The sequence below is a fragment of the Silene latifolia genome, chromosome X (assembly GCF_048544455.1).
Source record: "Silene latifolia isolate original U9 population chromosome X, ASM4854445v1, whole genome shotgun sequence".
NCBI lineage: Eukaryota > Viridiplantae > Streptophyta > Magnoliopsida > Caryophyllales > Caryophyllaceae > Silene > Silene latifolia.
The window spans coordinates 11,578,792-11,650,216 of record NC_133537.1 but is presented as its reverse complement, the minus strand read 5'-3'; the positions used below and the strand labels follow the sequence as shown (position 1 = coordinate 11,650,216).

Sequence of the window (71,425 nt, the reverse complement as noted above, 5' to 3'; positions counted from 1 at the left end):
CATAACAGCTATGTATAATTCATGATTTTTCTATTGTGCAACCAGGTCTACGTCAAGAACACACACTTGGCTTATCGTCGTTCCAGAATAGTTACCTCTAGCACGGTAGAGGTAAACCCTTTGATAGTTCCATTTCCATTATTAGAGTTAATTTAATGATGAATAATAATAAATATGGATTTTTTTTTTGGAATGTGTTTATAGTTGTCCAAAAAAAAAGTGTTCTTGCTTTCGTCCTTTCAGGTTCGCTGAGTTTACCACCGTCGGCTCTACTGGAGTTGTAGTTTACTCAAGTTTTCAGCTAATTAACATATGTGCTTCTGGTTTCTTACGCGTTACCGTTGCCATGTATCATCTTACGCGTTACCGTTTGGAGAAGATGATACAGCATGCAAATTGGCGTTCAAATTAGTTGAGAAATTTGAAGAAGTATGACGTGGAAGAGATGATTATTACGCAGCTTATGGACTCCAACAAGGCCCATACTTTTGGATCGCTACAAAGCGAGATGCAGAGCAATTCGGATGTACACCAACCTGTAAAAAGGTTCCGTATGCATTGAAGAAAGCAGGGACAAACCTTGTTGCAAACGATGATATATGTATGTATAGCTACATAAATATTGCATTATGAACAACAAGCAACGATAATAGAGTGGCCAAATAGTATGAAATTACTCTTCAAGTTCGCATACGTAATGATAAACTACATTCTTAGTTTTCTTAGGCATTAGTTGATTTAAACATTCTGCCTCGTACATTAAGAAAAATAATTAGCATGTAATAACTAAGTGATACATTCAAAGCAATCCAATTACCATTATACGCCGCTATAAAAGCTTCCGCAACAAAACACGTGATACCTTGGATCTCCGCGCGCATCGTGCACGGATAAACGACTAGTATATTCAAAATAATTATCAAAATCCTTAGCCAAAAAATATCCGATCAAGTGAATCTGAAAATTTGTTAATATGAAGTTGAATATTTCCATATTTGATTAAGTGTTCGATGTGATAATGTTAAATGTTTTCTTCGGTTTGCTCGACTCATCAATTCAGTAAGAGTACATGCATGTTGTTGATATCGATTTGTAATATTTTATGGGATTAATGATAATTTTCGTGTGTTTGAGACTTCTTAGTTTCAATTTGTTTTCGTTAATTAAAGTCTTCTAATTTTTTTTCAAAATATTTAATTTAAATGTTTTCGCTTTATTAATTTTCTAAAGAGAGATATTTTTTTCCGTTTTGTGCAATAATTAGTCCAATTAAATTGTATTCAACGTATTTCAAAGATTATACTTTGTTAATGTTCTCAAGATTTTCACGTTTGTACATAAAGTGAATGATGGATTGATAATATCATCTGATCCTTGAAATTTTTCTTTGAATCATTTTTTTTTTGTAATTTTATTTCGTTTTTTTTTTTCAAAAATTATTTGATATATAATGTATGGTTTTTAATGTAAGTATAATATAACGATAAATAATAATGAAGAGATGAGAAGTGTGGTAGCAAGAGTCTTAATTAATTCTTTAGACAACATGGGGGACCCCACATAAGGAAAAAAAAACCAACAACCAATAGAAATCTTTTAAAAAACCCAACTTTTATACTATGTAGATTCTCTACATCTCGATTATTGTTTACGATTGATTAAAATACTCCTAACAACGAATACAAAAGGTAAACAAATGACTACGATGCAGCATAAAAGTTAATAAAATTCTATTTGTGCGTATTCCTAAAGGCAAAGTGAGAGTGGACACCTTCCTTACATCTGAAAGTTCACAAGACATACAAAACAACAATTCTCACCCATTTTGCAGAGACACTGAATGTCCTATCAAACAAGGAGACCACTTCGATGCAGAGTTTCGACAGATAATTCCCCGGAATTATTATGTAAGTAGCCATATCCCCTATATATTAAAAGAATAGGAAAAGCTTCAAGTTTTCCCGCTTAAAACACATTTTCTATTTTTGATAAAATTTCTTATTTAATTTCCTATTTTGATATAATCCTTTATTTAAAATTTGTCTCCAAGATTTTTGTGATAAAAAATCCATTCTTTGTATGCTAAATCGTAGCTAAAAGATATGTTAATTAAAAATTTATAAACAATTTAATTAATTTTGTTTAAAAATATATACATTTCATGAATCAATTTTTTTGATTAGTTTCTGTTTTATGGTTAATTTTTTTTTCTAAAAATAAAAACTTTATAAATACCGTGCATTTATTGCTCGTGATCTAAACTAATTTTTTTCCAATCAAATTGCACAAAACCTTATAAATATTGCTCTAACTCTAACTTAATCTACATAGTATAAAAGCCAGGTTTTTTAAAGGCTTCTGATTGACCGATAAAATTTAGAAAATTAGCTTTGTATGAGTCCCCTTATGTTTTACATCTCATTTAATTACCCTCTTCCCTCTCTAATAGATTGCTACTCATATTCTGATTATTCAATTGTCAATTCTTAATTACTCAAATTTAATAATTAGTGATAATAATTGTAAACCAGTTATCACTTTCCAACCCACTTCAAATAATCTTCTTGACTTTAATTTTAGCAAGTCACATGTTACATAAAAAAACAAATTAAAAGAAAAATAGTTTCATGTTCAAAGAAAATGATGTTTAAAAAAGAAGTACGGAGTATAGTAAATAAATATAAATTCCTTAAAAAATAATATCTTAATAAAAAAAATACCAGCTATCTAAAAATATTATGTGTATAATTGTTTTGCGGAAATAAATCTTAATCATTGGGAATACATTTATCGAGCTATTTAAAAAAGTTAAATCACCATAATAATTATAATTATACTATTGAATCAAAAACTGTAGATTTGAAGGTTTTCGGAAAAAAAAATATTGAAAAATCTTTTAAAAAGAAAAAAATACGAGTAACACTTAATGTAGAAGTGAAGATTTTCGGGGGGGGGGGGGGGGGGGGGTCGTGGTGGGGAGGAATTACGAATAATCCTTTAAAAGAAACATAAAAAAACACCTTAATGAATATACTAAAATATAACAAATAAGAAATAGTCAAATAAGGAGCATATTAGATCTAGAAAAATCTTGGAAAAAACGTATTGACAAAATTTAAAAATCGAAAAAAATATGCACTTTGACATCGACCAAGCGAATAAAAGAACCCAGATAGTATAATTTTTTAATCATACTTACATGAATTTCTTCTACTTATAATCTTCAATTAACTCTAATATTGACATTAAATTTATTAAATTCGATTCTAAAAGGCATTAAAGATTAAAGAATACGTATATTGATGTAAATTGTCGATGAGGCGGAAAATTAGTGAAAAATTTATCTTTTTCCCGATAGAGATCGGAATAAGAGGTGAAAAGTGTGAGGATGATACTTGAGAATGGGTAGGATCACAAAAAGAAGAAAGATGATGATGAACAAAGATTAGTTTAAAGGAGCTTAAAAATATAAGAGGTGACTGATGAGGAGTGCGGCAGAACTTTAAGATAGGGTTAGAGAGCCACATGAAATGGGACGAGGGGGTAAAATGAGTGAGGAGGTGGTTGGGTAGGGTTAATTACTTAAAACATATTTTTGGTTATGTATAATTTGTTTAGCTTTTAAGTTTTGGTGGGTTTATCCGTTTATATGTCAAAATCAGAATTTATAGGTAGATGTACGAACTTACGGAGTACGATAGTAGTGAATAATATGGGATATGGTAGTTTTTGTGAAGCGATTTTGCCCGATAAGACAGTTTTATTGTCTAAAAATACAAATTATTTATTAGCATTAAATAAAAAGTTTTCTAATAAAAATAGACCGTTTACAATATGATGTCATACTATTCTATAATTCGTGTAAGAGGCATATTTGTCATTTTGTGAAAAGTTATTTACCTGATATGGAAATAGATAACGAATGAATAATATACTTAAAATAAAAGCAGATAACAAATGATCCGGCCGGAGGGAATAATAGTTTTGGACTCATATTTTAGTCGTATGTGCATTTAAAGAAGTGAGAATGTCGGCCCAATTACAATTTAGGCACACTAAGATTGTTGGTCTAAATATTATAGGAGTATAATTTATAAATGTACATTTATTTTAACATGTCGAGATAATATAAAGTTACTTTCACTCTCGTCGTCCCTCCATTTTCTTTGTTCTTTATATCAGTTTAAATGTATTAAAACCATGTTATATTCATTAGATACTTTTAATCAATTAATTGATCATGAATTTAAAATTCATTTTATAAACATATACTTATATTTTATTTTTATCTTTACCGCTGGCAAAAAAAAAAACTTATATTTTGCTTGAATATTTTCTCATTGTTGTTTGTTTTGCAATGTCAATAAAAAAAGTCAAGGATAATCATACCCATTTAAGTGCTCTTATATACAATGATAAATTAATAACGCATATTATTAATTACGACCTGTGTATTTTCTGCACGGGTTTAAAACTAGTTTTGTTGATAAATCAGGGTTCCATGACCCTTCTTGTGAGAGTGGTGAACCAAGTCAGTGGACGTGAACTTACATGCATCGTTGTGAACTTCGACACCTATTACGATCGTGATGCTCTAAAAGCCAATTAAGAAGCTATTGAATTACTTCATTCGTCTTAATCATTTATTTATCTTTAATATATAAGGTATATAAATGAATGAGACGGAGGAAGCTGAGTATATGAGGTTGAGTTGAACAATTTATGTTTGTAGAGTTCATTATATGTATATTTCGCATGAATGTACCTTTCAAAGTTGATTGTGTGACATTTCCGACAAGATACGGTTAATAATTTTATATCGTTTTTTACTTTGTTTTGAGATTGATATCCCTTTTAGTATTCTTAATTCATTAATTAAGTAGTCTATTTGTATAAATTCCATTCTCTTAGTATTTGTATATGTGGTTTACATCGACAAAGTTAATTTATTTATCTCATTATATGTAGTCACTAGTATTGGTACTCGGCCCCGCTCGGGTTGCCTTTATTTACCATTAAAATTTATTTTCAATTAAATAAAACTACTTTAAAGTTGTATAACTCATAAATTTATCATTAATATATTTTTTTATGACATATCTTAAAATTACGATGAAATAAATTATGAGACAAATTTACTACTCCCGCTATTAATAGTTTACTTAAATCGATTGGTTAGCTAATTGTTCATATATACTTTCTTTTGTTGTTAATATTGTTATTTTTATTATATTTGTTATTACTACTATTACTTTCACTAGTCCCGCCATAATTATTGTTACGTAATTATTGTTACTTTCACTACTGCCGCATTAATATTGATAATTTCGCTACCCCCGTTGCTACTTCTGTTACTTTCACTACTCCCGTTGGCTACTAATATTGTTACTTTGACTATTCAAATGAGTGATATTATCATATTACTATATCCAATACTACAATTCTTTTCATTACTGACATAATTACTTTTGCTATTTACGCATGCAATTTTAAGAGCTTTATATATTTATATAAATATATTACATATATGCATTAAATCAAATTGAAATAATTATGAAATATTACATTTTTTTTGGAATTCTAGCTTGATTTATTTATCTTTTAATTGTTTCCAAAATATAACATACTTATACTTATATTTGTATGTTAAATAATTAACATCTTTATACTAATTAACACCATAAGTGGGACATGTTTATTTTAAGAAAAATTACCATACTATGGTGTTCTCTAAATTTATACTTCAACCAAAACTATATAATATTTACATTGAGGTTCCTTGGTCAGGTGACTCAGGTCTATAGTCTATCACACAACGCTATCGATTAAAAACTTTATATTATAATTAATCGCAATTTATTTTCGCAATACGTATTTTACTCATCTCAGTACTTTTTGCGCAAAACTTTCCATTATCATACCTCTACCTAAAAAACTCTAAACCTAATTCTTTCAATTCATAACCCAACAACCTCTTAAATTAATCATCTTTTTTCCAATTGTCGTCGATAATTTGAATTTAAAACTTGTATTTTGTTTGTTAATTGCAAATTATTCATGGATGAGACAAATCCGGAGAACGGGTATTAAGTAAGTGTATTGTTGGTGGCTGCTACATGAATTTTCCTCTGAATCAAAACACTGGTACACATAATTAAAAGGTAAGATATAGATTTGCAGAGAATGGATGATGTGCGACGAGGGTCATGATTCCAAATAAATTCATGGTCAATCATACCTAATGCTAATACTAAATACTTTAAAAATGCTCAAAAAAAATCAAACTGAAAAGCAAAGTTACTGCGTGATTTTTCTTCGCCCATGAACAATCCACCATACTTTATGCAAATTGTTGGTGGTGCTGGTGATGGATGGGGGTGGGGCTGGTGGTTGGCCTAGGGTGCATGGTGGGAAGGTGGGTGAGGGTGGGGTTATCGTACGGCATGCTCATGAGTTTTTTTCTCTATGCAGTATAATGAGAAATTAGATAGGAGAGAATATGAGGAGGGTAAAAGGGTCAAAAGTACTGCAATGATAGTATAGATTTATTTATTTACATCGAAGTCTCTTGGTTTGAGGATTATAGTATTGATGATAGTATTGATTAATTGATTGATTAATAACCTAAATAAATTACGATATTTTGTTGCAAGTTTTTATCAAGTACATTTTTCTATCGCAGTGCCATATTTATCATTTATCCTTTTAAAGGCTTGAGACGACAACTACCTTCATATCCCGAACTTCGTTTATGGCTCTCTTTTCACGCAAATTTTCCATGCTGGATTGCGCTTGTGCGATTGTGCGTAGTTAATAGGGTTGCTTTTTACCTTAAAAGGTTTGAAGATCGAATGCATGTAGCCTTACTCTTTTTGTGGATGTATAAAATGTTGTTAAGGGGAATAATAAGCAAATAAAATAACTAATCCAAGTCTAAACATCCACTTAAGTCCGCCCAAGGCCGGCTATCCAAACCTCCTTAACGTCTTCGATCCCACTAACAATTTAAGTCATTAGATGCATCATCTTCACCCCCACGTAATAAATAATAACGAGAAGACCTCTTATGTGACAATTTACGAGATAATGAACTAACAATCACTTGTTACACTCCCTCATCGATATATATATATTTACTAGATTCTTTTCGATACTAACGAGATTTAAACTCAGGTCATGAGCACCACCTTTTATGACTTTTACCAACTAAGCAAATTGAAGACATTTGCGTAATAACAACAATAGTGAAAGTATTAGTTGTACCCATTATAGTTATGAATATGTCTCTTTTCAAGAATTTCATAACTAGCACTAATTAAAGTAACATTAGTAGCAATATGATTTGACTCCTTTCTTCTCCCTTTCCCTTTCCTTTCCCCTCGACCAACTTATAACAATTTTTTTTTTTTAAAAGAGAACAAAATGCTCATAATGATTTCACCTGTATATGAGAGTAATTTCGTAATTTTTTGCGATACAAGCTAGGAAACATTGACACTTCTACCATCTAGCGTGTACGTGTCCGTCACCGACGCTTGCAGGACACACAAAAATACGTGTCGGGCACTTAGCACACCGTATCTATTTTTTTAAAAATATTTTTAAAGTTTGGACATTCCGTAGACACTCGAGAACACTTTAGCATAATATAAATATCATATGATGTAATTTAACGGCGCTTCATGTTAAAATTATGATTATCTTTTGCATACATGACATGTTTTTTTGTGTATGCTAAATATGAGTTATTGTTAATCTAACCGTTAGTAAATTATCATATACGGTTTTTAAATATAATTTAAATTTGGTTTTGATTAAAAAGTTAATATAAAATACCTTTACAAAATTAAACTGTACTTTTATATACTATAAAATAAAAAAAATATATTTTTTAATTTTATAAAAGACTTATAGTATGTTAACTTGTTAAGTGTTCTACATTTTATGGAATGCGGTGTCACATCTCACGTCGAGTCGTGTTCGTGTCCATATCTTTTAGTAATTTCGAACACCTTCCGACACTCACAAAGTCACAAAGACCGTTCTCCTCCCTTCTCCCTCTCCTTCCTCTTCACCTCGACCAGCTCGTGACGATCTCAACTTCTCTCCTTTTTCTCTTCTCTCTCTAATGACAATCATGACTCCCGCTCCTGTCGACGTACGCTTTCTCTCTCTATCAATCTTCGCATTTCTACTTTAATTTGATTTTGATTCTGATTTTGTGTTGATATGATTGCGATATTATCCACTGCAATTTTAGTAATTTGAGATTAGGTTTCGTTAATTTAGCTTAACTAGGGTTTTAATTTGTTACGCTGATTGTTAATTTTGCAGCGGCAGGGTGATGAAGAGATGCTCATGCCGCATTCCGAAATTGCTGATGATAATCAACCTATGGAAGGTCGCATTTTTAATTTCCCTTGCATTTTCTGTGTTCTGTTGTAGATTGATCTCGTCGCGACTCGGTTTGTTTGATCTAATTGAGTCTCTTGTGTTAGTGCGATTGAGATTTGTTAGGTTAATTGATTAGGGGTGTCTGTTAGAGACGTTCTTCTGATTGGTTAAACACTCACTTATTTCTATTAATATATAAATGACCGTCTCACATTGGAAGACCGTCTTACACAATTAGGGGAGTGTCTCTTGAACGTCCCTGTGAAAAATATCAGTTGATACACTAAACACTACCTAAAAAAAGAAATAAAGGAATAATTATCCATTATGGGATACATTTTGAAAGAATATCAATGATTAGACTGTGTGAAAAATATCAGTTGATAAGACTGTGTGATTTGTCAGTTACGCCCAATCACTTGTTTACCTCTGATTAGAATATCCCTCACGAAGAATAACAATGGGAAACAATGATTGGGACGATGGGAACTAAAAACTGCGTAATGAAGTAAAGTCAAATAATAACTGTCCATTATGGTGAAGTTTGGAAATAACATTATTGCTAGATTTAGTGTAGAACTGTTGATTAGGTTATTAACTGTATGATTTCTGTTGGTAGTTGTTGCGCAAGCGGAACCTGCAAATGCCGTGGAGAATCCACCTGCAGAGGAACCTCCAACGTCGAGGTTTACTTGGAAAATTGAGAATTTCACCCGGCTAAATACCAAGAAGCATTATTCTGAAGTTTTCTTTGTCGGTGATCATAAATGGTACACTGCAAAGTTTTCAAGTGATTCTGTTGTGTTGGTAGTAAAGGAAAGTTGTGTATTGGACTGTTAAGGTAGTCGCTAATTGTCGAATCGTGTCTTGGACTGTGCAGGCGGATACTTATTTTCCCTAAAGGGAACAATGTGGACTATTTGTCAATGTATCTTGATGTTGCTGATTCTCCTAGTTTGCCTTATGGGTGGAGTCGGTATGCACAGTTTAGCCTGGCTGTGGTGAATCAAGTTCATAACAAGTATACCGTGAGAAAAGGTATCCACTTTTTTGTATATGTTACCGTTCTTTATGTCTTATCCGTTATTCAACCGTTTCTCTGGGCACATGACGAAAGCTAATGTGATCCTAGCTACACATTTTTCATGACCTGCTTGCTAAGGTGCTCTTATGATATTTTTTGAAAGAATGATTTGTGTAATTGTACTAATGTAAATGTACTTCATCTCTTTCAACTAAGTATTTGGTAGTATTAGCCAGTTTGTGCAGACATCTTGACTGCTCTGTGAAAACATTTTTGTGCATGGAGGTTGTAATTAAATGCCAATTGAAAATCTGCAGATACCCAACATCAATTCAATGCTAGGGAAAGTGATTGGGGCTTTACTTCGTTTATGGCTTTAAGTGAGCTTTATGACCCCGGTAGAGGGTATCTTGTGAACGATACTGTTATTATCGAGGCTGAGGTTGCTGTTCGCAAGATCGTAGACTATTGGTCCTACGACTCAAAGAAGGAAACTGGATTTGTTGGACTTAAGAATCAAGGAGCAACGTGCTACATGAATTCTCTTCTTCAAACGCTTTTTCACATTCCTTATTTTCGAAAGGTTTGTTGAGGCCATTGGTAGTCTGTACCAACATGGTTTAGGGAATACAAATTTATTTTCCAGAGAGCTAATTGTGGTATTCATTGATACTCAGGCTGTATACCATATGCCTACAACTGAAATTGATATGCCATCAGCAAGCATTCCTTTGGCTCTTCAGAGTTTGTTTTACAAGCTGCAATATAGTGACGGCAGTGTTGCAACAAAAGAGTTGACCAAATCTTTTGGCTGGGATACTTATGATTCTTTCATGCAGCATGATGTGCAGGAGCTTAATAGGGTTCTTTGTGAAAAGCTTGAAGATAAAATGAAGGTGCTGTTTTTGACCAAAATATTTTCATGTTCGTTTCACGGTTCAGTTTTAGGTTTTTTGATTATTTTTTTTATGGCAGGGTACCGTTGTTGAGGGTACCATCCAAAAACTGTTTGAAGGTCATCACATGAACTACATCGAATGTGTAAATGTAGATTACAAATCTACTAGGAAGGAGTCCTTCTATGGTAAGTTATTTGCTGAAATATCATCATGTAGAAACCTCTCTCAAAATCTTTGGAGCTTGGGTTGAGGTGGTCTGAATTCACAATTTTGATTTGTAGATCTACAGCTTGACGTTAAAGGATGCCGTGACGTGTATGCTTCTTTCGATAAGTATGTGGAAGTTGAGAAACTGGACGGTGATAACAAGTATCATGCTGAGCAATATGGTTTGCAGGTGAGGAGTTTTCATAGTGTTATATATCCTTCTTGGTTTCAAAGCATAATGTATTGGCATACACGTAGATTGTATCTATTACTTATTTTTAACTTGTACATGTTTCTTCTTCTATAGTTTTGGAATTTTCTGCAATGGCGTCATCTCCTTTGGCGCCCTTATTTTGATAAATGTTCTCTTTTTAAATTCAAAATGTAGCTTCAACATGTTTAAGTAGCTTCAACATGTTTCAGCCATCAGGGGGAGGTACACATTTTCATTGCTTGTTTGGCTTTGGTTATTTCAGGACGCTAGGAAGGGTGTCTTGTTCATTGATTTCCCCCCGGTGCTTCAACTGCAGCTCAAAAGATTTGAATATGATTTTATGCGTGACACCATGGTGAAGGTTGGTCAAAGCAAACTCTCTTATATAGGATAATTTGAAATAGCATATTATGATTAGATGTATACTGTTCTATCTTGGGTGTATGCTATCTGTTCACTCATAGTTTTTTGGGCTTTTCATTTCAATTGCATTCAGTTTCATGTATTTCTTATTGCTGATTTTTGACTTATTAGTGAATGTTTTTGACTTCAATATGAGTCTCACTTGCGTTTTATGACCCTCTGTAGATCAATGATCGCTATGAGTTTCCTCTCGAACTTGATCTTGATCGTGAAAATGGCAAATATTTATCTCCTGATGCTGATAGAAGTGTACGCAACTTGTATACTCTCCACAGGTATGGGTGATCATTTGAATATTTTTGATGCTATTGTTTACTTAGGAAGGAGATTAGCTAAACTATGCTCGACTTCAAGAAGAATCGTCTACATGAATGGCTTGCCACATGGTAGTAGTATGTCATATGAGATAGTGACAATATATGGGATATACTAATATCACTTCTCAAGAGGTGAAACTGATGCATTATTATAATTAAAGATGGTTGATTCTTCCAAATGTTATATGCAGTGTTTTGGTCCATAGTGGTGGGGTGCATGGTGGACACTATTATGCTTATATACGGCCAACACTTTCGGAACAGTGGTATGCATCTGCCTGTTGTTTATTATTTATTTATCATGAGTTTTGGAAATCAATTTTCTTTTATTGGTAATATTGACAGTATAGTATATTGAACTATGCCGTTTACTTTAATGTCAGAAGGTGTCGTTTTATAGACGAGGAGAAAGGAAAGAAAGTAATAAGGGGGTGGCAAGATGGCTTAAAACCAGTCAAAGTTCCCCTCATATATTAGTTGTACAAGAAGGCACCTTTTTTAAAGTACCCCATGTTTACAGTTGGAAAGGAGGATAAACTTTTTTTTTCCAACAAGGGCAATCATCTCCCCGCTCCCGCCCCCTCTCGCTCTCTCCCTCTCTGCCATCCACAACCTTTTTCACCTTCACCTTATCTGTCCTCGGACTACACACTGGTTGCCGGCCACTCATCTTTGTAACACAGGTTAACAAGCTCTTAGAAGGGAAGTTGGTGGAACTGGCAATAAAGGTGAGTTAAGGGTGGAGGAGGCGGGTAGGCCATACGCGTAGAAGGTGGCGGAATGGAAATGGGAATGGATGGGGGTAATCAAGGAGACTGAGGAGGGTATAGGGGGCAGGGTGAGGTTAGAAGCATGGGAGGAGTATGGGGTAGTGGCGCTGGGTTGGTTGTAAAGATAAATGCAGTAAGTTGACTGGGGGATGAGCAAGTAGGAGCAACGGTAGAGGCAGGACAGTGTTTATGTTGTTACGAAAGTGCGGTATTTTTGATAGTAGATTGTTTGTGGGTGTTGACGCTACTGTTCATGATGACGGTGGATCCATCAATTGAAAGTTTGAAACCTTAGATTGACTATGACTGAAACTCTAGGGCGACACTTTTGATAATAGATTACTGAATCTTAAACGCTGCTTAACAGGCACATCAGTTGTTGGTTCAGATGCTGTTTTGTTGAATGTTTTTGTGACAAGTCTGACTACTTGCTAGTGATATAAACTGCGGTTCCTCTATCTTTCTAGTTTTCACAGAGATTTTGCCACTGTTTTAAATCCTTAGTGGTGCTATTCAGGTATAAATTTGATGATGAGCGAGTTACAAAAGAAGATATGAAAAGAGCTTTGGATGAACAGTTTGGTGGTGAAGAGGAGGTATGATTATTTAGGGTTAGGATCATCTAGAGTTGTAAAACAATTATATGGTAGAGTTTCCTGAATACGGTATTAAAGTTTTCTCATTCTTATGTTTAACTACTCATAAGTCATATCACCATCTATTGTTCTTTTACTACTATTTATGGTGAACTCCGTCAACTCCACCAAAAATGAACTCTAGATGTTCTCAACACGATGTTTAGCATTGTCTAGTTATGAATTTTACAAACGTGATTCATTTCATGTTTTTATTATTTTTGCCGCAGTTGCCACAAACAAATCCTGGTTTCAATAACCCTCCCTTCAAATTCACAAAATATTCAAATGCCTATATGCTTGTGTATATACGTGAAAGTGACAAGGACAAGATTCTGTGTAATGTGGACGAGAAGGACATTGCTGAACATCTTAGGGTAAGACTATAACTTTGCTATGCTTTTCGTTTGCTTTCTAGATGCAACGTTTACAATAAACCTACTATTGCATTTGCTTAGGAGCGTTTGAATAGAGAACAAGAAGAAAAGGAGTTTAAGAAGAAAGAGAAGGCAGAGGCACACCTGTACACTATCATAAAGGTGATTGCGTTTTTGTAAAAATTGTGTCTTTGTTTGGTCTTTGTCCATTTTCTACCCAGGTTTTGACGCGTACTTTTCCATTTGAAGGTTGCACGTGATGAAGATCTCAGTGAGCAGATTGGAAGGGATATTTATTTCGACCTTGTTGATCATGATAAAGTTAAATCTTTTCGTATACAGAAGCAAATGCCATTTAACCTTTTCAAGGTGCCACTTGAATTATTTATTGGTCGCCGTTAATTTTAGTTTGCAAATTACTCTTTGTTAGTGCTTTTTATCTCAGCTCCACTGCAATACTGGAGGAACTTACTTAAAGTTTAATCTTTTACCCAGAATAATTCGTGATAGTTTTAAGATTCGTAGCTTTGCCAAATGCCGATACAGTGTGATTTTATGCTCCCTGTCTAAGCAAGTATTTTTATGGTAGTTGAACGTATATTGTTTATATTCATTTATCAGCAAGTTGAAATTCATTCTCTTTTTCCTAAATTTCTAAAAGGCTGTGTCCATCACTTCGTCTCTGGTAATCTTGGCCAATTACTTGATTTTATAACAAATTGCTTGTACATATGAGGATTTCATGCATATGAATGTGTTTCATGGTTATTTAATGTGCAGGAAGAGGTTGCTAAAGAGTTTGGTATCCCGGTACAATTACAACGATTTTGGCTGTGGGCAAAGCGCCAAAATCACACTTTCCGGCCGAATAGACCTTTGACGGCATTGGAGGAAGCCCAGACTGTAATTTCTTTAGACCCTATACTTCCAGTTACAAGTGCATAATTTTTTTCCCGGCATTTAATGTGGATGTGTTGAACTGTTGAAGGTGGAATGAATGTTATGTGCATTACTTTTTTTTATTTCTGTTATAAGTTGAAGAATCTTTATTTAAATCATCCCCATTCCCCCTTTACTACTAAGGGGGTGTTTGGTTCACGCGTGGGTATGGGTTTGGAATCGGGAATCATACATGGGTGGTATCGGGTTGGAACTTGATACCATACCTTGTGTTTGGTTCAATTTTGGGGGGTATGGGGTTATAAATTAATCAAAGCTAAAAACTCTTCAAAATATAATATTTTTAATAATAATTTTTTTATACTATTAAATCATGTAGAGAAAATTTAATGAAATAAATATATAAATTGATTTTTTTACAATTGTTTTTATCACCTTTTAATATTTGTAATTTGATACCATGGGTATCAATCTCATACCCACCCCCCTCCCTGGGTATGAGAAACCCATACCTCATGGGTTTGAGGTATGGGTATCAAACCTTCAATTTTGTCAACCAAACACATGGTATGGGTTTGGTTCATTCCAAACCCATACCTCATACCTATATTGGGTGAACCAAACACCCCCTAAGAGAAGAAAAATTCTCTTATTTTTCCCTCCAAATGCTTCTATCTAAATAAAGAAACAAGTAAAACTTTCTTTCTTTAAACTATTATCTTTTCATTAAAATATAATCTTATAATTAAACTTTAACCTTATAATTAAATTCAAAATTATGATTTTTTCACGAAAATAAAATAAAATAAAATTGATGTTAAATTATAAACACTATAAGTTGATAAATTTTTCATTAAATGCAACAATTATGACTTTAGAGAATAACTTGAGTACTTGACACATACTTACCATTAACTTTGTGACAAAAAAAAATTCATTAAAATAATTGGAGAATATTTACAAAATGAAATCTTTAATTTTATGGTAAAAAAATATAGATTTCATAAAAATACACCTTTCATAACTTTAGTTTTCCATTATAAATAAACCCTACAAAATAAATACTCTATATATACAGCGTATTGCACGGTATCTATACTAGTTATAAAATGAAAGGGATTTTGTTTGATGAGTTTCTATTGTGGTCAACTTTATTACATCACAGGCTGAAGCGGGTTAGTGATCAAATGAAGCATGCTTTGCCATTTGAGCCTTTTAGGCAGGTGATGCTTACATCTTTTGCTTTCCATTGCCTGCAGGTTGGACAGCTGAGGGAAGTGTCAAATAAGGTTCAGAATGCAGAACTGAAGTTGCTGTTGGAAGTAGAGCTTGACTGTGTAAGTATAGTTAAAGAAGCATAATCACTTCATCAAGCATTTGCAGTTGCGCTAGTTATATGTGTTGCTTTATTATATTGCAGGATTTACGGCCCATCGCACCTCCAGAAAAGACGAAGGATGAAATTTTACTGTTTTTTAAGCATTATGATCCTGCAAAAGAAGAGCTACGGTACTATCTCATATAGTTGAGAATCCTTTGGTTGTCTAGTACTGTTGTACAAAATTTACTTTGCATATATCTATTTGTTTTATGTATCTGCAGTTATGTGGGAAGACTTTTTGTCAAGGCTAATGGTAAACCAGGAGAAATTTTGGGGAAATTGAAGGAAATGGCTGGCTACGCTGCTGAGGAGGAGATTGAGTTATTTGAGGTTAGATGTCCACAATCTTATATAATAGATAATTTAGTGTGATGTAGTTTTGATATTAAATATATTGACTTCAGGTTTATTTTGGATGGTGCACATACTAACAATGTTGTTACTTTCTTGGTTTTGAAGGTTTTGTTCTGCTTTTGTTTTGTTAACCTGTGAATATACTATCTGCAGGAAATTAAGTTTGAGCCAACTGTGATGTGTGAACATATTGATCTGAAGCTTACGTTTCGGGGTAGTCAGGTGGAGATCTCTTATACTCCGCATTTATTTATTTATTTATTTATTCAACCACTCTTTTACACTGATAACCACTGAAAATTTTACTAATTTATTTCAACTTTTATTGTTTTCACTTACCAGCTTGAAGACGGAGATATAGTTTGTTTCCAGAAAACTCTACCAGCTGAAACTGCAGGAAAATACCGCTATCCTGTTGTCCCCTCATTTTTAGATTATGTGCAGAATCGCCAAGTATGATCCCTAGTTTACTCTGTATATTTATTAATTTTTGAAGCCACCGAACTTGGATCCAGTTTGTTTTTGTATGTCCTGCATTCTCGTATCTTGGAATGCAGTCCGTTTCATTATAGACGGCCACTATCCGTCTATAGCTATAGACGGATAGTGGCCCTCTCACAAAATTAAAGTGGGAGGGCAAGTGGGGGTATCCATTTCCCACCCACTTGCACTACCCACTTTCATTTGTGAGAGGGACACTATCCGTCTATTGCTATAGACGGATAGTGTCCGTCTATAATGAGAATTTGTGTTTGGAATGTGTGTGAGGCATGCACTTTTGGTGTCTCTTAAAATGCTGGGGAATACTTTTATAATAGATATTGTTCTAATCAAAATTTGGCAGAAAGTTTGTATTTTGCATCTTTGCTGGTTTTTAAGAGAGTTACGAGTTTTCTTGTAAATTAATTTGAATTTCATAGGTGGTTCACTTCAGATCACTGGAGCGACCCAAGGAAGATGACTTTTGCCTGGAGTTGTAAGTTACACACCTGCCTTTTGGAGCATTTGCCTTTGTGTACGCTAGGTTTTAATACAGATTTACGTGGATAGTGGATAATAAATCCTGTTAATTGGTTACGTTCTTTTTACTGTCTCGGTCTTGTCCATGAATTGTAGATCAAGACATCATACATACGATGATGTAGTGGAAAGAGTGTCTCGCCAACTTGGCTTGGATGATCCGTCAAAAATTAGGCTTACTTCTCACAACTGCTACTCTCAACAGCCAAAGCCACAACCTATTAAATATAGGGGTGTGGATCACTTGACAGACATGCTGGTCCACTACAATCAGGTATTTAGCTTTATTGCCTTGGATATAATCATTGTTCCCATGTTCCCTGTATGAGTTGTTTCAGTATTCTCCACCTTCCGTACAAATCTGCAGACTTCCGACATACTCTACTATGAAGTTTTGGACATACCATTACCAGAATTACAAGGCTTGAAGACACTCAAAGTTGCTTTTCATCATGCTTCAAAAGATGAAGTCAGTTTTTTTTATGAAAACACATCACAATTTTTTTTTTTGGTTGGTATCTCTTATTTCATGATATTTGGGTGCCTTTTGTCATCAGGTTGTTATTCATACTAGACTACCAAAAAACAGTACAGTAGGGGATGTTCTTAATGACCTGAAAACAAAGGTAAATGCTTTGTCTCATGTTGCTGTGTGTGGTTTGGTGGGTTGCAGTATTTGCCGACTTGCCGTTTTCATACTTTGTAGTTTGTAGTAATTCGTTTGTTTTACTATTATATTCATATCAAGTTGGTGTCATTGGCCCTCCCAAGATTTTTTATTTACTAAGGTGTACGACAATGTGGTTAACAATTTGCAAGCTTACTCTAATGTCTTAACATTAGTTGGCACAGCTCCTTCAAAATATGTGAAAGTTCACTCATCTTTACTGGAAGTCATCGCAATATGTAACTCGTGTCCTCTGCAATAGGTTGAATTATCACATCCTGATGCTGAGCTGAGATTGCTTGAAGTATTCTATCATAAGATCTATAAGGTTTGCTTAGTATTGACGATATTTATCATCCAATCTGAAATGTTTTGAGTATAGATTAATAATTCAATCTTGTTGTTTAATTGTTGGTTTCCGCAGATCTTTCCACCAAATGAAAAGATTGAGAATATAAATGATCAGTACTGGACATTGCGAGCAGAAGAGGTCAGTCCCTTTGAATCAATTAATTTCTCCAATGTGTATCGATGTTGTAATAAGACAGTCATTTGTTAGCTCAACTTAGCCTACATTGTAATGTAAAGAGGGTATCGAATAGCTCTTATCCATATCAAATTCATGATGTAATTGCTTATGATTTATCAATGATAATGGAGGCGCTTAAAGGTGCTTTTATGTTTAAAAAAAACGCACACCAAAAAAAAAAAAGATATTCATATCACTCTCATTCTTCTTTGTTTGTTGGTGCAACTTTTCCTAACTTCCATCCTTATGCACAGCTTACTTGTGCCCATGTTTTTGTAGCTCCTATTGAGATAATTTTACCATTGGCAACACTCTCATTGTGAAAACTATTCCATTTTTGGCTCTTTTCATTACTTAACTGTTATTGTAGATTCCCGAAGAAGAGAAGAACTTGGGTCCTCAAGATCGGCTAATTCATGTGTACCACTTTACTAAGGAGACAGCTCAGAACCAAACGGTAGCAATCTCACATTCGCAAACTATCGTGATAGACCTCCCTTATTTGTTAATTTTATGTTTTCAGATCTGTTGAACATTTTATTAAACAATTTTGTCATAACAGCAAATCCAAAACTTCGGCGAACCCTTTTTCTTGGTGATTCATGAAGGGGAAACCTTGGCTGATGTTAAAGGTAGGATTCAAAAGAAATTGCAGGTGCCAGATGAAGAATTTTCAAAGGTATGCCTTTTTCCGTATCATTACTATCAGTTAACACAATTAGAAATCTCAGTTCTATTGATGTTGCTTTTTCTTATAAAATCATCTTGTTCATTGCTTTGGTTGGCCAGTGGAAGTTTGCATTTTTGTCCTTAGGTCGTCCAGAGTATCTCCAAGACACTGACATCGTGTCCAGTCGTTTTCAGGTTCATAGCATTTCCCGCTATACGATGTCTATATATTATGTGCTTACAATACTTTTTCTCTCCCACTCCTGCTGTTAGAAATATTGTTCTGAGTTTTTGCCTTTGTTTTTCTTCAGAGAAGAGATGTATATGGTGCATGGGAACAGTACCTTGGATTGGAGCATCCAGATACTACCCCAAAAAGAACACTCACGGCGAATCAGGTGATAGTCTTTTTGTTGCTTGCTAGCTTGCTGCTTGCCCTCCGCGTGCCCATGACTTTATAAATGGAAGCGTTGTTCACTTCTTTGTGGTTGCTTTGGTTAAATAGCGTGTCCGGATGTGGTCTAATTCGAGGAATTAAACTAAGGCTGCCATTGTTATCTAGTTCCTTTGTCCAACTTGATAGTTCACACGTTCCATTTTGTTTGTCATAGTTAATAGTTTATTGTTTTTGGGCATGTTTCGTGTGGTGGAAATTGACCGTGCAACTCCCTAACCTGCTTGCATCATTGTTTACGTAAAAATCGAACTAAAAGTAAGGTTAACTATCTGCAAGAACAGAGGGAGGAATAATTTAGTTTGTTGTCTCTTTATAGGAGACAAATTATTTCCTGAATATGTGAATGAGCTCTGCTCTTCTAATGAACTGAAATCCTATTCAGAGCAAAAGTTGGGGTTGGTAAAAGTGATTTTGTCTGTTATTTGTAGCCTTTGTTTCTCTTTTGTGTTATCCCTTCGATATTTTTCATGTTGGTAGGATTTTGATTTTGCTTGTATGACAACAAAGATCCCTGCACTCCCTCCCCTCAATTTCTCTCCATCCTAGTTTAATATCTAAAAAAAGGAATTGCATCTCCCCTGTATCCCGTCCCTTCGTTTGTCTTCAATTCCAGATCCAGACAATTGTATGACCTGGTCTGAGTCCATGCTAAAATTTTATGACGTGTGAATAAATTTCAACTAAGCATTGTTTGGATAAGAAATTAGGAGGGAAGTGGAGGGGAGGGGGATGGATTTAAGGGAAGGGACTAGGGAGGAGTGGGAATGGAGTAACTAAGGGCATTATCCCTCAGGGCTCAGCCCAATCTAATATCCGTACCAGGAAAGTTACATGCCTCTCTTTTCCTCCCTTTCGTTCCTATCGGAACCTTCCATTCAACAAGGTGATAAAGTCCCGAAAGTGACATTTCTGAAATCCGAATTTAACAAAGTAAAATTTACCAAAATTTTCGGATACGAGGGTGGAAATTTCGATTAGGTGATCTGTTTAAATACATTTTAAGTGATACTTAAGACATTAGCTATATTGATGCTGAGTCAGTTACATATCTTCACAGTCGTCTTTGCTTGGCTTTTATTATCATATTATAAAGTTCATGCATCGGCTTTATTATTAATCATCTCCTTTTGTTATCAAATTGCAGAATCGCCATACTTTTGAGAAACCTGTAAAAATCTACAACTAGCATGATTTGGGGACTGGATTTTGTATGCTTGGACCGTCTCTGGTTCCCTCGACGGAGGTTTCGACATTCAATGTCGATTGCAGCCCCGTCAAGTTTTCAGATCTTCCGTTTTCTTTTAACGGAATTTGTTCCTATGGCTCTATGCCTGTGTATGTGTGTTGCCCTATGAAACTCACCCAGTTGTAACTTGTAAGTTAAGAAAACACAGTACATAAAATGAGATTTTGGTTAGGGATGTATACAGTATAGTCGGACCTATTCTGTTTATTTAGGCATGTCTAGTCTTTAGATTATGAGGGTTATGCGAGGGTCTTCCCATCGCTTCTATGATAATGTCCCCTCTTTTTTTTCGCTTTATTATTATTATTTCTCTTGTGAGGGAAGCTTGTCAGGATTGTAGCTTTTATGAGTAAACATTTTACTATTTACCGGTGCAAGAGACGGGTATGTTGTAAACTTGTAATGTTCTCTTCTTTGAATATTGTAAATCGAGTCATTAGTGATTTTTAGTCAATGATTCCTATGTTCTGTTCCATACTACAATATTGTCTGCATTTAGAGATGGGTCTCAGGATCGAGCCCATTTTCTCTCCATTTCCTCAAAAGAAATGGAGAGGCAAGTACCTATTAATGGCTCGGATCGTATATTGACAACATCTAACGGTTCTAAATTTACGCATAAAAAAAAAGGAAAATGAGGGTGAAAGTGGAAATTATTATTTAAAGAGATTGTGAGAGGAAATGGAGAGAAAGGAAATGGAGAGGATCTCCTTCCTCAGGATCATGTTTGGCAATAAAAACCTGTGTGTGGGAGCTCCTGCTCCAATAAGAGCTGTGACTTCGAAGGGTTTTTTCTATGCTAAGGAAACCCCGAAGGACAAATTTGATGTTGACGGAATTTGAACTCGGGTCATGAATGTTGGTGCTATGGATAACAGAATTTGAACTCGGGTCATGAATAATGGTGCTATATTGGATTTAAATCAAATTTCGGACCATGAACTAGATTAGAATTATTCTCAACGGACAACTAGGTCCCTTGTGCTTCAGGAAGATTCTAGTCGTAACTAGAATCCGCTAAATTTCTGGGTTTGTTTTTTAATTGTTGTAGCAATGTCGAGGTCCCTTGCGCTTCAGGAAGATTCTAGTCGTAACTAAAACCCGCTAAATTTCTGGGTTTGTTTTTAAATTGTTATAGCAATGTCGAATTGGGGCAATGGTAACAGAAATTTCAGGAGTTAAGGAATTAAATGTGGCTGTGGGATTCCAGTGGCTCTACTCAAGTCATGGAAACAAGACAACAAAAGAGAACACACCCTAATCTGGGTTTGACCCCTTCTGCGAAAAAAAAAAAGAGAAGACTAAAGCTGCATTTGTGATCTTTCTAAGGAGGATTGGAACCATGAAATTAAAAACGAGAAACTAAAAACGGAGTATGATGAAAATATACTTGGGATTGGGTTTGGAACTCATTGGAGAATTCGATTAAATCCAAACCCTAATATGGGTTTCAATTTGGGGAAGAATTTTAAAAGGCGAGGATGATTTTGTGATTCCCCGATTTAATTAAAAGTAATTTAGGTTTAGGATTAATTGGTGAGTGAAGGTAAAGATGTAAGTTAAAGAGATACTATATGTTTGAGTTATTAAGTGAAGGTAATGAGTGAGGGCTCCAACATAATTCCATTTTCATTTTATTCTTATTCCCCCGAATAGAACATGGTCGTATGAGTTTTGATATCATCACGAGTAAAAAGGAGTGAGGGGAGTGTAAAAATAAGGGTATTCTTGTCTTCTCAAGCAAAAATAGGAGGTTGGGTGTTAGTTTTAATCTGAACAACCAATATCGGTAGCAGTTTAAAAAAAATATTAATCTGGTAGCAACTGCGAAAAATTTAATTATACGTGGTAGCAGTTATAAAAAAACTCAAACTAATAAGTACTCAATTTCTTATAGTCGTGACATTTTCAAAAGGTAATTCGAAAATCATGAAATGAAGTTAAAATCATATTATCTCGGAGTCTCAGGCTTCATTTTAATTCAATCCAATTCTCATAACTCAATTAAATTCATTTTAATTTATTTTACAAAGTTAAACCACCTAATCATCCCCACTAAACTAAAAGAATAAGAAAATTTAATGTTTTTCCCGCCTAAATGCATTCTCCTATAAGTGGGCCTATTTTTTTGTCATCTTAACTCACTACAATTCAATACATTAGTGGGCCAACGAAAAAAATCAATGTGTAAGGCCCTGTTCTTTTGGAATTAATTTCAGTTCTTATAAGTTCAGTTCAGTTCAGCTCCATTCAGTTTAGTTCAGTTCAGTTCAGATCGGTTCAGTTCAGTTCAGTTCAGTTTATTTCAACATTAATAATACTATTCATTTTTTATATTCTTACTGTTATCATCATTATTATTATATTAATCTATTTACTATTTTTATTATTATATTAATATTTATTATATTACTATTGTTTTTATTATTATTTTTATTATTTTATTTACATTTAATATATTTATTTTTTATTATATTATTATGATTAATGGCAATATTAGTAGTATAAAGTATTAATATTTATTATTAGTATTTTTATATTATTATTATTTTTACTTTTATTACTATTATTATTATTATTACTACTATTATTATTATTGTTATTATATTACATATATTATTATTATTATTATTATTATTATTATTATTATTATTATTATTATTTGTTAAAATTATTTATAATATTACTGATACTATATTTTTAGCCGAACTTTTTTATCATAAAAAATCAACACTACATTAATGAGAGACAACCAAGAAATAAACTAAAAGCTAACTAAAAAGAAAATAATAAAATTAAATAAAAAATGATAACTATCTTTTATGAAAGAGGTTTCTCACTATCATTAATGGAGAAAAATCAATGAATTTTTATCGTATGAATCATTAAATAAAAAATAAGAATTCCTTTTTTATATCATAAAAAGACTGGAGATAAATTTGTGTAAAATGTGAAATACTAAATGACATAAATACATAAATCTATTTATAGAATATGCTAATAAAAAATCTAAACCTTATTTTAGGAAATATGTTTAGGCGGGAAAATTTAGAGTTTCACCTATTCATTTAGTGAATAGGGGATTTCACTAGTATAGATCCCGCACAATAAATGCGCGGTATTTATAGAGTTTTATTTTTTAGTTTATTACTTATTTATTCCAAATTTATACTTTAATATTCAGCTCATTGTATTTTAATATGAGAAAAAAATTAAATTGTAAAACTAATAGGAGTAAAAAAATTTGAGTTATGTCATGAATTTTTTATTTTTTATTTTATCACAAAGTTAATGATTTCATTTTACAACATTTCTTAAATTTATCTTAATAAATTTTTTTCACAAAGCTAATAATATTAGTTTATTTTATTGTTTATATCGTGTAAGTATGCATCAAGTCATTTTTTAAGAAAAAATGGTAATTTTGTATTTTATAAGTGTGTACCCTTTTTATTTTATTTTGATTAAAAATTATAATTATAATTTAGAATTTAATAAAAAAATCATGCTTTAAACAAAAAAATAGTTTAATGGGAAAAATTCATTTCTTTCCTTAATAGATTAAGTTTGGAGGGAAATTTTTTGAGAATTTTTATTCTCATATAGTAGGAAGGGAAATTTTCCACGTCTCACTCATTTGTTTACCTTTATATTTTATGAATGATTTTTTAAAATAATGCTAAAAAATAAAATATTTGTCGTTTTGGGTCGGTTTTGAAAATATTTGTCAAAATGATGTCCACGTAGGCTCGAGATTTCTGGACCTGAAACGCGCCACTACCAATGACGTGTTTATAATGATTAGGGAAGGAAACTTCATTAAAATGGACTAAAGCGAACACGCCATTGGGAATGGCGGGTTTCGGAGCGGAAGCACGCCACTCTCGATGACGTGTCTATGTATAATTTTTTTTCTTTTTTTTTTAATGTTCTGTCAGTTGAAGAAAAAAATTGTTGTAAAGACACGCCACTGCTAAGTGCTAATAGAGTACTTCCTTCACAAAACATACGCCATTGATAGTGGCGTGTTTCAGGTCCAGAAATCCCGAGCCTACGTAGATACCATTTTGAGAAATATTTTCAAAACTGACCCCAAAATGACAAATATTTTTTTTCTTTAGCATTATTTTAAAAAATCGTACATTTTATTTACCTTTATATTTAGAAGATTAGTTTTTCTTTTACAAATAATTTTCACAAAATCTCATTAAAGACGGACACTATCCGTCACAAGCTGAAGACGGAAGTGCCCCTCTCACAAAATGCAAGTGGCAAGACGCTTTGAATAATTTTTCGTCTACCTATGTAAACAAATGAGCGAGACAAGCTCCCGACACTCAGAAAGACCTTTCTCCTTCCTCCTCCCCTTCACCTCTACCAGCTCGTGACGATCTCAACTTCCTTCCTTCTCCCCTCTCTCTCTCTCTAATAACAGTCATGACTCCCGCTCCTATCGACGTACGCTTTCTATCTATCTTCACATTCTATTTTTGAATTTGATTTTGTTATGATATGATTTGATTATGTTGTTATCTACTGCAATTTTAGTAATTTGAGATTAGGTTTCTGTAATTTAGCTCAATTAGGGTTTTAATTTGTAACATGAATTGTTAATTTTGCAGCGGCAAGATGATGAAGAGATGCTCATGCCGCATTCCGATGTTGCTAATGATAATCAGCCTATGGAAGGTTTACTCGTTTAATTTCTCTTGCATTTTTTATGTTCTGTTGTGGATTTATCTCGTTTATCGAGTCATGTTAGTACAATGAAGATTTGTTAGATTATTAATTAGGGGAGTCACAAATTATAGAATAAGACGTCTTTGATATATGTGTCGATGATCCTTTGTAGTTGCCAGCCTTCTAGTCGCCGTAGATGATGATTCTCTTGCCTAATTGAGTCTTATCTCAGTTTATTACTGGATCATTGTACTTTTATGTTTCGTAATGTAGTATCTAAGTATGAGGTACGGGGCCGTACTACTAGTATGTAATATCACTCTTTTTACATCTGGCAAAAAAACGAAAAAAAAGCAGTCTTCTTATTGGTTAAACACTCATTTGTTATTATCGATAAATGTGTGTTTCTAAATATTAAATAAAATGACCGCCTCATGCCGGAAGACGGTCTTGCACAATAATTATTGTAGTTTGGGGAGTAGTCTGTTGAATGACCGTGTGCGGCATATCATTTACTCACTTTGTTCCAGTCATTTGTTTACCTTGATCAAAATAAAATACCCGTGACAAAGAATAAAAAAGGTAAATAACGATTGGGATTGAGGGAATGATGCACTAAAAACTACTTAAAAAAGAAAGTAAAATAAAAACTGTCCATAATGGGAGAGGTTTTTGCAATAACATTATTTTAGACCGTCTTAAATGAGAGTAGAGTTTGTGTTGAAGTGTTGATTAGGTTATTGATTGTATGATTTCTGTTGGTAGTGGCTGCTTCAGCGGAACCTGCTAATACTTTGGAGACTCCACCTTCCGAGGATCCTCCAGCGTCAAGGTTTACTTGGAAAATTGAGAATTTCACTCGGTTGAATACCAAGAAGCATTATTCCTCAGTTTTCGTCGCTGGTGATCATAAATGGTATACTGCATTACTATGAAGTTTTCCGAAGTTTTGTTGTGCTGGTAGTTATTGAAAGTTGTGTATTGGTTTGTTGAAGGGGTTGCTAATTGTTGAACTGTGTATTGGGCTGTGCAGGCGGATACTTATTTTCCCTAAAGGGAACAATGTCGACTATTTGTCAATGTATCTTGATGTTGCGAATTCTGCTAGTTTGCCTTACGGGTGGAGTCGGTATGCACAGTTTAGCCTGGCTGTAGTTAATCAAGTTCATAACAAGTATTCTGTGAGAAAAGGTATTCCTTTTTTTTTTTATCTGTTTGGTTTTGGTGTTTGTAGATGTAAAAAGCCTTAAAAGGTGTCATGTTGGGTTTTATGATCCTGTCTTTTATATTGAAATTTGGTCTCTATTTGGGTTCAAGTTTCTCAGCGTCACTGGTAGTAGTAACTAGTAAGGTGGAGTATATAGTCTATGTTGCATAATTCGGTTGCGTCCATGGAGTCACTGAATAAACACAGCATGACTGTTTTTTTGGGCTCATGGTAAAGGCTTATGCGATCCTAGCGTAGAGTTACTTGTGACTTCTATATGGTTGGAGTAATTTGTGTAAATATCCTATACATTTTTTATGACCTGCTGCTCTTATAATATTTTTTGAAAGAATAGTATTGGCCATCTAGCGTAGGGTTACTTGTGACATTTATATATTTGTAGACTACTTACGATGATGTGTGCAACTGGTGCTCAAAGATCAGTAGTAATGTTTATGTACTTCATCTCTTTCAAGTTTCAACTATGTATTTGATAGTATTGGTCTGCTCATCATGCAGGCGTTTTTTCACTGCTGTGTCAATTTTTTATTGCTAATGCGTATATTAAACCGCCGATCAAAAATCTGCAGATACCCAACATCAGTTTAATGCTAGGGAAAGTGATTGGGGCTTTACTTCATTTATGGCTTTAAGTGAGCTGTATGACCCCGGTCGAGGGTATCTTGTCAACGATACTGTTATTATCGAGGCCGAGGTTGCTGTTCGAAAGATGGTAGACTATTGGTCCTATGACTCAAAGAAGGAAACTGGATTTGTTGGGCTGAAGAATCAAGGAGCAACGTGCTACATGAACTCTCTTCTTCAAACACTTTTTCACATTCCCTATTTTCGAAAGGTTTGTTGTGGCCTTTGGTAGTCTGATCCAACATGGGTTAGAGAATACGAGTACTAATTTATTTTCCAGATAGCTAATTGTGGTATTCACTGATACACAGGCTGTATACCATATGCCGACAACTGAGAATGATATGCCATCAGCTAGCATTCCTTTGGCTCTTCAGAGTTTGTTCTACAAGCTTCAATATAGTGACGGCAGTGTAGCCACAAAAGAGTTGACTAAATCTTTTGGTTGGGATACCTATGATTCTTTCATGCAACATGATGTTCAGGAGCTGAATAGGGTTCTTTGTGAAAAGCTCGAAGATAAAATGAAGGTGCTGTTTCTGACTAAAATAATCTTCATATTCGCTTCATTGTTTAGATTTAGGGTTGTTGATTTTTCGTAATATGGCAGGGTACCGTTGTTGAGGGTACCATTCAAAAACTGTTTGAAGGCCATCACATGAACTACATTGAATGTGTAAATGTGGATTACAAATCTACTAGAAAGGAGTCCTTCTATGGTAAGTTTTTTGCTGACATATCTCCATGTAGAGACTGCTAACAAAACCTTGGGCGCTTAGGTTTGAGGTGGTCTGAATTCACAATTTTGATTTATAGATCTTCAGCTTGACGTTAAAGGGTGCAATAACGTTTATGCTTCTTTTGATAAGTATGTGGAAGTTGAGAAACTGGACGGTGATAACAAGTATCATGCCGAGCAATATGGTTTGCAGGTGAGGAGTTTTTCATAATCTATTACTTATTAACTTATACTCCCTCCGATCCAGACAAATGGTAACGTAGGGAAAAAGTGGTTATTTAAGAAAAGGTGGAAAAGTGAGGGGTAAAGTAGGAAAGTTTGATTGGGGCCACATGGGTTTAGGTGGATTAAATAAGTAGTTGGTGAGTGGGTGAGTGATGGTAAAGTTGTAAATAGGTAGTGGATGTAAGGGTAATTTAGTCATTTTTCATGCCAAATATGGTATCTTACCATTGGTGTGGTTCATCCATTTTAGGTAAGTGTTACCATCTGTCTGGATCGGAGGGAGTACATGTTTCTGCATTTAAAGTTTTGTAATTTTCTGCAAAGTCGTGATCTTTGTTCACTTTTCAACCTCAAATTTCACCCGCAATTTTTTACTTGTCCCCTCAATAATTATTTTTTTGCTCTTGTGAAAGCAATTTGTTTTTCACCAGCTTCAACATGTTTCAGCCATCAGGGGGAGTTGCACTTTTTAATTCCTTGTTTGGCATTGGAAATTTCAGGATGCTAGGAAGGGTGTCTTGTTCATTGATTTTCCCCCCATACTTCAGCTGCAGCTCAAAAGATTTGAATATGATTTCATGCGTGACACTATGGTGAAGGTTGGTCATAGTAAACTCTCATATATAGGATAAATTTAACATAGCATATTTTGATTAGGTGTATACTGTTCTATCTAGGTGTTTGCTATCTGTTCACTCATATTTTTTGGCTTTTCATTCCGATTGCATTTAATTTTCATGTATTTCTTATTGCTGATTATTGATTAATTGGTGAATGTTTTTGGCATGAATATGAGTCACACTTGCGTCTTATGACACTTTGTAGATCAATGATCGCTATGAGTTTCCTCTCGAACTTGATCTCGATCGTGAAAATGGCAAATATTTATCTCCTGATGCTGATAGAAGTGTACGCAACTTGTATACTCTCCACAGGTATGGGTGATCCTTTGAATATTTTTTATGCTACTGACTACTTAGTACCAAATGCTACACCTAATTAGAGAAGTATAGAAAGGAGAGTAAATAGAAAGCTATGGAAAAAAGAAGAATCGACTACATCAATGACTTGCCACATTGTAGTATTTTAACGCACCTGTCTTCAGCTGTCATAGGACCTAACTGTTCTTGTTTTAACTTTCAGAGTTTTGCTTTATGATCTGTCCCTAGAGGAGAATCTTGCTGTTACGATGTTTGATTTTAAATAATGCATTGAATATTTATTGGTTGATAGGGTTGTCGGTAATACTTCTATAATGAAAAATTTAAAACGTTTCTGGTTTTGATTATAAAGAAATAAAAACAAAGTGCAAAAACAGTTCCTATTTATTTTCACTCTGTAGAAACATTTTTTTTCTGTTTTTCAACGCAAGCCTATGGTCATTGGACTGCATTACACCGTTGGAGGCCCTTGAAACATTAGAGTAGTGTCGTTGTTGGACATAACATACATATAAATCTCCATTCTCTCCAACTCCTACAATTTCATGTTCTTATTGCTTTATAGATCTTTGACTCTGACAATTGTACATGTTTCAGCTCTAGTTTAATTGAATCATGATATGAGCTCATCTCAACAAAAGCCTGATATTTTCATCAATAAACATATTAAAATAATAAAGTTGTTAGGAGTCTAGGACACCTCAAATCTTGAATAAAGTGGCTGCCCTTCTCTTCATTGTGAAGTGGCAGTTCTTCAGTGCAGTTCTCGACGTAATTTTCATCTTGAGCCATTTAGACACTCCCTCGTTGTGTTGCTAACACAAGGGTAAGGCTGCGTACATCCGATTCCCCCTTGCCCCGCAGTTTGCGGGAGCTATTGAGGCACTGGGCTAATGTTGTTGTTGTTGTTGTTGTATTTTTGTCCATCGTGACAATATATGGATAGATAGTAATATCACTTCTCAAGAGGTGAAACTGATGCATTATTATAACTGAAAATGGGTGTTTCTTCCAAATGTTATATGCAGTGTTTTGGTACATAGTGGTGGGGTGCATGGTGGACATTACTATGCTTATATACGGCCAACACTTTCGGAACAGTGGTATGCATTTACCTGTTGTTTATTATGTACTCTGAAATATTTAGTTATGATGAGTTTTCGATATCATTTCTTTATTTTTGTGAAGTTCCAGTCATTCGATTTAGTTTTCGACGCAATTTTCATCTTGATTCTTGAGTCATCGGAAACAATCTCTTTGTGTTGCTAACACAAGAGTAAGACTTTGTACATCCAACACCCTTACCTCGCAATTTGCGGGAGCCATTGAGGCACTTGGGTAATGTTGTTGTAGTAATATTGACATCATCATATATTCAATTACTTGTTTGCTTTAATATTCTTTGATGCGCAAATTAAGTTGTTTTATTGACGAGGAGATAAGGAAATAAATTAATAAGGGGAATATGAAGAAAGGGCGTAAAACCCATCAAAATACCCCATATGTTGGTTGAACAAGAAGGCAAACTCGTTAAAGTACCCAATGTGTTTGGTTGGACAAGAAGGATAAAACTATTTTTTCTTACCAATACAACGGCAATCCTCCATTTTCATGCCGTCCCTTTCTCTCTCTTTCTGCCATCCACACGACGTTTTTCCCCTTCACCTTATCCATCAGCCACTCATCTCTGAAGCACAGGTTAACAAGCTTTTAGAAGGACAGTTGCTGAACTGGCGGTAAAGGTGAGTTAAGGGTGGAGGAGGCCAGGTTGGCCATACACGTGGAAAGTGGTGGAATTAAATTGGGAATGGATGGCGATAATCAGATGGAGATTGAGGGAATGGAGGCGTAAGTAGAGGTTGGAAGCATGGGAGGGGTAAAGGGGTAATGTTGCTGTGTTTGTTGTAGAGACAAAGGCAGTGAGTTTATTAGGGGTGAGCAACGGTAAAGGCAGTCAGGTAGAGCAGTGGTTAATGGATGGTGGTGATGTTGACTGAGGTAGTGGGGTGTGAATTGTGTTATGATTGTTGTTTCGTAAGGGCGGTACTTTTAATAATAGATTGTGGGTGTTGGCAATGTTTTCATGGTGATGATGTGGTCCAACAATTGAAACCCTAGTTTGATTAAGACTGAAACCCTCGGGCGGCACTTTTGATTGTAGATTACTGAATCCTAAATGCTGCTTAACAGGCACATCAGTTCTTGGTTTAGATGCTGTATGGCCACTTTCTAGTGATTTAAACTGCAGTTCGTCTATCTTTCTAGTGCTCACATAGATTTTGCTACTATTTTAAATCCTTTGCGGTGCTATTTAGGTATAAATTTGATGATGAGCGGGTTACAAAAGAAGATATGAAGAGAGCTTTGGATGAACAATATGGAGGTGAAGAGGAGGTATGATTGTTTAGCACTGTTTTGTTCAGTAATCTACAAAGTACAACCAGGATTCATTTCTTGTTTGTATTATTTTTGCCGCAGTTACCACAGACAAATCCTGGTTTCAATAACACTCCCTTCAAATTCACAAAATATTCAAATGCCTATATGCTTGTGTATATACGTGAAAGTGACAAGGACAAGATTCTGTGTAATGTGGACGAGAAGGACATTGCTGAACATCTTAGGGTAAGACTATAACTTTGCTACGACTTTCTATTTCTTTTTAGATGCAACTTTTACAATAAACCTATTGCACTTGCTTAGGAACGTTTGAATAGAGAACAAGAAGAAAAGGAGTTTAAGAAGAAGGAGAAAGCAGAGGCACACCTCTACACTATCATAAAGGTGATTGTGTTTCTTAGAAGTTGTGTCCTTGTCTGGTTTATTTCATCCACAACCCAGGTTTTGATGCGTACTTTTCCATTTGAAGGTTGCACGTGATGACGATCTCAGTGAGCAGATTGGAAAGGATATTTATTTCGACCTTGTTGATCATGATAAAGTTAAATCTTTTCGTGTACAGAAGCAGATGCCATTTAACCTTTTCAAGGTGCCACCTGTATTTTTTATTGGTCTCTGTTTAGTTTAGTTTGCAAATTACTCTTTGCTAGTGCTTTTTTTTTTTTTATCCCAACTCCGCTGCAATACTGGGGGAAATGCTTAAAGTCTAAGCTTTTACCCAGAATAATTCGTGATAGTTCTTAGATTCGTAGTCTTTGCCAAATGCCAATACAGTGTGATTTGCTGCTCTTTGTCTAAGCAAGTGTTTTTATGGTAGTTGAACGTATATTGTTCATTGTCCTTTACCAGCAAATTGAAATTCTTTTTCTTTTTCCTGAATCCTTAATCACCGTGTTTGTCTCTAGTAATCTTGCCCAAGTAATTGATTTTTTTCGAGTCTGGCCCAAGCACTTGATTTTGTCTGAGTCTGGCCCAGCACTTGATTTTATAGTGGTCTGTACCTTTGAGGATTCTATGCTTATGAATGTCTGTTTCATGGTTATTTATGTGCAGGAAGAGGTTGCTAAAGAATTTGGTATCCCAGTACAATTACAAAGATTTTGGCTGTGGGCAAAGCGCCAAAATCACACTTATCGACCTAATAGACCATTGACTGCATTGGAGGAAGCCCAGACTGTAAGTTCGTTAGACCCTATACTTCCATCTACAAGTGAATATTATTTTTTTGTTCCCGACATTATATGTGGAAGTCTTGAACCGTTGATGGTGAAATGGATGTTCATTATATGTGGAAGTCTGAGCCTTATTTATGTTACTAGTTAAAGAATCTTTCATTTAAATCACTAGAAAATGAAAGTTTTTTTTTTTTCATGAGTTTCTATGAGGATCCACAATTCCACATTATTACATCACAGGCTGATGTGGGTTAGTGATTAAATGATGCATTCTTTGCCATTTGAGCCTTTGAGGTAGGTGACATTTACATCTTTTGCTTCATTGCCTGCAGGTTGGACAGCTGAGGGAAGTGTCTAATAAGGCTCAGAATGCGGAACTGAAGTTGCTGTTGGAAGTAGAGCTTGACTGTGTAAGTATAGTTAAAGAAGCATAATCACTTCATTTTGCAGTTGCGCTAGTTTTATGTATTGCTTTATTATAATGCAGGATTTAAGGCCCATCGCATCTCCAGAAAAGACGAAGGATGAAATTTTGCTGTTTTTTAAGCATTATAATCCTGCGAAAGAAGAGCTACGGTACTACGTCATATAGTTGTGTACAAAATCCTTCTTTTGTCTAGTACTGTTGTACAAAATTTAACTTTGCATATATCTATTCCTTTGACGCATCTGCAGTTATGTGGGAAGACTTTTTGTCAAGGCTAATGGTAAACCAGGAGAAATTCTGGGGAAATTGAAAGAAATGGCTGGCTACGCTGCTGAGGAGGAGATTGAGTTATTTGAGGTTAGATGTCCACAGTATATATGTTGGATAATTTGAGGTGTGGTGTTTGCTATCTAATATTGATTTCTGGTTTATTTTGGATGGGGCACATTGTAATGATGTTACTTTGTCATTTTTTAGTATTATATGACTTCGGTTTTGAAGTTTTTGTTCTGCTTTTCTTTTGTTAACGTGTGAATTCTATCTGCAGGAAATTAAGTTTGAGCCAACTGTGATGTGTGAACCTATTGATTCGCAGCTTACATTTCGGGGTAGTCAGGTGGAGATCTGTTTTATTTGTTATTTTTTTTGGTTGTTTACTTAACCACTATTTTCCATTGATTGATAATATCTAAAAGTCTTACTAATTTATTACAACTTTGATTGTTTATGCTTACTAGCTTGAAGACGGAGATATAGTTTGTTTCCAGAAATCTCTACTGTCTGAAACTGCAGAAAGATATCGCTATCCGCGCGTCCCCTCATTTTTAGACTATGTGCAGAATCGCCAAGTATGATCCCTAATTTTGTCTGTTAATTTTTTTTTCAGAAGCCACCAAACTTGGTCCCAATGTGTTATTGTATGTCCTGCATTCTTGTACCTCAAGAGTGTGTGTGACAATTTTGGTGTCTCGTAAAACGCTGGTGCATAATTTTACAGTAATAGATATTGTTTTTCTTAAAATCTGGCTGTAAATTTTGTATATTGTTTCTTTGCTAGTTTTGCCGAGTATTACAAGTTTTCATGTAATTTTTTTTGAATTTCATAGGTGGTTCACTTTAGAACACTAGAGAGACCCAAGGAAGATGATTTTTGCCTGGAGTTGTAAGTTACCCTCCTGCCTTTTGAAGCTTCTGTGTTTTTGTATGCTAGGTTTTAATACAGATTGTATACACGGATCGTGAATCCTATTGATTGCTTATGTTCTTCGTACCGTCTCGGTCTTGTCGATGGATTGTAGGTCAAGACATCATACATACGATGATGTAGTGGAAAGAGTGTCTCGCCAACTTGGCTTGGATGATCCATCAAAAATTAGGCTTACTTCTCACAACTGCTACTCTCAGCAGCCAAAGCCACAGCCTATTAAATATAGGGGTGTGGATCACTTGACAGACATGCTAGTCCACTACAATCAGGTATTTAGCTTTATTGCGTTTGATGTAACCTTTGTTGTCATGTCCCCTGTATGAGTTGTTTCAATATTCTTCACTTCCTTACAAATTTGCAGACTTCGGACATACTATACTATGAAGTTTTGGACATACCATTGCCGGAATTACAAGGCCTGAAGACACTTAAAGTTGCTTTTCATCATGCTTCAAAAGATGAAGTAAGTTTATTATGAAAACACATCGCATTTTTCTGTACTACTGGTTTCTCTTATTTAATGATATATATTTGGTTGCCTTTTGTCATCAGGTAACTATTCATATTAGACTGCCAAAACATAGTACAGTTGGGGATGTTCTTAATGACCTGAAAACAAAGGTAAATGCTTTCTTCAATGTTGCTGTGTGTGGTTGGTGGGTTGCAGTATTTGCCATTGTTTCATACTTTGTAGTAATGCATTTGCTATTCTTTATGTCCAGTTGGTGTTATTGGCGCTCCAAGTTTTTTTTTTTTTTTTTTTTTTTTTTTTTTTTAATTTACTACAGCAGTATGACGACAATGTGGTTAAAAATTTTGCAAGCTTACTCTCTAGTCTGAACATTTGTTTGCGCACCTCCTTCAAAAAATGTGAAAATTCACTCTTCTTTACTGGAAATGATCACAATTTGTAACCCGTGTCCTCCACAATAGGTTGAATTGTCACATCCTGATGCCGAGCTGAGATTGCTTGAAGTATTCTATCATAAGATCTATAAGGTTTGCGCAGTCTTGACAATATTTATCATCCAAATTTCGAAAAGTTTTACGTATAGAATTCAATCTTTTTATTTAATTGTTGGTTTCCGCAGATCTTTCCGCCAAATGAAAAGATTGAGAATATAAATGATCAGTACTGGACATTGCGAGCAGAAGAGGTCAGTGTATAAGTAATGCTACCGCCCTCACCCAGCAAAAAAGATATCGTAGCACTCTCATTCTTTCTTGTCTGTCGGTGCAACACTCCCATTTTTTTGTAGGGCTGTTAAAACAATTGCTATTGGCAATGGTTTCATTGTAATATCTATTTCAGTTTTGGCATTTTTCATAATTCAACTTTTATTGTAGATTCCCGAAGAAGAAAAGAATTTGGGCCCTCACGATCGGCTTATTCATGTGTACCATTTTACTAAGGAGACAGCACAGAACCAAACGGTAGCTATCTTACATTCACAAACTATCATGATATTTCAGATTTGTTGAACAGTTAATTAAAAAATTTGGTCATAACAGCAAATCCAAAACTTCGGCGAACCCTTTTTCTTGGTGATTCATGAAGGGGAAACCTTGGCTGATGTTAAGGGTAGGATTCAAAAGAAATTGCAGGTCCCAGATGAAGAATTTTCTAAGGTATGCTTTTTTCTATAACTTTACTGCATTTAACACATTTAGGTACTGTTCCTGTTTCTGAAAAAGTCATCTTGTTCATTGCTTTGGTTGGCCAGTGGAAGTTTGCATTTCTGTCATTAGGTCGTCCAGAGTATCTCCAAGATACTGACGTTGTGTCCAGTCGTTTTCAGGTTCGTAGCATTTCCCGCTATATTTTTCCCCTCCCACTCTTGTGTTTTTTAGAAATATTGCTGAATTTATATCTTTGTTTTTCTTCAGAGAAGAGATGTGTATGGTGCATGGGAACAGTACCTTGGATTGGAGCATCCAGATACTTCCCCAAAAAGAGTACACTACTCGAATCAGGTGATAGCTATGAAACTAATCTAGGTTGATTGTTGTAGCTAGGCAAATCACCATTAATGAAGCTTGTAATTGAATTAGTTTGCTATAAAGAGAGGGAGTTTGTTTAGTGAAAGTCTGAGATATTATTGATTAAGTCACAATGACAGTTTGTTGAGGTATATATACAAAGAGTTCAGAGTTACTAACTCAAGGGTAACAACCGTTGTTGCTAACTAACTGACTTATCTCACTTGCCTGCCCTCCCCGTGCCCTTGATTTTTTAAATGCAAGCGTTGTTTCTGTTGGCTTTTGGTTAAATAGTGTGTCATGACGTGGTCTAATCCGAATATTTGAACTGTGGCTACATTCATTGTTATCTGCTTCCTTTCTCCATGTTGATAGTTTACATATTCCTTTCTGTTTGTCCTAGTTAATATTTATTGTTTTTGCACATGTTCCTAATCTGCTTGCATCATTGCATGTGTTTAAATAAAATCCGAACCAAAAGAAAGGCAAACTATCTTCAAAGACCAGAGGGAGGAATAATTTAGTTTGTAGTCTCTCTATAGGGGGGCACAAATTATTTCAAGAATATGTGAATGAGTTCTGCTGAACTGAAATCCTATTCGGAGCTAAAGTTGGGTTTGGTAAAAGTAATTTTGTTCGTTATTTGTAGCCCGTGTTTCTCCACATCCCCCCTCAAATTTCCTCCAACCTAGTTTAATATCTAAACAGGGGAAAATGCATCTACCCTGTCCTGCCCCTTTTTTGCCATCAAATCCCTCCATCCTGACAATTGTGTATGACTTAGAAATGAGTAAGGTAATTATCCCCGCAACCCAATTTAATATCCAAACCAGGTTGCATCCTGCTCGTTTCCTCCGTTTCTTGTCCTCTCCAAAACCTTCCATTCAAACAATGTGATAAAGTCTCGAAAGTGAAATTTCTGAGATTTGAGTTTAACAAGGTAAAATTTACCAAAATGTTCGGGTACAGAGGGGACTTTCTATTGTCTGATATGTTTAAATACATTTAAGTGATAGCTAGAGATTAGCTATATTGTCTGATATGTTTAAATAAATTTACCAAAATCCTCTTTGCTTAGCTTTTATATTCTAAAGTTGATAACTTGATATCCTTTATTACTCACCTCCTTTGTATCAAATTGCAGAATCGCCATACTTTTGAGAAACCTGTAAAAATCTACAACTAGCATGGTTTGGGGACTGAATTTCGTATGCTTGAACCGTCTCTGGTTCCCTCAACGGAGTTTTCGACACTCGATGTCGATTGCAACCCGCGTCTCAGGTGCTCCGTTTTCTCTAATGGAAATTGTTCCTATGGCTGTATGCCTGTATGTGTGTTATCCTTCGAAACTCACCCTCAGTAGTAACTTGTAAGGTAAGGAAACATGAGTACATAAAATGAGATTTTGGTTAGGGATGTCCGGATGTATACAGTATAGTCTGATCTATTCTGTTTATTTAGGCGGTGTCTAGTCTTTAGATTTCGAGGGCTGTGACTTGTGCGAGGGTTGTCTTCCCTTTGCTTTGATAATTTCCCCTCTTTTCTTTCGCTTCTTTTATTTTTCCTTATTATTACCACCACCACCATAAGAAGCTTGTAAGTATTGTAGCCTTGATGAGAAAACATTTTACAATTTACTGGTGCAAGGCGTGTTGTAATGTTTTCTTCTTCGAATACTGAACATTGATGATCCTATGTTCCATACTAACTTTTGGATCAAGACTATTATTGTTAATCAAATATGAAATGTGAGGGTGAAAAATATAACTTGTGATAAAATCGACATTTAGAGCTTGGTCTAGTGATAATGTGTGGTAACCTCAGTGTGTTGGGGATTTGCTGGGAGTTGTGGCTCCGAAGGATCCAGGTACATGAGAACCAGCAACATTGAGTTTCTCCCACTGTTTTTTGTTCAATTTCCGAGTACTGTGTTCCGAGTATTAAGCTTGCTTTATAAATGAGCAATTGTTGAAGGCAGACATAAAACACGCGGAGTACATGAACTTAATGCTTCTACTTATCAAGTTGAACAGAGTTAAAATGGTCAACCTGTGACCCTTGGATGTCGGAAGGTGGAGACATGAAACATGCGTGAATGAAAATATATACAGGTTGTTTGTGCATAATTGACGATTTTATTACTTTCAAATAAAAATTTCGTCTAGATCAGAATTGTTAAATTAGTTTTGATTTAACAAATTAATTAATAAAGCTAAATCATCGATTAAATGTTGGAAATCAATCAATCGTACAACGCCAAAATCAATGTGAATCCTTTCCATTTCCCTGTACTCATTTTCTTTAGTGATCCACCCCTTTCTACGACTCCAAATTATTAGAAAGTTTTGAATTTCTCCCTAAAACACCATAAGAATTCGGTGTAATTTGCAGCCTATCTTATAGCTATGATGGGCTCTGTTTAATTATTACACGAATTTTATACTAGTCCTTTTATTAAATGATCTAACGATCATATTTTTAAGATCTCTCCCAATCAGCGGCGGATCCAGAAAAATATGTTTCCGGTGTCCTTTATAACATTTTCCATATTATTCAATGAAAATGATATTTTCTAGCATAAAATTAAAGCCGAAAACATACAAATTTTTTTTTTCCGTTGTCGGAGGACCCCATACCCTAAGGCATGGATCCGCCAATGCTCCCAATGGCTTATCAGTCTAGACCTGACAAAATTGAACTACCCCAAATAACCAGAATTGAAGGTGACTCACATTCGGACAAAGGACACTATTCAACTCAATCCTAATACTTCGTATATTTATTACTCCGTATCTTATACCGCCATATTGGCCACTATACTCAAATAACTTGATGGGATTATAACAACCCACCAAAAATTATCCGAATACGAAATAACCTGGCCCGAACTGATTTATTTCAATTTTTTCAAGCCTGTGATAAATAGCCCCGAAATGACCAAGCCAATTAACCCGTTTACAAGTTCACCAGTGTCATTTCATAAGCTACAACAGGTAGTTTATCACATGGAAATGGTACTGGTGACATTTGGCGTTAAGGTGGTGACATTTGGCCCGTTTTACTTAAAGTAGGTGGATATTTGGCCCGTCTATAACTATAGACGGATATCCCCGTCTATAATGAGACGCTTTGAAGTTGCATATGGTATGGGGCATATAGGGCCTTAGTGCAAAGTACAGATCGAGTATTTGATCCAAAGTACTAGTTCGGATCGGATATCCATATTAAAAATCCTGAAGTTAGATATCCAATATCCAAACCAAATGTCTCGGATATCCAAAATAATCGGATCGGATGCGGATATCCATACTTTTGAATTTACTTTAAAATTAAGTTTGAAACACAATTATATTCATAGTTTTACATGATATTTTCTTTCGTATTTTTATTCCAAGTTCTCGCTATAAAATTTAAGTACCACCTAAATATTTCTCTAATATTTTAAACATTAATTAAGTTGTTGTATCAAATAAAATTTTAGTTTCTCGAAATTATACTAGAAAACTATAGTTTCGGATCAGATCGGATATCCAAATGTTTTAATTTTAATATCTATATCCAAACCAAAACCAAAGATTTCGGATCGGATATCCAAACCGAACTTAACTTTCGGATCGGATATCCATAAATTCGGATCGGATATCGGATCAGTTTGGATAATCGGATTTTTTGCTCCGCCTTATAGAGCCTACCGCTTACATATGAGAATTTCCGGATGCACATAAACTTGGCTCCACATACCTCAATTTCAAAAATTTGAAATCCTCCCCAATATATTCAAACACAAACACCCATTTTACTTACCGTTAACTTTCAAATCCTCACTTCATCTTCCACATTCTCATACTTTAATTAATCTCCCAATTGCTCATCAAATTCTCAAATTAAAACTATAGTATAATCAAACAATGTTCAAGATCCCGTCATTTAGTACCGAGACACCGAGTACGGTGAAGACTCGGACAGTTTTCCATGACGCGCCTGAGTCGAGTCGTGCTACACCGAGTATTGCCAAGTCTATTTCGCGTGATAATTTGTTGTTGCAGTCTTCTACTGCACGAAACTTTAATGACAGAGATGAGTTTCGTGATTCTACGAATAATAATAATAATAATAATGTGGTGGCTGTTCGTAGCTTTGATTTGTCTGAAGATCCGTCCTTCTGGAAAGATCATAATGTGCAGGTTAATTTGATGATTATATACCTTTTTTTGTTGATTGATTAATTAATTTGGTTTGATTTTAGTTTTTTTGTATTATCGTTGTTCATTTACTGGATTGATTACGGAAATAGGTGAATTTGTGTTTTGTTTTGAGGAATTAGGGTTTGAGGATTTGGTTTTAGGCGAAAGAATGTGATAATCTGGCATGTTTGATGATGATTGAACTAGATTATGAAGTTATGATTATGTATATATGTTTGATTTTACTCAGAAGAAGTGATAGAGATGATTACTGTCTGATGATTGAGCTAGTTTATGAAGTTTCGATTATATATGTGAGAATGTGATATCGATTTGATAAGTGAAAACAAAGCGAATCATGAAATCAAGAGTTCAAAATTAGAGGTATGAAGAAGCTTGAGATGTTCCAAAAGAGGCGTCTTAAGATGGATCTTATCTCGTTGACCTAAAAATTTGAGACAATAAAGATTTTACAGTCATCACTGTAATTTTGTAGTTTTCTTGATAATGAAACAAGAGGTTTATACCGTTGGTAGTGTCGAAATGTGGAATGGATGATCACTTTGAAAGCTGTTGGTTTGTATACTTGGTAGCTACTACAAGATCGCATCAAATTTTACTTGTCGATTTACAGGTGATCATTAGACTTCGTCCTTTAAACAGTTCAGAGATATCACTACAAGGCTATAACAGATGTGTTAGGCAAGAAAGTTCCCAAACAATTACTTGGACCGGACACCCTGAATCACGCTTCACTTTTGATGTCGTTGCTGATGAAACTGTTTCACAGGTTTGTTAACTTCTTTTTCGTGCAATATATATAATTACTTTTACGCGATTTAGCAAGTCAGGCTTTATACTTGTGTTTAACTTCCATTCATATATGATGAGCAGGAGAAGCTTTTTAGAGTGGCAGGCGTGCCTATGGTGGAAAACACTGTGGCTGGGTACAATAGCTGCATGTTTGCTTATGGACAAGTAAGTTGTTGTCACTTATTGTGGCTTCAGTTCAATCGTTTTGTTTTTATTTTTTTGCCTAACACTAGTAGTAGCTGCTTGTAGTCCAGGTGTAACTAAGAATCATTTTACATTGCCAAATAAAGCTGAGGAAATTAAATTGTATGGAGTAGTTTTTAGCATTTCTGGGTTTTGAACAAACATCAGTTTAGTGATTCAAATGGAGTATTAGAGCTACAACTGAACTATTACTCTCGATGGAGTATGATACACTGGCATTAACACCGATATGCAATTATGCATCATGGAAGTTCTTGTTTCGTTGATTACTTAACTCATGCCTTATGGTTGATGTTATTAATCTTGTTTCATTTTTCTTTTGCAGACTGGAAGTGGAAAAACTCATACTATGTTGGGAGATATAGAAGGGGGCACTAGACGACATAGCGTCAATTGTGGGATGACGCCTAGAGTGTTTGAATATTTGTTTACCAGGATTCAAAAGGTAGGTTTCTTCTTAGAAGCTACGTGCAACTGACTTTGATCATCAGTGGAATAAGAGTCAAAATATAATCAATATATGACATTTACAGTTCTTAAATGATATTTGAGCATAATATGTTTCTAAGCCCCTTTATCTGACATAGGTTACAGCGCCACGTAGTTTACTGCTAACAGAATCAGATGGAATATCATAGTCAATCTTGCTGGTGCACTCATTTTGTATTTTTCTAGTTGTGTTTGTAAAGTCATAAGGGAAAATTTCACGTTTCATTACAGGAAAAAGAGGCTCGCAGAGAAGAAAAGTTTCGGTTTACTTGTAAATGCTCATTTTTGGAAATTTACAACGAGCACATTCTTGATCTTTTGAACCCATCTTCATCGAACTTACAGGTAAGCGACATGAGCAAACTGGCTAATCAATCGTAAGACTGTTAATTATTGTAGCTTAGGCACTTTTAGACCTGACTCTTGGTATAGCTGCAAGCTCGGGGGTTTACTTTTGCATACCTTGAACCCTTAGTCTTTGAATCTTTGCTCTTACTCCAACTTGTAGACCTTATGAATCTTATTCTGCAGATTAGAGAAGACTTAAAGAAAGGAATTTATGTTGAAAACCTCACAGAGCTAGAGGTTTCAAGTGCTCGAGATGTAATGCAACAATTGCTTGAGGTAATGATCCACCAAATTGAATTAGTTCTTCCAGCACAAGTTATATTCCATGTTTCCTGTTTCTATTTTTACAACTGATTGATACGGAATTATCGGGCTATGTCAGGGTTCCATGAACAGGAAGGTGGCAGCCACAAATATGAATCGTGCAAGCAGTCGTTCCCATAGTGTTTTTACATGTGTGATTGAGAGTACGGTAAGTAGAGGTTCCCTCTATAGGTTTGAAGTTTTTGAAACTGTGTATTACATACACTTGGATAATGAATGCTATTATATTGACAAAATGAAATTGGCAGTGGGAATCTCAAGGTGTTACCCATCATCGTTTTGCTCGACTAAATCTTGTAGATCTGGCAGGCTCTGAAAGGTGATTTTAGAAGGAAGTTACTCGTATATGTTATGTATTGTTCCATACTTCCATGCTGCTAGATTAGTTTTGAATGTTCATTCTGACCAAAAAGATGATCACCACAGGCAAAAGAGTTCGGGGGCAGAAGGTGAGCGACTTAAGGAAGCCACAAATATCAACAAGTCACTTTCAACTCTTGGGTACGTTTCCTTACTCTCTGTTGAGTGCTTCACATTAGTCACATAACTATTGCACAACTACACATCGAATTCAATTTATTTCTCCTTTTGACTTGTCTATGATTCATGTTTCAGATTGGTGATTATGAACCTTGTGAGCATGTCCAACGGAAAATCTCTTCATGTGCCTTATCGAGATTCAAAATTAACCTTCTTGCTTCAGGTATATGCCAACATCATTTTACTTGAATGCATTTTTCTAAGGACGCTACTAAAGCCATAAACATCGTTACCCTAACTTTCAAATGTGGTCAGGATTCACTGGGAGGAAATTCGAAAACAATTATCATTGCTAATATTAGTCCTTCTAATGGGTTAGTCATTTCTTCGTCACCCAGCTTTTCTTCACATTCTTCACATTCCAAGTCTGTTAATGTCACATTTATTTTTTACTTGTAATCCTACTTTTTTTTTTTGGGTTTCTTGCAGCTGCTCACTGGAAACTTTAAGCACTCTGAAATTTGCTCAGCGTGCTAAATTTATAAAGAACAATGTATGTTATGTTGACATTTGTTTTCTGTAGCACCATGAAACCAACTACATTTTCCTCCAAAAAATTAAACTCCGTATATTCTTGTTAGCAATTATTTTTCGGTTGTTATCCTTTTTCAGGCAATCATAAACGAAGATGCCTCTGGTGATGTGCTTGCCATGCGAATGCAAATTCAGCAGCTGAAGGTAATTCGTTGTCTTATGTACCTTCACTGGACGCAAAATAAACACTTTCTGTATAGGGCATACCAAATATTATTTTCTTAGAAAGCAAGTCTAAACTCCATAATTTACTTTGATTGTTGCTTGGGTTCCATATAATTGTTGTTCGAGGCTAAGTTGGGGTCACATAACAGTTAAGTTGTCAGTTCAAGTTCTTTACGGGCATACCAAATATTATTTTCTTAGAAAGCAAGTCTAAACTCCATAATTTACTTTGATTGTTGCTTGGGTTCCATATAATTGTTGTTCGAGGCTAAGTTGGGGTCACATAACAGTTAAGTTGTCAGTTCAAGTTCTTTACGGAGCACAACAGTCATACCTTGGTCTGTGTACAATGATATTGAGAATTTAGAACGTTTAGGTGGGATACTAGACTTAGTATACTAATTAGAGCATCAATATGAGGGAATGTGCCAAATGGAAGCTATAGGAAAGTTATATTTAGGGTTAATGAGATGGTCTTGGAATCTCAATTCAATTTTGAGATATTTGTTGTACAGAAAAAAGCTAATTTCCTAAATCACCATTTTGCAGAAAGAAGTTTCTCAACTGCGTAGTTTGGCCAATGGAGGACCAGGAAACCAGGACTGTGAAGCACAGTCACTGAGTTTGCTAGGTTCACCAGGAGCTTTTAAGTGGGAAGGGCTTAATGGTTCTTTTAGTCCATTGAGATCTGACAAAAGCCAATCGCAGGTTTGTGCTTTTGTTATTTTGGCAAGGTGATGCTCAGCTTGTTACAAGTTAGTTAAATACTCTGTATGTTCTATGGTTTCCTTCAGAAGAAAGAATATGAAGTTGCTCTTGTTGGAGCACTTAGACGAGAAAAGGACAAGGACTTGGCTTTGCAATCACTGACAGCTGAAAATAAGGCAGCTATGCAACTGGTGTGTTTCCATACACTGCTTTCGTATAAGAATTTGAATTTTATTCAACTCTGATTCGTTAATCTTATTTCTTTCCAAGTTCCTTTCAAAGGGAGAAATTAATGTCTGTGGTGTTTAGCAGCTGATCAAGAAGAAGCAATGTCTGAGTTAGTCTAAGTATTTTTACGTTAGTGAACTCCCCATATAATGGCTTGTTGGCAACTTGGCGTATTGTTGCTAATGCAGGCAAAGCAAAGGGAAGACGAAATTCAAGGTTTGAAAATGAGGCTCAGGTTCAGAGAAGCAGGAATTAAGAGGTTAGAAGCTGTTGCTTCTGGAAAAATATCTGCTGAGGCGCACTTACTGAAGGAGAAGGAGGAGCACTTAAAAGAAATAGAAGTTTTGCGTGCTCAGGTCGATAGGAATCAGGAAGTGACCAGATTTGCCATGGAAAACCTGCGTTTGACCGAAGAACTTAGAAGGTATGTTGGCTGTCTATGTTTCTCAGATGAGCTTAAATGCTTACCTTGTTGCATGGAGCTATCTTCCTTGTGACATCCATGCTGAGGGCTACATTTGTTATTCATAACTGAAGGTCAAAGATACCAACTAAAATATGATATGTGTTCGATTCATGGAAATTGCTCCTATTTTCAAAATTTGTGAGAGGGGTTTTGAAAAATGGGGACAATTCAAGGATTCGGAGGGAGTAACTAACATATATCCTATCAACATTTTTTTTTAAATTATTTCAAAAGTTTTGGAGTTAATGTTTATTTGTATATATTACTACATTGGCAGATTAAAATCTTTCTATGAAGAAGGTGAAAGAGAGAAAATGAACGAACAGATTTCGGCATTGCAGAATAAGGTGTTATTGATTGACTATGAACTTTCTAAGCTATATAAACTCTTAAATAATTATTGGGATTGACCTTCCATTGCTAATTGTCCTATACAGTTACTTGAAGCACTTGACTGGAAGCTTATGCATAAAACAGATTCATCAGATGTTCAGGTGCTTCACTGATCTTCATTTATATTAATTGTTAAAAAGTTGTATATCTATTATATTTTGTGAAAAATTTCATCAGATCTCTACTCGTATTTCATAATTGCCACCATTTTCAGCATTTTGATAAATCAAGCGTCTAAATTTTCATCAGATCTCTACTTGTATTTCGAGAAATTGATGGTCAAGTTGATGTCATATCACCAATGTAATAAAATTGACATGTAAAGATGTGCTTGTGTACTTTATCCTGATCATCTACCTTGTGTGTCTTCCTTCATCAGGAGTCTGCAGCACCTGGGCTATCATCCATTAAAGAGGAAAATGAATTCTTGCAACTACAGGTGTGATAACTGATCACCAAACCACCTTCTTTCTAGCTATTATCTTAGTTTCAGATTATACTACAGCTGTTTTATACTAATAAGATATTTCTTGACAGGCTTTTCAGCACCAGGCAGAAATTAATTCATTGCGGAAAAAACTTGACTCTAGACTGGGGGAGAAAGAGAAACTGGACAGGTATTTCTCCCTTGAATCTATTTGGTTACAACACAAACAGCCGTGTAAAACCGCCTCACTGTTTTATCAGAAGACGGCTTCATGGGAGACTTGTGGTTACAGACTACAGTAACAAACTGGGTCGTCAAATGTTCTCCATTGCTCTGTCACAGTGCAATGTAGACTGTAGATAGAGCTACTTGGCTTCCTCTTGTAAGAATAGGCATTTGATATTTTGGATGACATTGTTAAACTTCACATCACCATAGTAACTGGCTTTGTGAGGGAGATTTTTTCCACAAGTTCTCGTCTTCATTTTTTTCTAAGCCGATCTCATGTTTTCATCCAAGTGATAATTTGGTCTGACGGACAGGACAATTTAGTAATTTAGATTTTGTGGATATTCCTGATAAGCTATTTATCTTTACTTTTTATTATGTCGCGCAGGCACATCAAGGATTTAGAAACTGAGTTAAAGACACTTCGATCCGCTGAAGAATCAAATGATAAAATATCAACATTGTCAAGTGAAGTTCCTTCCACCCTTACAAGTGATGTAGAGCTGAAAGCGATGGTGGATGCTATTGCAGCAGCAAGTCAGAGAGAAGCTGAAGCTCATGAAGTGGCCATTACTCTTTCTAAAGAGAATGATGAATTACGAGCTAAGATTAAAGTTCTAGTGGAGGACAACAGCAAGCTGATAGAGTTGTATGAAAGGGCAGTTGAAGAGAAGAATGCCAAAGTCGGTTTAAATGCTGAAAATGGTGGCAATTATGAAGCTCAAAACATGGAAATTGATATCGCTCCTGACATGGAAGGTACAGAAGGGAAACAATCGGAGGATTTAGAGCATCAACTCGCTGAATTGCACGAGGAAAATGAGAAGCTGCTGAGTTTATATGAGACAGCAATGCAGGAGAGAGATGATTTGAAGAGGAAACTTTCATCTGCCTTGCATGACAACTCCCTGGAAACTGGAAAATCTTTCTTCTCGGAAAAACTTGCTGAGGTTGACGTACTAGAGCATCCACACGATTTTGATGATTCTATTGAGGTAAGTACCATTAAGGACGTGGATGAGCATATTCCAATTGCTGAAGAAGATGCCCTAGAGGAAGATGACATCCCCAATCTCGACGTGCGTGAAAATGTAGTTCGTAAGACAAGTTCAAAGTCAGATGAACATCAAAGCTCTTTGGCTGGTCCCTCGAGTTTTGAAGATCTACATGACAATCAGGAGTCGGAAAGCTCTCCTGTCTGCAAAACAATGATAGATGAAACGAGGTCTGTGGAGATAGATGAACAAAACCCAACCTTTGACTTCCTTGCCGATTCTGAGGATCTTACAGACAATGGACTTGATGGTAGAACTAGTTATTATTCGCAAATGGAGGATGAGCTTGTTCTCTTGAGGGTCGAATTAGAAAAAGCTCGAGAAAATCTATCAAATTCTGCCAATTATATTAATGAGTTTCGAGTTCTTGAGGAAGCCGTTCTCAAGTGTGATATTATCTCTAAAGAAATAGAAGCTGAAAAGGATCACATCAAATTCAAGCAACAGGAGATTGAATCCCATAAAATCCTCTCCTCGGATTTCCGTTCCAGACGGGTTCTTATTGATAATAAGCTTGCTGCAATTAGAGCTACACTTACAAGTATTGTTTCATCATTTGCTTACTATGAGCAGCGAGTAACGAGAGCAAAGGCAAGGATTGATGCTTCAGCGTCCTTCTTCCATCAAAAGAAGGACAATCTAGCCCGTCTTCAGGCTCAAAGTGTTGAAATCAGTGCCAAAAAGAGAGAGATTCAAGAAACTGAAGCTGAAATTAGGAACAATTTGTTGTTGCTGAAAGCCAAACTAGAGGAAGAGAACCAACGACAAGACAACGAAAGAGTTCTTATTTCCATAGACAATGTTCAGAGAGATGAAATTCCATCAGGGCAGAGTAGTTGGAGAATTGGCAGTAAGGCAACTGAACTGTTAAAGTCCGAGGAACAGAAAACAAAACTTCACAATGAGATCAAGCAGTCCCGAGAAAAGCTAGGCACCATAAAGAAAGATGTTGAAGATTTGAATCTGAAGCGGCAAAAGCTCAACAATGAGATTCAAGTTGTGAGTTTGGAGATGCAAAAGGCAGCCAAAATTGTCGAGGAAACCAAGCATGCCTTGCAGAATGTAATGAACGAAAAATCAGCTCTCATGGAGGTGAAAGAGAATGGGGAAACCGAAATTGATACTTTAATAGCTGAGTACCAGCACTGTATATTTGAGGATTGTTTAAGAGAAGAGGAGCTCAGCATTCTGGAAGAAGATATGTGTACTATGTCGATAAAGGTAGATATATTAGAGTCGGAAAGGACAGAAATCGTGAAGAGAACGACTCAACTCGTCTTTGGAAATGAATGCCAAACAGACCTTCCATCTGAAAAGATGCGAGTAGAGCTACAAGATGTTCAGAACTTGATTGACGAAGCAAGCACTATTGTGTCGAGGATTGTGAGATAGACAGCCAAGCCATCTTGTCTGTCAGTCCTTCAAGAGTTCCTGATACTGAACGAAAACAGAATCCTGTCCGACATAACATGAATCGACCAAATGACGAGTGATGAACATTCTTCCTGTAATGTAACTTGAAGATCTGTAATGTATACAGCTTCTGAGCCGGCTTTTGCAGTTAGGCCTTGTGTGCAGAAATTCCGCTTGACAGCGAAGTTACCTTTTCTGCCAAAATCTCTGGTACGAATGTTTCATGCCAAGTTATTTACGAAAATCTTTAATTTGCATCAAATACTGCTCGTGTAAAATCGCCTTGTATAAGTCCAGAGGAATCTGAAGGTTCAATAGAATGCTAGAACAACTGAACCGTATCAGAGAGATGAGCATTTGCTTTTGTAATGTTAAAGTCAGTTTTTACCAATTATTTATCATTCGCACCATCTTTAAGTCAGTTTCATACCATGACCGATAGTTAACCCGAAATACCTTAAACTCGGAATCTTCAACACCAATATGTTTAGGTTAGGTTATATTATGAGTCTCCCTTATTTTGATTGTGCCCATGGCAATGTCTAGATTCGTGTAACACTGACTTGAAATCGAAATTTGCTATATTATTAATTTAGTACTCGTATCATGAAGCCACATTTTAAATCTCAATTTACATGTTTGTCGACCAACTAATTTGCCATTGACACATTTGTTTTAGTATATGCTATGCACAAATCCTTACTTGTGATTGTCACAAGTCATAATAAAACTCACGAGAAAACAGGTTGCGGAGAGCACTTGGTCTTGCTTCAAACGGACCATTTTTGTCCGAAGCAATAAGACGTGATTTTGTAGCCATTTTACAGCCAAATGTGACCATTATTTAAAAAAGAAAAAATTATCATAAACTAGTTGTACCATTATTGTTACATTTAATTATAAAATGGTCACATATGCCCGTTTGAAACTTCGGACGAAAAGTGACCGTATGAAACCAGAATTTGCGATGTGAGAGTGGACAGTTGCAAAGTCACAAAAGGCCGTTGTTTGTGCATGATTACAACTTAGAAGTGTCATGTAGGGCTATGTGTTTATAATTTATCAAAATAAAGTTGGTATCCTTGTTAGCTCCACATCATGTATTGGCGTTACATTAGTCATAAATTGAATAATGACATTAACGGTCCATTTTAAGATAATCAAATTTACAAAATATAAACATCACGTACATAATACACCAATTATTCATTCTAGGAAAGAAGCCAAACGTAAGAGCATTGTAGCTCAACGTAGCCACATATATTTATATCATGCTGAGTTGAAATGTCTTAAAGTGCTATAGAGTGTCCAAACTCTAAAATTATTAATTAAAATAAGAATACGAATTGTTAGGTATCAGACACGTATATCAGGGTGTTGTGCAAGAACATGCTAAAAGGGAGAAGTGTCCGTGCGATCTAGCTAGAGCCTGGAAGGAGTAGGAGCGTGACTGACACCACCCGAGCCCTCAATATTGAATTGGTTAATGTTCAGCTCAACTTCTCGAGCTTTATCAAGCTAATTTTAAGTCTCGAGACTCTCAACCATAACCATGCTTAGTGAGAAGAGGAGGATAGGAAACAGGAAGCATATATCAAAAGTCCCAAAACATAGAAAAATATGAATAATATCATAGGAATCAACAAGTATATATCGAAAGTCCCAACACATAGAAAGTAAGTTTTTTTGACAGAGTTCCATGAGAGCATTAGATAATTGTTTGTTTTGCGATACCAATTACTAGTCTCTGCACCTCTCGGTTAGTCTTACTTTAAACGGATATATTCATTTTACCATTAAAAATTAAAACTAATCTAATCAAGTTAGGTTTGGACCGAATTTATTTAGGTCCGGTCCTCAATTTTTATTTTTTTAAGTGTAGGATTTGGGTCATGTCTACAAACTTTTACTAGTCCCTATACAATTGAACGTAGAAAAGTGATATCTATTTGATATGTGGGATTACTTAAAATGTATATACGCATCTTCTTATTATTATACGTACGTATCTACTCCGTACTTGGTAAGATCTAGTTTTGGGCGGCTAATGTCAGCAATCACATAGCATATTCAAGTATAATAATACCTCTACTTTTCCATTTGCCTTACCTTTCTAAACCAGGCCAAATATAGTACCAGTAATATACTATCAATGCAGCTTATCATACGTTTTACCTAATCAACTGCAGTCATTCTTATGTGAGACGGTCAAATACTGTAAAACGGTTCCATTATATAAAAATACAGTTCATATATTAACACTAAATGAATAAACTTTTTATAAAAGTGGACCGTTTCACGGTATAAGACCGTCTTATTCTAGAATTTGTGAATCAACTATACTTATACCTAATCAACAGTACTTCTCCCTTAAAGACGTACACTCAAGTGCCATTAAGTTTGAAGAGTGGATAATACACTGATCCACCAATACCATGTGATCAAATTTTCAGTTGCGAGAATTTTTTAAGCTCTTAAAATTTGAATTTAATTTTTAATACTATGCGAGAAGACTATCTTAATTAAAACCTTAAAATAATAGTTGGGATTCAATGAGCAGGAGTACATATACTACTTGGAAGAGTTTAAACTGTTTATGTTGTATTTTAGTGGTGGCAAACAGTGTAGCGTCATTTGCGGAATATGACAACATCTGATCTACGTATAATAATTACCAGTAAATCGTATAATGACGAATAGCTAGCTGTTTGTTTTAAGGAAGGGGTCAAATTTTGATGCTCTTGACTCTTGAGCCACACTTGAAACTTGAAAGGCCATTTTTCACCAACATTTCCTAATCCTAGTAATTACAGTAGTTGGTTGTTTGTAAAGACGGTTATATCCGTTTTACGTGTAAAACTGGTTAAATACTACTCATAGTACATCGTAAATATTGACGGGACAAGAGTTTGATAGTATTGCTTAGACATTCTGTTTGTTGTCTGATTCCCACGCTTGACATATTTTATCGCTTTCGCATATATATTTGTCTTAAATAAGAATTAGGTATAATTTAATTAATGTATATACGTGTAATAGTTTAATCAAAGCTTAATTTTATTGAGCTGATGCAAGTTGGTCCAAATTAGGAACTACTCCATGAATATTATAGTTAAGTTAACTACACTTCCAATATTTAAGATAACTAAAGTAAACAAATTAAACCTAATTATAATTATAATATGGCGCCATTTCTATAGTGTAGTTTTAGTTGTTCCTAATCTTCAATTATTGAGAATAGGGGACAACAATCCAACATCCAGGAGCATATCTTAAAACGGACTAGTTGTTACTTGTTAGTTTGTTACTTCTCCGTCCTTGTCACTCTTTCGCAATTTGCTCTTAAATCGGGTTAGCACCGGACGGGTTGGTAGGGAGTGAGGTCGAGCCCATATCATGGGTTGGGGAGGGCCGGGCTGGGAGTGATGGCCCTGAACCAGCCGTTGGACTAAAATGGGCAAAGAGAGAGCGCGGGCTGGGGAAGAGTGAGCTCGGGACCTGCCCGACTTGGAGCAGATTGGACGAGCTAGGGAAATTGCGAAGCGGTATGGGGGGCTGGGTCAACCCGCACTGTTGTCAAAATCTAATTGTTGATACTCTATATTTTATGAAAACATCTATGACACCCAACGAAATTCCAACGAGTTGTGTTTTAACAAGAAAATGACAGGAAATCAACCTTAATATCATGTTTTTTTTACTTAATTTCAGTATAATTACATTCAGATTTATACAGTATGTTCATTTAAGTTCAATTCAATTTACTTCATGCGAAATAATATTTAATTTAATTTACATTTTATAAATTCGGTTTACAGTTTCATTTCAGCTAAAACAACATGAGGTTGTAATTGCATCTCAACTTTAAAAAAAAAAAAAAAAAATTGAAAAAAAGATCCTCCTATTTGTTAACACGATCACACGATTTATTTATGAAGAGGAGAAAGTTGTGGAAAAAAAGATTGACCTACTAGGCTACTACAAATAAATGTAAAGGTGGCAAACTTGACAAACCATCCACTCACTTCTATCTTTTGTCTTTGAACACTCCCAAATCACACTTTCTGATTTTGACACTTGGACCTTTCTTTTTTTAACTTCCCAGTTCCACCTACCTACCACTTCTTTTTCCAAAAAAATACAGTCAACCTGACCCCACATTTTTCAGGTAAATTTGTAATATTATCCTCATTACCTCTATCTTACGTGTCACCTTTCATATATTTTTGCGGCCCGTTTTTCTTAAGATCATTGCTTTTGGTCTGAAATAAGACGGGTAACATGTCATTATTTTACAATAAAATGTTATTTTTTGATAACATGTTACCATTATTGTTTTACATCATTTTCGCAGGTAAAAATGACACCTCTAGTCATAACATTTTGTGAATTAATTGGTTACATTTTCTTAAAAAAAGGCAACATTTTATCCATCTGACAAATAAGACCAAAAGTATCCGTCTGAAACAAGAATTTGTGATATTTTTGTACCAGTGTTTCTTGCTTAACATCGTTTTAACTTATGAGCATTTTACAACATTTTTTATCGTTACCTCTGCTTTAAAAGAAGGGGTTGTTTTAGCAACAAAAAAAAAAGACTTGACCGTAAGAGTCTTACTGCGTGAAGCTAATTCGGTAAAAGCTGCTTTCCCAGTCATTGATATTTTGGTGATGGATAATGTTAGGGTGTCACCCTTTCACAACCGTTTTTAATGGAAGGGGTGAGTAGGGGTCCCTCATTCACCCCATATGAGAGGGTAGCGCACAAATTGGGTGGCACCCGGTGACGCCTTTTCATTTTCCTTTGGGGATATGGTGATCGAAACTATCATTGTAAACTAAAACATGCCCGGGTCATCGAAAGCAACTTCACAATATGATACACATCACTAAAGAGACCTATTTGTACACACTCAAAACCTTACCTAAGTCGACTCATTTAATAAATTTATAATTACCCCACTTAAACTAACCCGACCCGATCCACAGACCTACCAAATTAAAATAAAAATGAACAATTTGTTAATCTGCAAAAAGAAGAGCCGAAAGATGAAAACAATTAGTATAATAAATAAATAAATAAATAATCATAAATTCATAATAACCTAAAGGCAGTAAAGTAAACCACACCGTAGTAACCGAAAGCAAAAAAGTATGACGCACCACTGTACTACTCCCTATATATACGCCCTTCGCATCTCTACTATTTTTTCCTCTCCTCATTTTCTTCTGTTGCCTCCGAAAATAGCATTTTCTAAATATCGTAAAACGGATTCTTTTAATAATTACGTTTTCACTAATACGAGTCATGATCACCTTATAACATAAGCCCTCTTCTACAAAAACCTATATTGTTTTAGACAAAATTGGAGTAAAACCGTTTTACAGAAGACTAATAGTATATTGAATGACGGGTCAAATATCCGTTAGATCAACGTCGGTAATAAACCGACGGCAAACCCCAACACCAACCCACAAAAAGTCAAAGTCAAACGTCGGAGAAGTCGCAGGTAACACGACAGCGGACATATGTGTGGTTTGTTGTTGTTGTCCATGCGTTCTTTTCGAGTTTTTAATCTTGGCGGTTTATAAAGTTCCGTCGACAGTCGTCCGTCGAATGTGGAAGAAACATCGACAGAAAATGACTGTCGACATTATCAAGAATCCGAAAAACAAGAATAAGCAGCAAGTCAACGGTGGTAATGGCGGAGTCCAAGTCAACGTATACCATCATCAGCAACATAGGTTGTCTGTGGTGGGGTACGCTGATGAGTTGTCAGACGTTGATTTGAAGGAGTTCGAGAAGGTTAAGGTTTCGATTGACGGGTCAGCCGAGGCGGTTGAGTTGGATAAACAGATGTGGGATCGGTTTAGGGATGCCGGGTTTTGGAGAAGTCCGTCACAAAGATTTGAAGATTCGAGTTAAGTTAAGTTAAGTTGACTGGATCGATTAAAAATCAAACGTTTGGAAGGTACAAGGTCGGTACAATATATTTGCTCTACCGTCGAGGCAGGCTTAGAGATTTGGGAAGGCAGGTGTCAACAGATTAGCCGGTAAAGTCATGACTCGTGACTCGTGAGACATGGTACTCATCATTACTTAGGTTGTAGTACAAGGTTGGTACAATGTATTTGGTCTACGGTCAAGGCGGTTTTAGAGATTTGGAAAGATATATGTCAGCTAGCTTAACTTGGTAAAGTCATAATAAAAAATACGAGTAGTATTAATGACCTGGATTCAAAACCTTTAAGCGAAATTTGTTAATACACACCATTAACTGTATATGAACATTGGAATTTGTTACATGGAAATGTATGTATCAGTTGAAATCTGTTGAATAGAGTAACAAATCTTTTTGCTTTGTTTCCTTTTTTTGTTATTACTATCCGTTTTTTTTTTTTGGTGTTAAATGAGGTGCAACGCTGCAATTCGTAAAGCCAGTACAATGTAAAGGAGATGGAAATTCGAACTGTGATCTATTATATTTTTTGTGGGAAGATCATTTGCTTGGAATTCTTGGGATTAATGGATTCCATATGCTATAGTACTAGTGGCCACGGTTCTTTTGACCATTATTACTGAGTATTTGTCACTATTCAGCACATGTGCACATGTATAAAACAGAGATGGATCTTATATTTGAAGGTACATGTCTCTTCTGGGTGCAAGTAGAGTCGATCATATAATGAATTTTACATGTTGTATGTGATGATGAATGAGAATGCTATTAAGACTCGGTATTAATCGGAGGCTCTGCCTTTGGCTCATTTTCCACTTTGACTTTGTTTGCCGTGCGAATTTACATGTAATTACCATGCTAACTATTTGAGTTGTTTGGTGATAATGAGATCTTCTAAAGAGAATTAATGCATGGATGGCATAATATATTTCAAAGTTTAGTGCAACTCAACTCGATATATCATCACTGATCACCACCTACAGCAATCGCATATGTAAAATGTACCAAATTTGCATCTCAAACCGCTACTAGCTCTATTGCTACTCTAAAATATCTTATATCACTTAATTTAAACTTAAAAAATAATATTCCGTATACTTTATTATAACCTCACAACATGAATTACACATAACATTTTTCTTTTAGGATTATCAAAACTTATCACTAGCTGATGGAATATGTACGAATTACCCTATATCACTTAATTTAAGCTTAAAACATAATATTCCTTTATTATAATCTCAGTATCCCACAACATGAATTACACATGACATTTTTGTTTTAGGATTATCAAAACATATCACTGGCCGAAGGAATATATACGACTGCTCAAGTACTTGTTTAAGACAGTGTATCCGTCTTAAACTTAAAACGAGTTAATTATATAAATAAGTTAAAAGCAGAATGTTTAAATATTAGCAAAATCCTTATTTTATCCCTGTAAGTGAGATACTAGTTGATCCGTTTTAATCTTACAAATATATCCTTTTAACGAGAAACTGATTAATACAAATTATTTATTTTAAGAGGGACTAGCTGATACGGAGTATAAATATACACCCTTTACCTTGTGAGTACATGAATGGAATAGGGATTTGGTGGGGAATAAATTTGGACCCCAAATTGTTTGGGCCTAGAGTATCAAATGCTCATAGAGTCATAGGTGAAGAATGCGATTGATTCTCATCACATGTTCAATTTAGTGGACTTCAAGACTTGGACCATCTACTTGTTTATTGTCTTGTCTTTTACTCTTTCTTTTGTCTCTTACATCAACTCTATGTCTTTCCACTATCAAAATTTAAGAGACTTTTCCTAAAGCTAGAACAAAATATTCATTCCGAATATAAGTGAAGTAACTGACATTAATCATTCAATAATTTTAGTAACCATTATATTATTCGTTGTAATCATTCTTGTGTGAACCATTTAGAACTATTAACGATTTTTTTTGTTTCAATAATACAATACACGCGCATGACCCAAAGAAATGCAATTTAAAATGTGACCCAATCTTAGTCTTTTTCATTTAAAACAAGAAGAAAACCAAAAATCCGTCAAAGTTCGACAAGAACTCTCCAAAAAGATGTGAACACCAGATCCAAATTCGACTAGGCGGAAATAAATCACAACCCTATTTCTACTATACCGCAAATTACAAACATACACACCTAAAAAGCTAGACCAAAGATTCATTCTGAATATAAACGTCCAAGTAAACTAACACTAATCATTGAATAATTTTAGTAAACATTATACATATTATTTATTGCAGTTATTTTTATTTAGCGAACCACTTAATATTATTAACGATTAGAACTACAACGCAGCCAATTGAGCAACCCGATCCAAAACCAACACGTACATAGTCCTAATGTCCTATCCATACTAACAATACCCTAAATCACAAACATTAACACGCACATCAAAATAACTCTACTCAAACACCTAATAAAACTCTAATTAACATAACCCGTATGCCAGGTCTCATTGCGGGTTTTATCGAACCAATCAACCCACATCCAAAATAAATCTCAAAAAATATAAAACAAAAGAACATAAAGTAAACAAACACTTGTATATAAGGTTGCTTTACACGAATTTATTATAAAACGAATTTTCTTAACAAACTACCTTTATGGTTTACCCTCTCTTTATGCCTAAATCCATTTAGTATTATCTTTGTGTGAAATCGTCTTATCGAGTATCTGAATAAAGTAAAAACAAAGTAAAGTCTACTCGTAAAAGACTGACTAGTCGTCACTCCTTTGATTACTGTAACACCAAGTCTCTTCTACCTTTGTTTTGTTGTATTCATTTCCTCCATATTCTTCTCCATTTTTCCACCCCTTTTTTCTCTCTCTACTTTTATAGGGTTTTGCGACCCCCCTTTTTTCCTTCATCTTTTGATTATCAATCTATCCGATTTCGTATCTCACATCTCTCGTCTAATTTAATTGCGTTACTTCACTTTTAATTTATCGCCGATTTTTGTATGGAGGTAAGAATTTCTTTTTTCCGTTGAATTCGGCATTAATTCATGTTATTTATTTATTTTTATCAAATTTGATATAATTTAGGTTGAATTGTTGTTATGAATGTTTAGTTTGTGTTAATTTATGCGTAATTTGTGTTGATCATTTTGATTGACTTCATTTTTACTTGTTAAATTGAGGTTGACTAGTCATATCTATAATTAGGTAATGTGTTGACGTTGTGCTTCGCTGAGAATCGGTGAAATATTTGATTTTTGGGAGAATTTTTGAGCGAGTAATGTGATTACGGGGATTATCGAAGGGTTTAATTATAGGATTTTGATTAACTTTGATTTTTATCTGTTAATCAAGGTTGACTCGTGATATCTATAATTAGGTAATGTGTGGCGATGTGCTTCGCCAAATCGGTAAAATGTTTTATTTTGGAGTTAAATTGTATGTGAATAATATGATTACGGTGATTACTGATTCATGAGAGGTTTAATTATAGGATTTTGATTGACTTTGATTTTGACTTGTTGATTGAGGTTGACTCGTAATTTTTTTAATTAGCTAATGTTTAAACAATGTGTTTGTTGAATAATCGGTGAATTGTTTTGATGTTTAGCTAATTTTTATGTGATTATGGTGATTAATGAGGGGTTTAAGTATAGGGGATTTTCATTGACTCGATTTTTACGTGATAATTGAGGTTGACTCATAATATCTACGGAGTATAATTAGGTAATGGATTGACGATGTACTTTGCGAGTAATTGGTGAAATGTATGATTAACGAGGGGTTTAACTACATGATTTTGATTGACTTGATTTTTACTTGGTAATTGAGGTTGACTCCTTGTATCTATAATTAGGTGAATTTGTAGACAATGTGTTTTGCGAATGTTTGGTGCAGTATTTGATTTTCAAGGCAAGTTGTTTGTGATTATGGGGATTAACGAGGGGTTTAAATATAGGATTTTGATTGACTTGATTTCTCCCTGTTAATTGAGGTTGACTCGCAAATCATAATATCTATAATTAGGTAATGCTGCAACTTGTGTTACGAATAATTGGTGAAGCATTCAATTTTTGAGATACGTAGTTTGTGATTATGGTGATTTACGATGGTTTAAGTATAGGATTTTGATTGACTTTAATTTTACTTGGTGGTTGAGGTTGACTCGTAGTACCTATAAATAGCAAATGCGTAGACATTGTGTTTTTCAAATAATTGGTGATTTTTTTTTGGTTTTTTAGAGAAGTTGTATCACTTGTATCTTGTATGGGATTATGGTGATTAATGAGGGGTTTTAATTATAGGATCTGAATGTTTGTATGGAGAAAAGCAAGACATTAGAGGAGGCGAAATTGACTTCAGCGGCCGCCTTTGTTGAGGGCGGTATTCAAGACGCTTGTGATGATGCTTGTAGCATCTGTCTTGATCCGTTTTGTGAAAGCGAACCTTCGACGGTAATACATTGTGTTTATTGGTTCGTATTTACCTTTTCTGGAACTTTGTGATGAAAAATGGTGATGTTGACATGTGAATTTGGTGTTGCTTTTGTTGTTTTCAGTTGACTGGGTGTAAGCATGAGTTTCATCTTCAGTGTATTCTGGAATGGTAATGATGATTCTTACGCTTTATTCACTGGCATTACTGTGTTCTTTTAATGTAGGAAATTGTGTGACTACTACATCGGTTGATGCAGTACAATTTCTCATTTTACACCTACGCAAACACAAGCACAATGTTTGGATTAGTGTTTAATACAATTCGTTTGAATATGATTTTGTTGAATGACTTAAATGGATAATTGTTTCAAGCATTTAGTTCCCAATAATCCACCATCTTCTACTGTTTACGAAAATCAGTCAAACTTGGAGCACTGCTTACACTTTTTGTGATGAGCAGGCATTTATAATTTTATATATTGAGTGCAATACATTTTCATCTTCGTCACACACATGATAAAAAAACTGTTTTTTTTTTTTAATTATTGTAGAGGAAATAGCATCCTCTCTTCCCGTCTTCTCCCTTCTTGAGTTTAAATGCTGTGTACATAACCTTTTCTGCTGGTATGTTAAGATGTATTGACTATTTAGTCCTCAGTCCTCATTCTTTAGTGAAGTTGAAAGCTTCAGGTAGAAATCGCAGTCTTAATGTAAGCATGATTGCTCATAAGTAGTACTCCGTACATGGGTTTTTTGAGCTCTATGAGTTCACAAGTTCATTAGAGTTGATGCTAAAATCTAAGTTCTCCGTCAAACTTTGCAGGTGCCAGAGAAGTTCTCAGTGCCCCATGTGTTGGCAGCCCATTAGCTTGAAAGACCCTACAAGGTTTGCATTGTCATTTTTGCTGTATGCTGCTCCTGTGATAAATGTTGTGAACTCCAACAGTAAGCGTTAGTTACGGGGTTTATCTTTTTTTTTTTGCAGTCAAGAACTTTTAGATGCTGTGGTGGAGGAAAGAAACCTCAGGCTTAACCCACCAAGGAATACATCGATATTTCATCATCCAGCGCTCGGGGATTTTGAGATACAGCATGTAAACTACTAACTACTTTTACCGCCTCACACCCCCCCCCCCCCTTTTTTTTTCTTACTGACGTAGTGCCTGTCATCTTGTATTATAATCATTAATCCTCATTGTGTGCAACACAGTTGGCAGCTGGTGTTCATGAAGCTGAACTGGAGGAACGCATAATTCAGCACCTAGCAGCAGCAGCTGCTATGGGACGAGCACGACATTTCGCTAGAAGAGAAGGCCATAGAGGCAGATCATCAGCGCAAGGCCGTCCCCAATTCGTGGTATTCTCAGCTCATCCTGGTTCACATGCCGATAATGTTTCTCATCCTGATGAAGGGCAATCTGAAAATACTCCCGCTAGCTCAGCTGCCTCACCTTCCTCTCCACTAAGAATTGGTGGAGAAGCATCTCAGTATTTTTCGTCTCCAAATCATTCAAGCCAAAGAGATACAGTTTCTTCCTCTGGATTTAGCGCCTTCACTTCTGGTCCACAAGCATCACCATCAAGTAGCGGGTTAGTGCGATGATTTACAATTTTACATCTTTCAGCACGACCACCCCAAAAAAAGTACCAGGAAGTCAGGAACATTATCACAGTTCCTCGTAGGGGAGCTCATATTTATGCAGTCTTACTATCATGTTAACAACACAGAGGGCTGTTGATAAACAATGATGAAAACTGCTTTCATTTTCTTTGAATGACCGCTACTTCACAATAAAAAGATCTGCGAGTCTGCTACCCGTTTATTATGAGCTATTTGGCTTTATTCTATCATATTCTAGAACCAGAAAATAGTGAGTCTTTTGCTTCATTTGAAAATGGAAAAAAATAAATTCCATTTGTCAATTTTCATATTTCTACGAAATCAGACTATTTATTTGCCTTTGTTTTGAGCTCATTAGTAGTGACTCAGGGTTTCCATCTTTTTTGCTATTTTAGGTCTCCCAATCAATCTTCTCCACAAAATCAAGACAGGGCAGGTCCATCAGATCTCCAATCATTTTCGGAATCCTTGAAATCTCGTCTAAATACGATGTCTACAAGGTATCAACAATTAAAATTGCCTGTATGTGATTTTGTTTGATGTTCGCTGATCTCAGTTATGTCGTAGCAGCATTCTTTACTAACTCTAAATATCGGTTCCCTGCTTATTGCCATCTTCGATCTTTTGAAAAGATACAAGGAATCTATATCAAAGAGCACACGAGGATGGAAGGAAAAATGGTTTTCCCGCAACTCTCCAATGTCTGATATTGGCTCTGAGGTAAGGAGAGAAGTGAATGCTGGAATAGCTACTGTGTCCCGGATGATAGAGCGTCTGGAGACTAGGGACAATGAAAGAACCATCAGTGAATCTGTAACTAATAGCTCACAGATCAGTCCAGATCACGACCCAGGTGTACGACCTGTTCCTGATTCTGTTACGCGCCGGGAAGGAAACCATTTGGGTGATAACAGGACACAAGCTCCATGCGCTACAGGATCTGCTTCAGACCGAGCGTAGTAATGGCATTGCATCAACTCATAGCATTGCATCTTTGAAGGTCTGTGTCTCCTTGAATTGTCAATTAGAAGTGTTGCTGCTTACATAGTTCTGTGTTCTGTACTGCAGTTAATGCTTTTATTCTCTTTTGGACTTCAATTTGAACATCTGGAAATTACATTCTACAGAACTAATCATCTTGACATTTTAGGGAATAAATCAGTTCAAACCCATATCTTCTTTTCTTTAATTCTGGTCAAATTTCTGGTAATGTGCTGAATGAACTGTGGATTGTCATGTCTTTAAAAGCAATTGATCAAAGCGCAAATTCGAGATATTCTAACACCCTCTCTAGGAAAAACTGGAAAACCTTTTTGGAAGGAATGTCTCCTTATTGGGTTTTTAATTTTTACTTCTAGTTTTCTGCAAATTCGAGATCTTCTAGCAGTCTCTCTGGCGCTAGTCATATCTCAACATTATCCCTCGTATGTTGGACACATTGGCAAAGGCCGCAAGCGTTCCTCTTCTTAAGCATTCCAATAGTTGTGAATTGGGATAGTTATAATATCCTTAGAAACAGCTAACAGCAACTAGATTTTGCACCATATGTAGCCTGAAATATTTAGGCATTGTTGATGCTAGAAGGCATCTCAGTCTTGTTGAGCTAGCACATGAGCTTATAGTTGAAAGCTCCAAATTATGCTTACCACAATAGACGGCATCTTTGCATTTTTCTTAGGAGTTAATGTTTATTTGAATAACTACATTTTAGTACCGTCTGAACTCTGAATAGAGGCACCTCTGGAAGATCATCAACGTTATGTGGCCCTTTTTGTTAGCATACACTTAGATTTACTGGGCACTGGTCGTTGACTTCCATCTAATCTTTTGTAATATGAAAATAAATGTGGATTTGTCAACGATGATTCTTTTTCATGCTCATTTCAGGTAGAGCCTATGTCTAGCAATCAGGTGGATGCTGTGATTTTGATGCAGTTGCCTACAGAGCGGGGCTGGTAAGTTCCGAATGGAAAACGTACGTTTGTAGTTGCGTTCTAAAGAGATAAAAAGTTACCTGTATACTTATTTGAGTTTGTCAAAGGACATGAATACATGATACATTGTGTATACGGATGTAAATTATGTAATCCTTCCCTCATACTAATCGATGTTACCTGGTTTTACAACATCCATTATGTAGCAATTAGGAAAGCTTTGAGATATTTATTGCGCATCAAACTCTTAGTGTGAGTTCATGTATGCGTTCGTTTCATGTATATTGGACTATTGGAGGTGGAGATTCATGGATTTAATTGATAACAATATCTACAGGGATGTGTCTTAGATGAAAAGTTGGTAAAAGCGAGACAGCATGGCATCATATCTTTGTTTGGGACGATCTCAAAATTGGTCTTTGTGGCCCATTCTGATTGTCGTTTCATAAATGGGCCAGTACCTGAACCTCATTAACTTTAGTCGTGTTGTGTTGTTTTGGGGTTCAATCACCATGATATAGGTGTTGCATGAATTGAGTTTTGTTAATGTCTTCACATCTTGGGAGTATCGAGTTTTTGAGTTTTGCAGGTATTTTCACCGATAATAAAAGAGAGTATTTCTGTGTCAGCAACTCTCTTATAGGACCGTCCTATAGCATAGGACGAGTCCAATAAGAGATACTAGCCCAATAAAAGAATTTTGGTAAAAAAATAAAAAAATTACAGTTAGATTTAGGAAAGGAAAACGTGGAGTAAACAAAAGAACTGAAACTTTACCTTCAATTGGGTCCCACACAATTTCTCTAATTCAAGCATTAAACAAATAATATTGCTCAAAATCAGTAGTCAATAGTAGTGTAGTATTACGTTCATAGTTCATCATATTTTTCAAAGATCACACTGCTCCATCTAGATCAACGTAAAGCTTTATACAATGATTTATAAACACTAGATATTAGATTAAAATGTCTAGTTCTTAAGTTATTTAATGTAAAGCTTCATACAATGACTTATAAATACTAGATATTAAATTAAAATGTTTAGTTCTTACGTTAAAAGCACATAATTTACAAACTAAAAGGCGAGTAATCTAAAATTAAAAAAGTTATATATTTTAACTTTATAAACTTGAATTTTTATAATTTCTTTATCATGTCAACAACCATAATACTTGAGTTTTAATGTTGGGTTTTCAACTTAATATGCGGTTTTTCAAATACAAAATATTAGGTTTTCATCTTTTCATCATAATTAACATTGAATTTTCAAACTAATCGACCAAAAGTTTTATAGTTAAAACTATGGGTTTTCAACTTAAAATATAAAAAACCTCATACTTATAACTCCGACTATTTAGCTAACTTAAAACCTCTAATTCTCAAATTAAAATACAGATTTTTTTAACAATAACCCTAAGCTTAAACCGATATTTTAAAATTAGATCTCTAGAATACTTGAACTTTTCAAACTAAAATTAAAAGTTATTAACATAAATTCGAGTTTGAGCTTATTATCGATTTCTCAAGTAGAACTATAACAATTGAATTGAACACAAATATTTCTCTAAATAAATTATAATTAACGACAATATAGTATCACGCAGCCAACGCGGGATTCGAACCCACACCTTGTGCCACTGCACTTGCTCTTCCATTTGAGCTAGTTAGCTTTCGAGAAAAGGGCAACTTAAAACCTGAGTTTTTAAGTTAATTTCAAGTTATCTGCTTAAAGTTCAAAGTTTCAATTTAATACCAAATGTAATAAAAAAGGACTGACATTCATCTAAGATTTCAAGTTAGACTAAAATTCACAAATTTGAGAACTTGACAAAATTGAATGACGAACAAGCATATAAACAAAATGTTTTAAAACGTCAAACATAAAACTAAATCAAAGACAAAAAATTTAACAAACCCTAATATCAAATCAAAATTCTAGCTAAATCCACAAAATAACTCGAAATTGTAAAAGTGACGTTCCATACCCAAAAAATGCAATAATGACCGAAATTGGACTGTAAATTGGACAAAAATAAAATACAAATTAAGGTAAGAGAAACAAAAAGTTACTTACTTTGTCTTATCAACGGGTAAAAAATCTTATTAGAAGTATTACTCGGAGAGATGTCGAAGAAGAAACAAACACGAACAAAATAATTAAGATTATCAGGATGAGTGAAAATGGAGAGAGAGGAAATGAGAGAAACAAAAACTGTAACAATAAAACTATAAAAGTGGTGGGTAGTTGCATTTTTTTTCCCTGTAAAAAAACAATATAATTTGGGTTGGGCTTCAAATAGGGAGGTCTTATCATATAAGACCGTCTCTTTGAACAATTTGTGTTTCTGTGTTGAATGAATCAATGCTAGTGATTGCTTCTTGATAGGGTTGAGGCCCTATTGGATCTTATATTGGGCTTATAAACAAGAATGTGTGTTATTTGTTAGCCTGTAAACCTAATTGTCCGTAGGATGGTCACGTACTGATGGCGTGTATTATAGTTCCATTTATTTTAGGACCACCAACAAATCCGGTTTTAATATTAAATTGAAAGAGATGGATACATTTGTCGTAATGGAGACTAATTGAAGTTCTTGTAGTGGTGATTGAATTGATTGAGGATCTGCCATGGGCCTCAATTCGTGTGTTGGAGAGAATCCTCCCTCCTATTCCGAATAAGTGTTTCGTTTGGACAATGGCACAAAAATTAAGGAATATAGTTAAAATAATGAAAATTATTGTATAGGGGTAAGAATATAGGAGTTAAATAATGAAAAGTATTGAATATGATGGGTTAGGGGGTGGTTGGGGTGGTAAATAAAGAAAAGAGTCAAGAGTAGGAAAGTAAATAACCATGTCCAAATATGGCAAATGAGACAGTTATGTGAATTGACGGAAATTGCAAATGGGATACTTATTTAGAATAGGAGAGAGTATAATTTAGTAAGTAATGGATGGTGATGGAGAATATAATCCTGTACTCCTGTGTTGGATCCTCTCCATTACTCTCTCTCTTCATTACTTATCCACGGTTTAGATATAATCCCGAAATGATCTAACGGTCATAAGATTAAGTAATGGATAGTGATGTGTATATGAGAATTAAAATGAACCAATTAAAGGTAATGGATGATCCATTACTTTTAAGGTAATGGAGAGAATTATAACTCGTAATTATGATATGACATATATAAAGACATAATAGTAGTTGTTACTTTAATACAAAGATACGAGTAGTCTATACTTCTGTTCCTAAAACTCAATGTCCAATTTGTTGGGCCGTTTACTTAATGATCCGTACTTAAGAGGGTGGAAGCTTCACATTTAATGAGTCATGATGAGGTTTTCTTTGTTCTTGTACTCGAAATTTCGACCCCAGTCATAGTACTTTATCTGCTCCAATCATTTGTTTAGTTTTGATTAAAATATCTATCACAAAAACATCAGAGTATAAGACGAAGTTTCTGGTAAAGCACACTTAATTATACGACTTATTTATTTGGTACGACTCATACGAGTAGTATATTGTACTATTTCTTAATCAATTTTACCATTCATTCAACTACTGTTATATTTCTTTGTTTGTTAAATCTATCCTTTATATACTAAGAGCAACTCCAATGACCAAATACAATACGGTGTAACTTGACTTGTCACATCGATTTCTCAAGTTATGCTGCTTTTCGGCTACATACCGCTCCAACGGCAAACTACTTGTATGGATTCTCATTCTTATTTTTCATCCGTTGAGATAACTTATCTTTTATTTTTATTAAAGCAAGCAAATTCTAAAAGTTTCAAGCTAGTTGTTTAACCATTGAAGAGCTCCACATGGACTAGCTTAGTTTGAGTAACTATATAGAGCTAGTAGCTCAAATGGACCCACAAAGAGATATATGCGAATTAAATAAATGTATATAAGTCCATTTAAGCAACAACTCTTATAGTTTAACCATTGGGTGAGTTTGTAGATTAAAAGTGTTGTTCCGGGTGTAATTCCGGAGCAGGATTTGTGACCACGTAAGCTTGTAGAATGACGTCTTTGCTTGTCTCTTCCGTTCACTCTCTCCTGTAAAGATGAACAAACTGAGGGCTCAGCTTGGTACCGAGCGTACTCACTCCGACGCTCAAGTCAGTAAACTTAAAGAGATAAGTTGTGTGTTAACTTGGCAAAGTATATTGTAGAGAGATAAGGGAGTTTATACCAGATTTTCGGTTAGTTTTAGGATCCTTTTCTCAATGAGAGAAGTGGAGTATTTATAGACTTTCACCTTTTGTCACGTAGTGGCCAAGTGGCTAGCAGGTGGAAAGACTATCTTACCCTCGACCGAGGGACCCATGCCGGGCCGGCGGGCCTGGTTGACTCCATGCCGAGGAGACTTGGATGTGAGTACGCGGATATGCCTCTCGGCCGACTAGTTGCCGGGACCGAGACCCAAGTGACAGGCCGACAGGCTATGTCGGTTAGGCTGTCTAATACGTTGACTTGCTGTCTTTTATCTTTGACCTTGCTCAATGTGTTGACTCGGTCAGCGGGTGCAGAATATGCCCCATCAAGTGTTATAGCTCAAAAAAAAAACGTGCATTTGCACGGAACTACTATAGTTATATATCATGTGTGGTGAAAAACGAAAATGAATGAATTTCTAATTTACTAAACAAATATATTTGAATAATGTGCCAAAGTCAAATTCATGAAAAATGATTCTTGTTATTAGTCAAAATATATTTATTTTTTTGACCAGAAGTATCCCCTACCGACAGCTGATGCAATCTCTTTCGAAGTACTGAAAACAATTTAATGGATTGACTCCTTCTAAATTTGACTTTTTCATTCGCAAGAGTCAGGAATCAAACCCCCTGGCCACTTATTTAAGAAATAAGAGTCATTTTCACTCACACCAACTAACTTTGATATTAGTCAAAATATACGATCTGACAAATAAACAAATTGATACGTATTGTATTTACGTAATAATCAATACTATGATTCAACAATTTCACTATTCATACGCGAACTTGTGCATGCCTACGGTTGTTGTCTTACAAGGACCTCTCAACTAAGGGTTATTGATTTGGGTTTAAACTTAAGAAAATAGCAACAAAGACTTATGAATCACTATGACCATTTTATTAACCATTTTAATTTCACAATTTTGTTTTGGATAAGTAAGCGGAGCATAATATGAAAGAGTTCGAGTAAAATATGGGTTTTGATAGGGAATAAGGGTCGAACAAATATGTCATACCATCAAATTCACAAGAAAAGAGTAGAATCACAAATAAAGAATCGTAATGTTACAGTTAAGTATAAGTTCAGTTTAGAAAAGTTCATATCATATAAATTATAAATTCAGTTTGTATTCTATAAATTCAGTTAAAAAACGTTCAGCACAATTTATACTCACTTTCCTAAATTTTAGATCCTGTATAAGCTCAATGCAGAAATATTCAAATCATATAAATTTAGTTTAGAAAATTAAGATTTTATAAGTTCAGTTTATAAAAGTTAATTGCGAGCAATAGATTGCGTTTTCTAAGGGAAAATTAAGATTCTATAATTTGAAATTATTTCACACAATAGGCTTATGTCCTTAGCGTGCGTTTTCTAAGGGAAAATAAAACTAGTTTAAGAAAAATAATAAAAACACCGGTAAAGAGGTAAAACATTTCATAAATTCTTACTTAAGACATGTATATTTATTTTAAGTTAAAACTAATATAGATCCCGCACATTCGCACGGTATTTTAGATAGGGATATTGGAGAATTTAATAATTATATTACTGGTATTTAACCTCCCTTGAAGTTTGATTATGAAATTTACTATTAGTAATATTTAGTACTAAGAGGTGAAAATTAAAAGAGTAGGTTCAACACGGTTAAATTGAAAAATTAACCAATATTTAAATGTTTTGCATAGTATGAAATAAATTTGATATTAAGTTAAAGTGTAAGAAAAAAAATATATTATACATAAACTTTTCGGTTTAGAAGTAAAAAATCTATGAATACTCTTAACTTGTAGTACGCTTGTATCAAAAGATAACTACAAAATTAATTAGAAAGTGTTTGTTAAAAAAGTGTTCGGTGACCATCATTAGAGTTGGCATAAAGGGCCGCGGGCCGGTGGGCGGCACGGCCAGGCATGGCCCACAGCACGGCACGACACGGCCCGACGAGAAAATCGAGGAAGCACGGGCACGGCACGAATGGGCTTTGGACGGGCTCCGACGCGATTTTCATCAAAAATCCGTGCCTAGGCACGGCACGACCCAGGCACGGTGGAACCCGGCACGCACCAGGCACGACGGGCTTGGCACGGGCCGGCACGAAAAATGGCCCGTTTATTATTATTTATTAAATAAAAAGTACACTAACATTTAACAAAATATATATTTAAGCCATTAATCATCATTTATTAAACTAAAAGTACACTAATATTTAATAAAATATATATTTAAACCATTAATCATCATTTATTAAACAAAAAGTACTAAAAATATATCGATTATATAACGTTTTTTATTTAAATAAAAAAATATTAAAGCACATGGGCTGGCCCACGGACAAGGCACGAAATGCCCATGGGCCAGGCACGGCCCGAGCATGAAAATGGCCGTGCTTTGAGCGGGCCGCGCGTAGGTTTGGATCGATGGGCACTGCACGCACGGCCCGAGGAGCCCAATATCCGTGCCTGGGCCGGGCCAATTTTTGGGGAAGGCACGGTGGGCCGGCACGCGGGCCGGCCCAGCACGGCCCATTGCCTACTCTAACCATCATGTTTATTTTTAAAAATAACAAAATAAAAATATTCTATTAATTTGTCTACGCAAGTTGAAAAAATATTATCCCTTTTTTAAATGACATAGAATTATTTATTGTATGTAATTAAATCAACGGATAATTCACGCGGTACCCTTGAAGTTTGCCACTTTTGCACGAAATACCCAATTTTTTTATCCGAAAAACTTAAAGAGGTCATAACTCGTGTTTACGAGTTCAGAAAGTGACGTTTTTTTTTTTCAAATCGCTTATCTTTCCGAGAACTACAATTTGGAAAAAAAAAATTGTCGCATTTGGATCCGTTGCTAGGAGTTATTGTGCGTCAAAGTTTTTCTGAGCGAACAAACTTTGAGTGATCATATCTCTTGGTCACGAGTTCCAAGCTCGTCAAATTTTTTTATCAAATCATAGTTCTCGGAAAGATGATCGATTTGAAAACAAAAAATTTCACTTTCTGAGTTCGTAACACGAGTTTTGGCCTCTTTAAGTTTTCCGGATAAAAAATTTGGGTATTTTGTGCAAAGTGGCAAACTTTAAGGGTACCACTTGAATTATCCGTTAAATCAATATGGCCCAGTTATATAAGCATGATAAAATGAAGCCCAAAACCCAATTATTATAGATTAATTCATTTAGACGGGAAAACTTTGGGATCTCTTATTCTTTTAGTATAAGGGGGATGGGATAATAAGATAAATAAAACGATAATACTCCCTCTTATTTTATTTTATTTTTACCTATTTCATTAAACGGATTATTCAGGTTTTCTTCCTCTTTCTTATTTTGGAAACTTTTACTCTTATTTTATTCATCCCTCCCTCATATCACCAAACCCACCCAACTCTTTTACTCTTATTTTATTGCTCGCCTTAGTACCTGTGCCCACAAACAAAGGGAAGAAAATAGAGACTAGGAGGGAGTATAATGTTTAAGGACAAGCGTAAAACTTGTTTTATCTATTAAAGTGAGAAGTTTAATCTATTTTAATTTTAAGACGTATGTATGTACGGAATATATCTCTAGCCGAAAAACCAACACAGACCCTGTTTTTTCTGCTTAATTTCAATTCTCATTTAGCTCAGCTTATTTCAATTTTATTTATCTTAGTAAATTTCAATTCAGTTTAGCACTGTTCAGCTAACTTCAATTCAATTTAGATTACTTTAACTCAATTTAATTCAACTTCATTTAATTTAAAAATCGGATTTAAAGACACTTGTAGAATTGTAGTACAATATGTCTATATAAGAGTAAAAATTTGTCGGCAGCATTGTTACTTTGTTAGAGTAGATACCTGGCCACACTTTTCCATGATGACAAAAACTTTAGTACTCCGTATATAAGGGATTTGTAAACTTTAGCAGATAGCATGATGAACGTGTAAAATATACTCTAATTAATATCCCAAAAGATCTTTATTATTGTTTATTAATGTCTGTGGTTAATTGTTAATCATGAGTTTATTAGCCAAGTAAAAGATGCTCCTAAACCAATCATTTCACACTTTTCTAGTCTTCTCACCCTTTTTGTTTTTGCCTTTATTTTATTTTATTTTATTATAAGTAATCCTCAACTTGTAGGAATTGACTTGCTTTTGTAGATTAGGAAATGAAAAACATGAGCAAAATAAACTTAAAAAATAAAGAAAAAAATTTGAGAGTGGATTCTCTATCTCATTTTCCGTGTTTCATTGTGTGTCATTGTCAGAGGCGGTTCTAGGATTTTGATGGACAGGGGTGCGTAAAATTTTTTAGTTATGAAAATATGGAGTTATATGAGAAAAAAATTTTTGTTTAATTGGACAAAATGTATGGTAATATAACATTAAATAAAAATTCTTCAATGCAAGGATAGAACCCATGGCCTCTAACTAAGAAATAGTCTTAATAACCGTTAGACCCACATAATTAATGTGCTCCTTTATTAAAGAATATTGTAATTATTTTTCGGGAAAGGGGATGCAGATGAACTCCCTACACCCCCGCCAGAAACGCCTCTAGTCACTGTCTTAATCTTGTGACACGTCATCCTCTTATGATATTTACACAATCTTTAGTCTTGATTGATGT

General features: G+C 35.0%; 4 protein-coding genes across 4 annotated transcripts; all 4 read left to right on the top strand.

Moving 5' to 3' along the window:
• The first annotated feature begins 7,970 nt into the window (after positions 1 to 7,970).
• LOC141622867 (ubiquitin C-terminal hydrolase 12-like) lies at positions 7,971 to 20,946 on the top strand. Its single transcript, XM_074438887.1, has 32 exons — positions 7,971 to 8,158; positions 8,335 to 8,401; positions 9,014 to 9,164; positions 9,275 to 9,432; positions 9,736 to 10,001; positions 10,096 to 10,314; positions 10,394 to 10,502; positions 10,599 to 10,714; positions 11,001 to 11,099; positions 11,327 to 11,436; positions 11,670 to 11,744; positions 12,766 to 12,844; positions 13,114 to 13,260; positions 13,342 to 13,422; positions 13,510 to 13,629; positions 14,041 to 14,163; positions 15,420 to 15,497; positions 15,581 to 15,669; positions 15,763 to 15,871; positions 16,049 to 16,117; positions 16,238 to 16,348; positions 16,816 to 16,871; positions 17,012 to 17,189; positions 17,283 to 17,384; positions 17,473 to 17,541; positions 17,845 to 17,910; positions 18,007 to 18,072; positions 18,482 to 18,568; positions 18,674 to 18,790; positions 18,901 to 18,975; positions 19,092 to 19,178; positions 20,382 to 20,946. Exons 1-32 carry the CDS (start codon positions 8,129 to 8,131, stop codon positions 20,421 to 20,423), a joined length of 3,351 nt encoding a protein of 1,116 aa, XP_074294988.1. The 5' UTR covers positions 7,971 to 8,128; the 3' UTR covers positions 20,424 to 20,946.
• A 3,791-nt stretch (positions 20,947 to 24,737) lies between these two features.
• Positions 24,738 to 37,763, top strand: LOC141622866 (ubiquitin C-terminal hydrolase 12-like). The gene is made up of 32 exons (XM_074438886.1): positions 24,738 to 24,941; positions 25,106 to 25,172; positions 25,929 to 26,079; positions 26,197 to 26,354; positions 26,961 to 27,226; positions 27,327 to 27,545; positions 27,626 to 27,734; positions 27,832 to 27,947; positions 28,480 to 28,578; positions 28,805 to 28,914; positions 29,949 to 30,023; positions 31,236 to 31,314; positions 31,399 to 31,545; positions 31,624 to 31,704; positions 31,790 to 31,909; positions 32,374 to 32,496; positions 32,828 to 32,905; positions 32,983 to 33,071; positions 33,171 to 33,279; positions 33,470 to 33,538; positions 33,660 to 33,770; positions 34,029 to 34,084; positions 34,221 to 34,398; positions 34,491 to 34,592; positions 34,682 to 34,750; positions 35,063 to 35,128; positions 35,221 to 35,286; positions 35,477 to 35,563; positions 35,642 to 35,758; positions 35,854 to 35,928; positions 36,017 to 36,103; positions 37,254 to 37,763. Exons 1-32 carry the CDS (start codon positions 24,921 to 24,923, stop codon positions 37,293 to 37,295), a joined length of 3,342 nt encoding a protein of 1,113 aa, XP_074294987.1. The 5' UTR covers positions 24,738 to 24,920; the 3' UTR covers positions 37,296 to 37,763.
• A 2,156-nt stretch (positions 37,764 to 39,919) lies between these two features.
• Positions 39,920 to 49,019, top strand: LOC141622861 (kinesin-like protein KIN-12E). The gene is made up of 21 exons (XM_074438882.1): positions 39,920 to 40,293; positions 40,928 to 41,083; positions 41,188 to 41,271; positions 41,636 to 41,755; positions 42,031 to 42,144; positions 42,331 to 42,423; positions 42,530 to 42,619; positions 42,720 to 42,790; positions 42,898 to 42,972; positions 43,087 to 43,174; positions 43,267 to 43,325; positions 43,441 to 43,504; positions 43,624 to 43,689; positions 44,260 to 44,418; positions 44,505 to 44,609; positions 44,835 to 45,070; positions 45,390 to 45,459; positions 45,550 to 45,606; positions 45,885 to 45,944; positions 46,043 to 46,122; positions 46,549 to 49,019. The coding sequence occupies exons 1-21, from the start codon at positions 40,018 to 40,020 to the stop codon at positions 48,605 to 48,607; spliced, it is 4,182 nt and encodes a 1,393-aa protein (XP_074294983.1). The 5' UTR covers positions 39,920 to 40,017; the 3' UTR covers positions 48,608 to 49,019.
• An 8,125-nt stretch (positions 49,020 to 57,144) lies between these two features.
• On the top strand, positions 57,145 to 62,800 carry LOC141622865 (E3 ubiquitin-protein ligase RHF2A-like). Its single transcript, XM_074438885.1, has 9 exons — positions 57,145 to 57,589; positions 58,886 to 59,035; positions 59,140 to 59,186; positions 59,841 to 59,903; positions 60,003 to 60,111; positions 60,228 to 60,607; positions 61,034 to 61,138; positions 61,271 to 61,638; positions 62,526 to 62,800. Exons 1-8 carry the CDS (start codon positions 57,584 to 57,586, stop codon positions 61,596 to 61,598), a joined length of 1,188 nt encoding a protein of 395 aa, XP_074294986.1. The 5' UTR covers positions 57,145 to 57,583; the 3' UTR covers positions 61,599 to 61,638; positions 62,526 to 62,800.
• Positions 62,801 to 71,425: the final 8,625 nt, after the last annotated feature.

Excerpts from the sequence above, each read along its gene's own strand:
- LOC141622867 (XM_074438887.1), top strand. The coding sequence starts at position 8,129 with ATGACAATCATGACTCCCGCTCCTGTCGAC. Across the intron at positions 10,503-10,598 it reads TAGGAAGGAGTCCTTCTATG|ATCTACAGCTTGACGTTAAA; the intron begins GTAAGTTATTTG and ends TTTGATTTGTAG. Across the intron at positions 17,385-17,472 it reads ATCATGCTTCAAAAGATGAA|GTTGTTATTCATACTAGACT; the intron begins GTCAGTTTTTTT and ends TTTTGTCATCAG.
- LOC141622866 (XM_074438886.1), top strand. The coding sequence starts at position 24,921 with ATGACTCCCGCTCCTATCGAC. Across the intron at positions 27,227-27,326 it reads ACATTCCCTATTTTCGAAAG|GCTGTATACCATATGCCGAC; the intron begins GTTTGTTGTGGC and ends ACTGATACACAG. Across the intron at positions 33,072-33,170 it reads CCTGCGAAAGAAGAGCTACG|TTATGTGGGAAGACTTTTTG; the intron begins GTACTACGTCAT and ends ACGCATCTGCAG.
- LOC141622861 (XM_074438882.1), top strand. The coding sequence starts at position 40,018 with ATGTTCAAGATCCCGTCATTTAGTACCGAGACACCGAGTACGGTGAAG. Across the intron at positions 42,791-42,897 it reads GATCTGGCAGGCTCTGAAAG|GCAAAAGAGTTCGGGGGCAG; the intron begins GTGATTTTAGAA and ends TGATCACCACAG. Across the intron at positions 45,071-45,389 it reads TTGACCGAAGAACTTAGAAG|ATTAAAATCTTTCTATGAAG; the intron begins GTATGTTGGCTG and ends CTACATTGGCAG.
- LOC141622865 (XM_074438885.1), top strand. Across the intron at positions 59,036-59,139 it reads GTGAAAGCGAACCTTCGACG|TTGACTGGGTGTAAGCATGA; the intron begins GTAATACATTGT and ends TGTTGTTTTCAG. Across the intron at positions 61,139-61,270 it reads CTAAATACGATGTCTACAAG|ATACAAGGAATCTATATCAA; the intron begins GTATCAACAATT and ends TCTTTTGAAAAG.